Source organism: Ranitomeya variabilis, chromosome 4 (genome assembly GCF_051348905.1).
Source record: "Ranitomeya variabilis isolate aRanVar5 chromosome 4, aRanVar5.hap1, whole genome shotgun sequence".
Taxonomy (NCBI): domain Eukaryota; kingdom Metazoa; phylum Chordata; class Amphibia; order Anura; family Dendrobatidae; genus Ranitomeya; species Ranitomeya variabilis.
In genome coordinates this window covers 227,646,711-227,718,799 of record NC_135235.1, presented here as the reverse complement: position 1 = coordinate 227,718,799, position 72,089 = coordinate 227,646,711, and the positions used below count along the sequence as shown (strand labels likewise).

The 72,089-nt window shown below is 42.6% G+C and overlaps 1 protein-coding gene across 1 annotated transcript; it reads right to left on the bottom strand.

The window, feature by feature from the left end:
• Positions 1 to 41,182: 41,182 nt before the first annotated feature.
• On the bottom strand, positions 41,183 to 70,932 carry LOC143770479 (phospholipase A2 inhibitor and Ly6/PLAUR domain-containing protein-like). The gene is made up of 5 exons (XM_077260122.1): positions 70,802 to 70,932; positions 54,802 to 54,921; positions 46,388 to 46,537; positions 45,740 to 45,880; positions 41,183 to 44,659 (listed from the first exon to the last, which is right to left on the bottom strand). Exons 1-5 carry the CDS (start codon positions 70,851 to 70,853, stop codon positions 44,466 to 44,468), a joined length of 657 nt encoding a protein of 218 aa, XP_077116237.1. The 5' UTR covers positions 70,854 to 70,932; the 3' UTR covers positions 41,183 to 44,465.
• Between the last annotated feature and the right edge of the window lie 1,157 nt (positions 70,933 to 72,089).

The following is a 72,089-nucleotide window of genomic DNA, read 5'->3' as shown; positions in this document are numbered from 1 at the left end:
GATTTACATATATTATTGACACTCAAGTCCAGAGTTGCCTATAGTCAGCAGGCCAATAATCTCAGTTTACAGATGTCATAGAGATAACCTATATATGACAAATACCAGTATCTCACAAGTCTCCTGTCACACACAATATTAGGTAGGACTTGGGAGAAAAAACTGCAAAGTCTCGTTTGTGTCCTGGAAGTGTAGCAAAGCTGATGTTGATATATACAATCTTAGTATTAAGCAGCCACCAGCTCCATAAAAAACACCGATACTCATCTGCAAGATGCCATGTTTCCTACACCGTCTGCCCTTATGAGTTAGCGCCTCAACGCGTTTCGCCTGCCTAGGCTCATCAGGAGGCTTGATACATTAATATATTTGTGTCCCAAAAGATATGGCTCATTGCCCTCCGATATCAACCTACTTTTATGTCTCCCGCTCATATCTCCGTGTCCGGGCTCCTCCCCTCCATTTCCTCCTATGTCACGCTGTGCGCCGATGCCATGCGCGCCTGCGCAGGCTGGAACGCAGACCGGTCTGTCTATTCAATATCAGATTCTCACAGACCTGTAACTACTTCCGGTTCCGCCGGAGATCACTTCCTGCCTTGATAACAGTGACGCGCCGGCCGTAACTGTGTGTGTGTTGGGTTACCTAGCAACCACCTGGCGATTACAGCCACACAGCTCTTACTGCATGTGCTTGCTGGCGACGCATCCGGACCCAATATTTTACCGCAGACTAATACAACATGACACGGAGTTAAAACTAAAGCAAATGTGGGTAAATATTTATAAACATGCATAGTGCGTCATAACCGCCTCTTACCGCATCCACCCACCATTACAGGGCTAACAGATGACGGACACCGTTAAACATCTTCTCTGCCTGCGAACCGCCAGTCTGCAAGCTAGGTGGAGAACATAAAGGAGGAACAATTCGATGTATATAATAGACCATATAAATATATAGGATTCCTGAAAACTAAGGAAACTATCATTCATTTGGCATGGTTCAGTTTGGGAACCCCAAAATCACATTTATTAGTTGGTTAAAGGAAACATGCATATGACAGCTGCTCGTTTAGCCCCATGGGCTCCCTAGACTCCATTCTGAAAATCCATTCACATTCACGACGGAGGATAAATTTGTCCAAATTACCCCCCCTGGGATTGACCCTTACAACTTCCATGATAGTAAACCTGACTCCGGTTATGTCATCATTGTGGTGAGAGTGCATATGTCTAGCCAATGGGGTATCACGATTATTCCTGATATCGCCCATATGCTCCCCCACCCTCCTCCTGAACTCTCTTTTTGTCTTGCCCACATAATCTTTAGGGCATGCACAGGATGCCACATATACTACACCAGTGCTTTTGCAGTTTGAAAACTCTCTATGGTAGAAGGTTTTACCTGTGACGGAGCTCTGGAATCTTTTGCCGGGTTTCATCCATTTGCAGAGGTTACAGTCCCCGCATCTGAAAAAGCCACAAGGTCTCCTGTCTAGCCAGGTACCCCCAACCCTAGGTCTTTGGTATTGACTATGAACTAACATGTCCCTAATAGATCTGCCCTTCCTGAATGTAATATTTGGGCGTTCCCCGATAATCTCCTTCAAATCAGGGTCAAATTTAAGGACGTCCCAATGTTTGGTGAAGATCCGTCTTACATCCTCATGTCTGGAATCAAAAGTACCGATGACCCTAACAGTGTCTCCAGTATCATCATTCCTGCGTTTTTGTAACAGGCTCTGGCGATCCGCCAACCTGGCGCAATTAAAAGCTGTGTTAATCACCTGGCTCGGATACCCTTTCTCTTTAAATCTATTAGACATGTCCACCGCCTGACTTTTAAACATGTCAAATCTGGAACAGTTTCTCCTTAACCTAAGGAATTGTCCCTTAGGGATCCCTCTCTTGAGGGGAGTCGGATGGTGGCTATGCCAGTGTAATAGGCCATTAGTGCTTGTAGGTTTACGATAAATGCTAGTAGATAAACCTCCATGTGTCTCTTTTTTGATTTTGATATCCAAAAATGCTAATTCCGTCTCATTAATTTCAGATGTAAATCTAAGGCCCACCTCATTGATATTAAGGACTCGTAAGAACTCATAGAACTCATCTTTTTGCCCTGTCCATACTATAAGCACATCATCGATATACCTATACCACATGGCAATATACTCATGCCACCACTCTTCCTCCCCTCCGAACACAACAGTCTCCTCCCACCAGCCCAGGAACAAATTTGCATATGATGGGGCACAGGGACACCCCATCGCAGTGCCCCTGAGCTGGTGGAAGTACCTGCCGTCAAACGTGAACGCGTTATGTGTCAACACATACTCAAGTAGTGACAAAACAAAATCATTATGCCTGGTGCAGGTCACCGATCTCTGCTGTAGATAGTGTTTCACACCCCACACCCCCGCTTGATGTGGAATGCTACTATATAATGCTTCTATGTCAATTGAAGCCAACCACGCATTTTGACCCAGGCATACACCCTCGAGTTTCAATAGTAAGTCAGATGTGTCTCTCAAATAAGAGGGGGTCGAGATGACAAACGGGCGAAGGATCTGATCTATATACAGTCCACAGTTCTGTGTAAGGGAATCCACCCCCGAGACGATAGGTCGTCCTTTAAGGGGGTGGAGACCCTTATGGACCTTGGGGAGTACATAGAATGTTGCCATGATGGGAAAAACTGGTAGCATAAAGTCAAGTTCATTTTTTGAAACCAGACCTTGGGAAAAAGCCGTATCTAAAATATCCCTCAATTCATTCTTAAAAGTCCCCAATGGATCACTAGACAGGATCTCATAGGTAGTGTTGTCCTCCAAAATAGAGTTGCACATTGCCCGATACTCAGAATGATTCAGAATGACCAAATTGCCCCCTTTATCTGAGGGTTTTATGATAATCTGGTCATTCTTCCTCAGCCCCTCCAACGCTTTCCGTTCATTTTCAAGCAAATTATCCTGTATTTGCCAATCAGTATTGTTCAATTTTTTGAGATCCCTCTCGACTAATAAGGAGAATAAGTCAACACTGCTCATGTCCCCCTGGGGTGGCATCCTGACACTCTTGTTTTTTAAGGTGGTGAATGGGCCTTTACCCTCTTCCGGGGTGGTATGATTCTCTTGTAATAGTCCCCTAAGTGCCTCATATCCAGCCATATCCTCGTCCTGTAAACCCAATCTATAGCATTCCTCACGGTTGTTATGTTGAAAAAACTTTTTCCATTTAAGTTTCCTACAAAACAAGTTCAGGTCCTTGACCCATTCAAAGCAATTAATTAATACTATACTGCCTGTATAGTATTAGTGGCCCCTTAGCATCTGGGTAGTGGGGCTCACTAGTGGATATAGGGTATTTTAGGGCCCCTAGGGTCAGCCATCGGTGGAGCGGGGGCGCCAATACGCTCCCCCCTAGGGTGTCAACCTCCGCAGGCAGGCAGGGGCTATCTAGGAGTCGATCTAGGGACGGCTAGTTCTTTTCCCTTAGATTTTATCTGGGTGGTACACGTTTTGTTGTGTTTTGGTCACGTAGTTTTGGCGTTTTTGCCGGTTTTTAACAATAAAGATTGTTTCTTTGGGTTTATTTATATGATTTTTTCGCAGCTGATAACCCTTGAATCTAATAGATACATTATATTCTGAGATTTTCAATTTGGTATGGCCAGTTTTTTGGTGGGACCTGTAAATTCAGATCTTTGGTTGGAAGATGCCAATCAGGCATTTAGTATTAATGGTACACAGGATTTAAGTACGGGCCCTCTAGCCCTGAAAAATTTGTTCAACGAGATATATGGTGGATATAAGAACCACCTGAAATCATGGTGGGAAATTAGGACATTGGAGAATTATTTAAAGAACCGAATTGTTCCCAGGGGACTGAGAATAAATATTGTCCCCTCACAGAGGATCGCATCCCCAGAATTGATGAATTTATGGGTCAAAGAATCAATTGAGTCGTCAATTAGGTTCATGCAAATTCTTCTAACAGAGGAGAAAAAAGTATTCGAGAAATCCACCACCGAGTTGAACAAATTGATTGAGCGTGCATTAAAGTATAAAACGGACCCAGATTTCAACAGGAGGGAGGGCCTGCTGCAGACATCGGTGGAAAGATACCAGGCACTCCTTAAGGAAAGGAAACAGCTACAGTTTCAAAGAGACCTAAAGGACTTCAAGGAGAATCAGGTCCTTAACTTCCAGATAGAGAGACAGTCAGAGGCCTCTTCCTCTGACATCGATACATCTGATACGGAGAGGACAGAATCAGCAGCCACCAGTACACAATTCTTTAGGGGTCACCAATCTAGACAGAGATGGCAGGGTGGAAAGGGGAGAATGGGAAAAAGGGGGAGGGGGGCCCACAGGAATGGGATGGGCACCATGACCCCTTTCTTGGCATCAAATACAGTTTCCAGTCTAGTACCCGGTACACCCTTGCCTGCATCTGCCTCCTCCTTATCGTCCTCTTTTTTGGGGCAGGGTGCGAGAGCGGGCTACGATCTCAGAACCCGCTTCAACTAAGTAGGGGTCAGATTGTGAACCTGTCCTCGCACACTCTTACAGGGGATGAGTATAATGTACTTCAGAGAGGCCTCAATTTTGTTCCTACAAACCAATTTAATTGCTTTGAATGGGTCAAGGACCTGAACTTGTTTTGTAGGAAACTTAAATGGAAAAAGTTTTTTCAACATAACAACCGTGAGGAATGCTATAGATTGGGTTTACAGGACGAGGATATGGCTGGATATGAGGCACTTAGGGGACTATTACAAGAGAATCATACCACCCCGGAAGAGGGTAAAGGCCCATTCACCACCTTAAAAAACAAGAGTGTCAGGATGCCACCCCAGGGGGACATGAGCAGTGTTGACTTATTCTCCTTATTAGTCGAGAGGGATCTCAAAAAATTGAACAATACTGATTGGCAAATACAGGATAATTTGCTTGAAAATGAACGGAAAGCGTTGGAGGGGCTGAGGAAGAATGACCAGATTATCATAAAACCCTCAGATAAAGGGGGCAATTTGGTCATTCTGAATCATTCTGAGTATCGGGCAATGTGCAACTCTATTTTGGAGGACAACACTACCTATGAGATCCTGTCTAGTGATCCATTGGGGACTTTTAAGAATGAATTGAGGGATATTTTAGATACGGCTTTTTCCCAAGGTCTGGTTTCAAAAAATGAACTTGACTTTATGCTACCAGTTTTTCCCATCATGGCAACATTCTATGTACTCCCCAAGGTCCATAAGGGTCTCCACCCCCTTAAAGGACGACCTATCGTCTCGGGGGTGGATTCCCTTACACAGAACTGTGGACTGTATATAGATCAGATCCTTCGCCCGTTTGTCATCTCGACCCCCTCTTATTTGAGAGACACATCTGACTTACTATTGAAACTCGAGGGTGTATGCCTGGGTCAAAATGCGTGGTTGGCTTCAATTGACATAGAAGCATTATATAGTAGCATTCCACATCAAGCGGGGGTGTGGGGTGTGAAACACTATCTACAGCAGAGATCGGTGACCTGCACCAGGCATAATGATTTTGTTTTGTCACTACTTGAGTATGTGTTGACACATAACGCGTTCACGTTTGACGGCAGGTACTTCCACCAGCTCAGGGGCACTGCGATGGGGTGTCCCTGTGCCCCATCATATGCAAATTTGTTCCTGGGCTGGTGGGAGGAGACTGTTGTGTTCGGAGGGGAGGAAGAGTGGTGGCATGAGTATATTGCCATGTGGTATAGGTATATCGATGATGTGCTTGTAGTATGGACAGGGCAAAAAGATGAGTTCTATGAGTTCTTACGAGTCCTTAATATCAATGAGGTGGGCCTTAGATTTACATCTGAAATTAATGAGACGGAATTAGCATTTTTGGATATCAAAATCAAAAAAGAGACACATGGAGGTTTATCTACTAGCATTTATCGTAAACCTACAAGCACTAATGGCCTATTACACTGGCATAGCCACCATCCGACTCCCCTCAAGAGAGGGATCCCTAAGGGACAATTCCTTAGGTTAAGGAGAAACTGTTCCAGATTTGACATGTTTAAAAGTCAGGCGGTGGACATGTCTAATAGATTTAAAGAGAAAGGGTATCCGAGCCAGGTGATTAACACAGCTTTTAATTGCGCCAGGTTGGCGGATCGCCAGAGCCTGTTACAAAAACGCAGGAATGATGATACTGGAGACACTGTTAGGGTCATCGGTACTTTTGATTCCAGACATGAGGATGTAAGACGGATCTTCACCAAACATTGGGACGTCCTTAAATTTGACCCTGATTTGAAGGAGATTATCGGGGAACGCCCAAATATTACATTCAGGAAGGGCAGATCTATTAGGGACATGTTAGTTCATAGTCAATACCAAAGACCTAGGGTTGGGGGTACCTGGCTAGACAGGAGACCTTGTGGCTTTTTCAGATGCGGGGACTGTAGCCTCTGCAAATGGATGAAACCCGGCAAAAGATTCCAGAGCTCCGTCACAGGTAAAACCTTCTACCATAGAGAGTTTTCAAACTGCAAAAGCACTGGTGTAGTATATGTGGCATCCTGTGCATGCCCTAAAGATTATGTGGGCAAGACAAAAAGAGAGTTCAGGAGGAGGGTGGGGGAGCATATGGGCGATATCAGGAATAATCGTGATACCCCATTGGCTAGACATATGCACTCTCACCACAATGATGACATAACCGGAGTCAGGTTTACTATCATGGAAGTTGTAAGGGTCAATCCCAGGGGGGGTAATTTGGACAAATTTATCCTCCGTCGTGAATGTGAATGGATTTTCAGAATGGAGTCTAGGGAGCCCATGGGGCTAAACGAGCAGCTGTCATATGCATGTTTCCTTTAACCAACTAATAAATGTGATTTTGGGGTTCCCAAACTGAACCATGCCAAATGAATGATAGTTTCCTTAGTTTTCAGGAATCCTATATATTTATATGGTCTATTATATACATCGAATTGTTCCTCCTTTATGTTCTCCACCTAGCTTGCGGACTGGCGGTTCGCAGGCAGAGAAGATGTTTAACGGTGTCCGTCATCTGTTAGCCCTGTAATGGTGGGTGGATGCGGTAAGAGGCGGTTATGACGCACTATGCATGTTTATAAATATTTACCCACATTTGCTTTAGTTTTAACTCCGTGTCATGTTGTATTAGTCTGCGGTAAAATATTGGGTCCGGATGCGTCGCCAGCAAGCACATGCAGTAAGAGCTGTGTGGCTGTAATCGCCAGGTGGTTGCTAGGTAACCCAACACACACACAGTTACGGCCGGCGCGTCACTGTTATCAAGGCAGGAAGTGATCTCCGGCGGAACCGGAAGTAGTTACAGGTCTGTGAGAATCTGATATTGAATAGACAGACCGGTCTGCGTTCCAGCCTGCGCAGGCGCGCATGGCATCGGCGCACAGCGTGACATAGGAGGAAATGGAGGGGAGGAGCCCGGACACGGAGATATGAGCGGGAGACATAAAAGTAGGTTGATATCGGAGGGCAATGAGCCATATCTTTTGGGACACAAATATATTAATGTATCAAGCCTCCTGATGAGCCTAGGCAGGCGAAACGCGTTGAGGCGCTAACTCATAAGGGCAGACGGTGTAGGAAACATGGCATCTTGCAGATGAGTATCGGTGTTTTTTATGGAGCTGGTGGCTGCTTAATACTAAGATTGTATATATCAACATCAGCTTTGCTACACTTCCAGGACACAAACGAGACTTTGCAGTTTTTTCTCCCAAGTCCTACCTAATATTGTGTGTGACAGGAGACTTGTGAGATACTGGTATTTGTCATATATAGGTTATCTCTATGACATCTGTAAACTGAGATTATTGGCCTGCTGACTATAGGCAACTCTGGACTTGAGTGTCAATAATATATGTAAATCAGGTAGCCACCATAAATAGTCTCCTTTTTCTGCATGTATTTTTCTATCTACACACCGATCTGACCCCGTGTGCTCTCATTGTTTTTATGTTCTTTGGGTACTAGCTCTCCCTAGGACAGTTTACTGCCTGTATAGTATTAGTGGCCCCTTAGCATCTGGGTAGTGGGGCTCACTAGTGGATATAGGGTATTTTAGGGCCCCTAGGGTCAGCCATCGGTGGAGCGGGGGCGCCAATACGCTCCCCCCTAGGGTGTCAACCTCCGCAGGCAGGCAGGGGCTATCTAGGAGTCGATCTAGGGACGGCTAGTTCTTTTCCCTTAGATTTTATCTGGGTGGTACACGTTTTGTTGTGTTTTGGTCACGTAGTTTTGGCGTTTTTGCCGGTTTTTAACAATAAAGATTGTTTCTTTGGGTTTATTTATATGATTTTTTTCGCAGCTGATAACCCTTGAATCTAATAGATACATTATATTCTGAGATTTTCAATTTGGTATGGCCAGTTTTTTGGTGGGACCTGTAAATTCAGATCTTTGGTTGGAAGATGCCAATCAGGCATTTAGTATTAATGGTACACAGGATTTAAGTACGGGCCCTCTAGCCCTGAAAAATTTGTTCAACGAGATATATGGTGGATATAAGAACCACCTGAAATCATGGTGGGAAATTAGGACATTGGAGAATTATTTAAAGAACCGAATTGTTCCCAGGGGACTGAGAATAAATATTGTCCCCTCACAGAGGATCGCATCCCCAGAATTGATGAATTTATGGGTCAAAGAATCAATTGAGTCGTCAATTAGGTTCATGCAAATTCTTCTAACAGAGGAGAAAAAAGTATTCGAGAAATCCACCACCGAGTTGAACAAATTGATTGAGCGTGCATTAAAGTATAAAACGGACCCAGATTTCAACAGGAGGGAGGGCCTGCTGCAGACATCGGTGGAAAGATACCAGGCACTCCTTAAGGAAAGGAAACAGCTACAGTTTCAAAGAGACCTAAAGGACTTCAAGGAGAATCAGGTCCTTAACTTCCAGATAGAGAGACAGTCAGAGGCCTCTTCCTCTGACATCGATACATCTGATACGGAGAGGACAGAATCAGCAGCCACCAGTACACAATTCTTTAGGGGTCACCAATCTAGACAGAGATGGCAGGGTGGAAAGGGGAGAATGGGAAAAAGGGGGAGGGGGGCCCACAGGAATGGGATGGGCACCATGACCCCTTTCTTGGCATCAAATACAGTTTCCAGTCTAGTACCCGGTACACCCTTGCCTGCATCTGCCTCCTCCTTATCGTCCTCTTTTTTGGGGCAGGGTGCGAGAGCGGGCTACGATCTCAGAACCCGCTTCAACTAAGTAGGGGTCAGATTGTGAACCTGTCCTCGCACACTCTTACAGGGGATGAGTATAATGTACTTCAGAGAGGCCTCAATTTTGTTCCTACAAACCAATTTAATTGCTTTGAATGGGTCAAGGACCTGAACTTGTTTTGTAGGAAACTTAAATGGAAAAAGTTTTTTCAACATAACAACCGTGAGGAATGCTATAGATTGGGTTTACAGGACGAGGATATGGCTGGATATGAGGCACTTAGGGGACTATTACAAGAGAATCATACCACCCCGGAAGAGGGTAAAGGCCCATTCACCACCTTAAAAAACAAGAGTGTCAGGATGCCACCCCAGGGGGACATGAGCAGTGTTGACTTATTCTCCTTATTAGTCGAGAGGGATCTCAAAAAATTGAACAATACTGATTGGCAAATACAGGATAATTTGCTTGAAAATGAACGGAAAGCGTTGGAGGGGCTGAGGAAGAATGACCAGATTATCATAAAACCCTCAGATAAAGGGGGCAATTTGGTCATTCTGAATCATTCTGAGTATCGGGCAATGTGCAACTCTATTTTGGAGGACAACACTACCTATGAGATCCTGTCTAGTGATCCATTGGGGACTTTTAAGAATGAATTGAGGGATATTTTAGATACGGCTTTTTCCCAAGGTCTGGTTTCAAAAAATGAACTTGACTTTATGCTACCAGTTTTTCCCATCATGGCAACATTCTATGTACTCCCCAAGGTCCATAAGGGTCTCCACCCCCTTAAAGGACGACCTATCGTCTCGGGGGTGGATTCCCTTACACAGAACTGTGGACTGTATATAGATCAGATCCTTCGCCCGTTTGTCATCTCGACCCCCTCTTATTTGAGAGACACATCTGACTTACTATTGAAACTCGAGGGTGTATGCCTGGGTCAAAATGCGTGGTTGGCTTCAATTGACATAGAAGCATTATATAGTAGCATTCCACATCAAGCGGGGGTGTGGGGTGTGAAACACTATCTACAGCAGAGATCGGTGACCTGCACCAGGCATAATGATTTTGTTTTGTCACTACTTGAGTATGTGTTGACACATAACGCGTTCACGTTTGACGGCAGGTACTTCCACCAGCTCAGGGGCACTGCGATGGGGTGTCCCTGTGCCCCATCATATGCAAATTTGTTCCTGGGCTGGTGGGAGGAGACTGTTGTGTTCGGAGGGGAGGAAGAGTGGTGGCATGAGTATATTGCCATGTGGTATAGGTATATCGATGATGTGCTTGTAGTATGGACAGGGCAAAAAGATGAGTTCTATGAGTTCTTACGAGTCCTTAATATCAATGAGGTGGGCCTTAGATTTACATCTGAAATTAATGAGACGGAATTAGCATTTTTGGATATCAAAATCAAAAAAGAGACACATGGAGGTTTATCTACTAGCATTTATCGTAAACCTACAAGCACTAATGGCCTATTACACTGGCATAGCCACCATCCGACTCCCCTCAAGAGAGGGATCCCTAAGGGACAATTCCTTAGGTTAAGGAGAAACTGTTCCAGATTTGACATGTTTAAAAGTCAGGCGGTGGACATGTCTAATAGATTTAAAGAGAAAGGGTATCCGAGCCAGGTGATTAACACAGCTTTTAATTGCGCCAGGTTGGCGGATCGCCAGAGCCTGTTACAAAAACGCAGGAATGATGATACTGGAGACACTGTTAGGGTCATCGGTACTTTTGATTCCAGACATGAGGATGTAAGACGGATCTTCACCAAACATTGGGACGTCCTTAAATTTGACCCTGATTTGAAGGAGATTATCGGGGAACGCCCAAATATTACATTCAGGAAGGGCAGATCTATTAGGGACATGTTAGTTCATAGTCAATACCAAAGACCTAGGGTTGGGGGTACCTGGCTAGACAGGAGACCTTGTGGCTTTTTCAGATGCGGGGACTGTAGCCTCTGCAAATGGATGAAACCCGGCAAAAGATTCCAGAGCTCCGTCACAGGTAAAACCTTCTACCATAGAGAGTTTTCAAACTGCAAAAGCACTGGTGTAGTATATGTGGCATCCTGTGCATGCCCTAAAGATTATGTGGGCAAGACAAAAAGAGAGTTCAGGAGGAGGGTGGGGGAGCATATGGGCGATATCAGGAATAATCGTGATACCCCATTGGCTAGACATATGCACTCTCACCACAATGATGACATAACCGGAGTCAGGTTTACTATCATGGAAGTTGTAAGGGTCAATCCCAGGGGGGGTAATTTGGACAAATTTATCCTCCGTCGTGAATGTGAATGGATTTTCAGAATGGAGTCTAGGGAGCCCATGGGGCTAAACGAGCAGCTGTCATATGCATGTTTCCTTTAACCAACTAATAAATGTGATTTTGGGGTTCCCAAACTGAACCATGCCAAATGAATGATAGTTTCCTTAGTTTTCAGGAATCCTATATATTTATATGGTCTATTATATACATCGAATTGTTCCTCCTTTATGTTCTCCACCTAGCTTGCGGACTGGCGGTTCGCAGGCAGAGAAGATGTTTAACGGTGTCCGTCATCTGTTAGCCCTGTAATGGTGGGTGGATGCGGTAAGAGGCGGTTATGACGCACTATGCATGTTTATAAATATTTACCCACATTTGCTTTAGTTTTAACTCCGTGTCATGTTGTATTAGTCTGCGGTAAAATATTGGGTCCGGATGCGTCGCCAGCAAGCACATGCAGTAAGAGCTGTGTGGCTGTAATCGCCAGGTGGTTGCTAGGTAACCCAACACACACACAGTTACGGCCGGCGCGTCACTGTTATCAAGGCAGGAAGTGATCTCCGGCGGAACCGGAAGTAGTTACAGGTCTGTGAGAATCTGATATTGAATAGACAGACCGGTCTGCGTTCCAGCCTGCGCAGGCGCGCATGGCATCGGCGCACAGCGTGACATAGGAGGAAATGGAGGGGAGGAGCCCGGACACGGAGATATGAGCGGGAGACATAAAAGTAGGTTGATATCGGAGGGCAATGAGCCATATCTTTTGGGACACAAATATATTAATGTATCAAGCCTCCTGATGAGCCTAGGCAGGCGAAACGCGTTGAGGCGCTAACTCATAAGGGCAGACGGTGTAGGAAACATGGCATCTTGCAGATGAGTATCGGTGTTTTTTATGGAGCTGGTGGCTGCTTAATACTAAGATTGTATATATCAACATCAGCTTTGCTACACTTCCAGGACACAAACGAGACTTTGCAGTTTTTTCTCCCAAGTCCTACCTAATATTGTGTGTGACAGGAGACTTGTGAGATACTGGTATTTGTCATATATAGGTTATCTCTATGACATCTGTAAACTGAGATTATTGGCCTGCTGACTATAGGCAACTCTGGACTTGAGTGTCAATAATATATGTAAATCAGGTAGCCACCATAAATAGTCTCCTTTTTCTGCATGTATTTTTCTATCTACACACCGATCTGACCCCGTGTGCTCTCATTGTTTTTATGTTCTTTGGGTACTAGCTCTCCCTAGGACAGTTTACTGCCTGTATAGTATTAGTGGCCCCTTAGCATCTGGGTAGTGGGGCTCACTAGTGGATATAGGGTATTTTAGGGCCCCTAGGGTCAGCCATCGGTGGAGCGGGGGCGCCAATACGCTCCCCCCTAGGGTGTCAACCTCCGCAGGCAGGCAGGGGCTATCTAGGAGTCGATCTAGGGACGGCTAGTTCTTTTCCCTTAGATTTTATCTGGGTGGTACACGTTTTGTTGTGTTTTGGTCACGTAGTTTTGGCGTTTTTGCCGGTTTTTAACAATAAAGATTGTTTCTTTGGGTTTATTTATATGATTTTTTTCGCAGCTGATAACCCTTGAATCTAATAGATACATTATATTCTGAGATTTTCAATTTGGTATGGCCAGTTTTTTGGTGGGACCTGTAAATTCAGATCTTTGGTTGGAAGATGCCAATCAGGCATTTAGTATTAATGGTACACAGGATTTAAGTACGGGCCCTCTAGCCCTGAAAAATTTGTTCAACGAGATATATGGTGGATATAAGAACCACCTGAAATCATGGTGGGAAATTAGGACATTGGAGAATTATTTAAAGAACCGAATTGTTCCCAGGGGACTGAGAATAAATATTGTCCCCTCACAGAGGATCGCATCCCCAGAATTGATGAATTTATGGGTCAAAGAATCAATTGAGTCGTCAATTAGGTTCATGCAAATTCTTCTAACAGAGGAGAAAAAAGTATTCGAGAAATCCACCACCGAGTTGAACAAATTGATTGAGCGTGCATTAAAGTATAAAACGGACCCAGATTTCAACAGGAGGGAGGGCCTGCTGCAGACATCGGTGGAAAGATACCAGGCACTCCTTAAGGAAAGGAAACAGCTACAGTTTCAAAGAGACCTAAAGGACTTCAAGGAGAATCAGGTCCTTAACTTCCAGATAGAGAGACAGTCAGAGGCCTCTTCCTCTGACATCGATACATCTGATACGGAGAGGACAGAATCAGCAGCCACCAGTACACAATTCTTTAGGGGTCACCAATCTAGACAGAGATGGCAGGGTGGAAAGGGGAGAATGGGAAAAAGGGGGAGGGGGGCCCACAGGAATGGGATGGGCACCATGACCCCTTTCTTGGCATCAAATACAGTTTCCAGTCTAGTACCCGGTACACCCTTGCCTGCATCTGCCTCCTCCTTATCGTCCTCTTTTTTGGGGCAGGGTGCGAGAGCGGGCTACGATCTCAGAACCCGCTTCAACTAAGTAGGGGTCAGATTGTGAACCTGTCCTCGCACACTCTTACAGGGGATGAGTATAATGTACTTCAGAGAGGCCTCAATTTTGTTCCTACAAACCAATTTAATTGCTTTGAATGGGTCAAGGACCTGAACTTGTTTTGTAGGAAACTTAAATGGAAAAAGTTTTTTCAACATAACAACCGTGAGGAATGCTATAGATTGGGTTTACAGGACGAGGATATGGCTGGATATGAGGCACTTAGGGGACTATTACAAGAGAATCATACCACCCCGGAAGAGGGTAAAGGCCCATTCACCACCTTAAAAAACAAGAGTGTCAGGATGCCACCCCAGGGGGACATGAGCAGTGTTGACTTATTCTCCTTATTAGTCGAGAGGGATCTCAAAAAATTGAACAATACTGATTGGCAAATACAGGATAATTTGCTTGAAAATGAACGGAAAGCGTTGGAGGGGCTGAGGAAGAATGACCAGATTATCATAAAACCCTCAGATAAAGGGGGCAATTTGGTCATTCTGAATCATTCTGAGTATCGGGCAATGTGCAACTCTATTTTGGAGGACAACACTACCTATGAGATCCTGTCTAGTGATCCATTGGGGACTTTTAAGAATGAATTGAGGGATATTTTAGATACGGCTTTTTCCCAAGGTCTGGTTTCAAAAAATGAACTTGACTTTATGCTACCAGTTTTTCCCATCATGGCAACATTCTATGTACTCCCCAAGGTCCATAAGGGTCTCCACCCCCTTAAAGGACGACCTATCGTCTCGGGGGTGGATTCCCTTACACAGAACTGTGGACTGTATATAGATCAGATCCTTCGCCCGTTTGTCATCTCGACCCCCTCTTATTTGAGAGACACATCTGACTTACTATTGAAACTCGAGGGTGTATGCCTGGGTCAAAATGCGTGGTTGGCTTCAATTGACATAGAAGCATTATATAGTAGCATTCCACATCAAGCGGGGGTGTGGGGTGTGAAACACTATCTACAGCAGAGATCGGTGACCTGCACCAGGCATAATGATTTTGTTTTGTCACTACTTGAGTATGTGTTGACACATAACGCGTTCACGTTTGACGGCAGGTACTTCCACCAGCTCAGGGGCACTGCGATGGGGTGTCCCTGTGCCCCATCATATGCAAATTTGTTCCTGGGCTGGTGGGAGGAGACTGTTGTGTTCGGAGGGGAGGAAGAGTGGTGGCATGAGTATATTGCCATGTGGTATAGGTATATCGATGATGTGCTTGTAGTATGGACAGGGCAAAAAGATGAGTTCTATGAGTTCTTACGAGTCCTTAATATCAATGAGGTGGGCCTTAGATTTACATCTGAAATTAATGAGACGGAATTAGCATTTTTGGATATCAAAATCAAAAAAGAGACACATGGAGGTTTATCTACTAGCATTTATCGTAAACCTACAAGCACTAATGGCCTATTACACTGGCATAGCCACCATCCGACTCCCCTCAAGAGAGGGATCCCTAAGGGACAATTCCTTAGGTTAAGGAGAAACTGTTCCAGATTTGACATGTTTAAAAGTCAGGCGGTGGACATGTCTAATAGATTTAAAGAGAAAGGGTATCCGAGCCAGGTGATTAACACAGCTTTTAATTGCGCCAGGTTGGCGGATCGCCAGAGCCTGTTACAAAAACGCAGGAATGATGATACTGGAGACACTGTTAGGGTCATCGGTACTTTTGATTCCAGACATGAGGATGTAAGACGGATCTTCACCAAACATTGGGACGTCCTTAAATTTGACCCTGATTTGAAGGAGATTATCGGGGAACGCCCAAATATTACATTCAGGAAGGGCAGATCTATTAGGGACATGTTAGTTCATAGTCAATACCAAAGACCTAGGGTTGGGGGTACCTGGCTAGACAGGAGACCTTGTGGCTTTTTCAGATGCGGGGACTGTAGCCTCTGCAAATGGATGAAACCCGGCAAAAGATTCCAGAGCTCCGTCACAGGTAAAACCTTCTACCATAGAGAGTTTTCAAACTGCAAAAGCACTGGTGTAGTATATGTGGCATCCTGTGCATGCCCTAAAGATTATGTGGGCAAGACAAAAAGAGAGTTCAGGAGGAGGGTGGGGGAGCATATGGGCGATATCAGGAATAATCGTGATACCCCATTGGCTAGACATATGCACTCTCACCACAATGATGACATAACCGGAGTCAGGTTTACTATCATGGAAGTTGTAAGGGTCAATCCCAGGGGGGGTAATTTGGACAAATTTATCCTCCGTCGTGAATGTGAATGGATTTTCAGAATGGAGTCTAGGGAGCCCATGGGGCTAAACGAGCAGCTGTCATATGCATGTTTCCTTTAACCAACTAATAAATGTGATTTTGGGGTTCCCAAACTGAACCATGCCAAATGAATGATAGTTTCCTTAGTTTTCAGGAATCCTATATATTTATATGGTCTATTATATACATCGAATTGTTCCTCCTTTATGTTCTCCACCTAGCTTGCGGACTGGCGGTTCGCAGGCAGAGAAGATGTTTAACGGTGTCCGTCATCTGTTAGCCCTGTAATGGTGGGTGGATGCGGTAAGAGGCGGTTATGACGCACTATGCATGTTTATAAATATTTACCCACATTTGCTTTAGTTTTAACTCCGTGTCATGTTGTATTAGTCTGCGGTAAAATATTGGGTCCGGATGCGTCGCCAGCAAGCACATGCAGTAAGAGCTGTGTGGCTGTAATCGCCAGGTGGTTGCTAGGTAACCCAACACACACACAGTTACGGCCGGCGCGTCACTGTTATCAAGGCAGGAAGTGATCTCCGGCGGAACCGGAAGTAGTTACAGGTCTGTGAGAATCTGATATTGAATAGACAGACCGGTCTGCGTTCCAGCCTGCGCAGGCGCGCATGGCATCGGCGCACAGCGTGACATAGGAGGAAATGGAGGGGAGGAGCCCGGACACGGAGATATGAGCGGGAGACATAAAAGTAGGTTGATATCGGAGGGCAATGAGCCATATCTTTTGGGACACAAATATATTAATGTATCAAGCCTCCTGATGAGCCTAGGCAGGCGAAACGCGTTGAGGCGCTAACTCATAAGGGCAGACGGTGTAGGAAACATGGCATCTTGCAGATGAGTATCGGTGTTTTTTATGGAGCTGGTGGCTGCTTAATACTAAGATTGTATATATCAACATCAGCTTTGCTACACTTCCAGGACACAAACGAGACTTTGCAGTTTTTTCTCCCAAGTCCTACCTAATATTGTGTGTGACAGGAGACTTGTGAGATACTGGTATTTGTCATATATAGGTTATCTCTATGACATCTGTAAACTGAGATTATTGGCCTGCTGACTATAGGCAACTCTGGACTTGAGTGTCAATAATATATGTAAATCAGGTAGCCACCATAAATAGTCTCCTTTTTCTGCATGTATTTTTCTATCTACACACCGATCTGACCCCGTGTGCTCTCATTGTTTTTATGTTCTTTGGGTACTAGCTCTCCCTAGGACAGTTTACTGCCTGTATAGTATTAGTGGCCCCTTAGCATCTGGGTAGTGGGGCTCACTAGTGGATATAGGGTATTTTAGGGCCCCTAGGGTCAGCCATCGGTGGAGCGGGGGCGCCAATACGCTCCCCCCTAGGGTGTCAACCTCCGCAGGCAGGCAGGGGCTATCTAGGAGTCGATCTAGGGACGGCTAGTTCTTTTCCCTTAGATTTTATCTGGGTGGTACACGTTTTGTTGTGTTTTGGTCACGTAGTTTTGGCGTTTTTGCCGGTTTTTAACAATAAAGATTGTTTCTTTGGGTTTATTTATATGATTTTTTTCGCAGCTGATAACCCTTGAATCTAATAGATACATTATATCCCTTTAGTGACAAACATTAATTTTTCAAACATGATGTGTCATTTTATATGGTAATAACTCTGGAAACTTTTAGCAAGTGATTCTAAGACTGTTTTTCAGTGACACATTTTACTTTATGTTACTGATAAATTTAGGTCAACATGTTTTATATTTATTTCTGGAAATATTTGAAATTCAATAAAAAATTCTTAAATTAGCAACTTTAAAAATCTACATATTTATACAATGGAAACTATCAGTAAAATTTGCTCTGTATGGTCATGTGGATGATAGAAAGTTGAATAAAATAATGCCTTGATATTAGCAATTTTACTGTTATGCCAGTGAAGCAACTCAAGCAACTAAAGCTAAAATCTGCAACCAACCCTGCAGGTTTCTGTACAGACTAAAGATCCTGACCTTGCAGTCATTAATGGTGATTAGGGTTGAGCGAAACGGGTCGTTCATTTTCAAAAGTCGCCGACTTTTGGCAAAGTCGGTGTCTCATGAAACCGAGCCGATCCCAGCGTTGCATCGGCCATGCGATACGCGACTTTCGCGCCAAAGTCGCGTTTCAATGACGCGAAAAGCGCCATTTCTCAGCCAATGAAGGTGAACGCAGAGTGTGGGCAGCGTGATGACATAGGTCCTGGTCCCCACCATCTTAGAGAAGGGCATTGCAGTGATTGGCTTGCTGTCTGCGGCGTCACAGGGGCTATAAAGGGGCGTTCCCGCCGACCGCCATCTCACTGCTGCTGCTCTGAGCTTAGGGAGAGGTTGCTGCCGCTTCATTAGAAGCAGGGAGAGCGTTAGGCAGGGTCCATTAACCACCAAACCGCTTGTGCTGTAGCGATTTCCACTGTCCAACACCACCTTCGGTGTGCAGGGACAGTGGAAGCTACATTTTTTTTTCTCTCAGCGCTGTAGCTCATTGGGCTGCCCTAGAAGGCTCCCTGATAGCTGTATTGCTGTGTGTATGCCACTGTGCAAACCAACTGCTTTTTTCAAAGCACATATCCTCTTGTTCCTTCCTTTCTGCACAGCTATCTTTTTTGTTTGTCCACACTTTTTATTTAATTTGTGCATCAGTCCACTCCTTATTGCTGCCTGCCATACCTGGCTGAGATTACTGCAGGGAGATAGTAATTGTAGGACAGTTTTTTTTTTTTTTTTTTTTGTGGGAGATTAAGATTGGCATTTCTGCTAGAGTGCCATCCCTGTGTGTGCCATCTCTCACTCAGTGGGCCATAGAAAGCCTATTAATTTTTTTGCTTGATTTGGGTTCTAAAATCTACCTGAAAAAAAATCACTACATCAATCAGTGGGAGATTAATATTGCCCTTTCTGCTTGTGTGCCACTCCTGACTCCTGTGTGTGCCATCTCTCACTCAGTGGGCCATAGAAAGCCTATTTATTTTTTATTATTTTGTTTCTAAAGTCTCCCTGAAAAAGAAAAAAAAAATAAAACAGTGGGAGATTAATATTGCCCTTTCTGCTTGTGTGCCACTCCTGACTCCTGTGTGTGCCATCTCTCACTCAGTTTGCCATAGAAAGCCTATTTATTTTTTATTATTTTGTTTCTAAAGTCTCCCTGAAAAAGAAAAAAAAATAAAACAGTGGGAGATTAATATTGCCCTTTCTGCTTGTGTGCCACTCCTGACTCCTGTGTGTGCCATCTCTCACTCAGTGGGCCATAGAAAGCCTATTCATTTTTTTGCTTGATTTGGGTTCTAAAATCTACCTGAAAAAAAATCACTACATCAATCAGTGGGAGAAAAATATTGGCCTCAGTCAGGGCTTGTGTGCCACTCCTGACTCCTGTGTGTGCCATCTCTCACTCAGTGGGCCATAAAAAGCCTATTAATTTTTTTGCTTGATTTGGGTTATAAAATCTACCTGAAAAAAAAAACACTACATCAATCAGTGGGAGAAAAATATTGGCCTCAGTCAGGGCTTGTGTGCCACTCCTGACTCCTGTGTGTGCCATCTCTCACTCAGTGGGCCATAGAAAGCCTATTAATTTTTTTGCTTGATTTGGGTTCTAAAATCTACCTGAAAAAAAACCACTACATCAATCAGTGGGAGAAAAATATTGGCCTCAGTCAGGGCTTGTGTGCCACTCCTGACTCCTGTGTGTGCCATCTCTCACTCAGTGGGCCATAGAAAGCCTATTTATTTTTTATTATTTGGTTTCTAAAGTCTCCCTGAAAAAGAAAAAAAAAAGAAAACAGTGGGAGATTAATATTGCCCTTTCTGCTTGTGTGCCACTCCTGACTCCTGTGTGTGCCATCTCTCACTCAGTGGGCCATAGAAAGCCTATTTATTTTTTATTATTTGGTTTCTAAAGTCTCCCTGAAAAAGAAAAAAAAAATAAAACAGTGGGAGATTAATATTGCCCTTTCTGCTTGTGTGCCACTCCTGACTCCTGTGTGTGCCATCTCTCACTGATTGGGCCATAGAAAGCCTATTTATTTTTTATTATTTGGTTTCTAAAGTCTCCCTGAAAAAGAAAAAAAAAATAAAACAGTGGGAGATTAATATTGTCCTTTCTGCTTGTGTGCCACTCCTGACTCCTGTGTGTGCCATCTCTCACTCAGTGGGCCATAGAAAGCCTATTTATTTTTTATTATTTGGTTTCTAAAGTCTCCCTGAAAAAGAAAAAAAAAAAGAAAACAGTGGGAGATTAATATTGCCCTTTCTGCTTGTGTGCCACTCCTGACTCCTGTGTGTGCCATCTCTCACTCAGTGGGCCATAGAAAGCCTATTTATTTTTTATTATTTGGTTTCTAAAGTCTCCCTGAAAAAGAAAAAAAAAATAAAACAGTGGGAGATTAATATTGACATTTGTGCTTGAGTGACAGTCCTGCGTGTGTGGCATCTCTGTGATTTGGTGCCACAGAAAACAGAGTGTGTAACATTGTGCCTGATTTTCCTTGTGGTCTCACCAACCTGTTAAGGGATATTGAAATCATACTGAAGTTATAGCTCACCGTGTAAGTTGTTTGACAGCAACAAATAAAGTTACTTTGGTTAAGTTTTTAAAACAATGAGGAAGTCTGGTGCAAGAGGTCGTCGTGGCCGTGGGCATTCATTGTCAGCTGGTAATGATGGTAGTGGTAGTGGAGCATCAGGTGGTCGTGGGGATAAAAATATTCCACCTAAGTCTGGAGCTGTGGAGCCAGTTTCGTCGTCTGGCTACACAAGGCCTCGAATGCTCTCTTTTCTGGGAGTACGAAAACCGCTTTTAAAGGCGGAGCAGCAACAGCAAGTTTTGGCTTATGCAAAAGAATACACCAGCGCTGCCTAGCAAAGTCACTGAGCAGCAGGAACCAAGACAGAACAGAGGCTAAAACTGTCAGAGAAAAGGGTACAATATAAAGAAAAACTGGATCCGCGCTACAGTGCTGTAAAAACAACTCAAAATGTGCACCAAATAATAGGCTTAGACAATGCACAGTAAATAAAACAACAAAGGGATGATTGCTGTAGTGCCCAGTGTTACACACAACACCAAATATGTACAAATACCATGACCAGCATTAGAGGAGGGCCTGGAGAGCCGGTGAAAATTGCCACACTAACCGTTATTCCAGTACCCAGTAGATGATGGTGTATACGGGTCCAATAGAAGGTGGTGTCCGTTGGGCTGGTGTGCGGGCAGATTGGGCGAACGAGCAGGCTGCCGTGTGGAAGAGCTACGCAGAGCCAGGGACCACTCCGGCCGGTAGCGTCCCTGGATGCGAGCGGGAAACAACCGAGGGAGGAGCTCGCTGGCGCAAGGCTCAGCGTGTGACGTCACTGAGCTGGGAGAGAGTACGGGGTGCCACAGGAATCAAACCGACGCGTTTCGAAGGAGCGGCGTCCTTCTTCATCAGGGTTACTGATCCCTGAAAATGCCCCGCTATTTAACCCCCCAAGGTGTCACTCAAACTGCCCGGTCCGCCCCACAAGCCCGCTCCTAGGATGATGTGCAATGGGAATACTGGTATATAAGAAATAGTGAGGGATATAAGAGGCATGAACCGCAAAATGGACCTAATAGAAGTTATAGCCTGTATGTGTTACACATATATAGTGCAGATGTGGGACAATGCTGCTACAATAAATTAAGTGAAATGAATAAAAACAAATCTTTAATAAATACTAAATTAAAATTAATTGTACTAGAAAACTAAAAAACTGATTATACTAAAAAACTGATTAAAACCCATAAAATGGGACAAATAGAGGGGGATGCCCATAAAGCCCATTAAAACCCATTGAATGGGACAAATAGAGGGGGATGCGAAATAAAACCAATCAAGGAACATGGGGATAATGCGCTCCCTAATACGATAGGAACCCCAAAAAAGGGGGAAAGAAAACACTGGTCTAAAAAGCAAATATTTCAAGCCCATGATTAAGGCCTTTCGGTGCAAGGCTGTTAAGGGAGAAAATCCAATGGGATTCGGCCCTGGACATGGCTTTTATCAGGTTGCCTCCTCTTAAATTTTGTTTAACTTTCTGAATACCCCAAAATACAATGCCCCTAGTGGATTTATCATGCCTCTCACTAAAGTGCCGGGAAAGTGGGTGGCCCAGGAAGCCTTTATGGATATTGGTGAAATGTTCCTTTATCCGGACCATCATGGGTCTCTTGGTGCGGCCTACGTAAAGTTTTCTGCACGGGCACTCAATGGCGTATATAACCATAGAAGAAGCACATGTAATGTTGTCTCTGATGGTATACTCATTCCTGTCATCCATATCCGAAAAAGTAGAACGGCATGTTTTCTGGAAGGATGTATGCCGGCACCCGTGACAGAATCCGCATGGTGTAAATCCTGTCTTAGTGTTAGTAGGAGCCTCCGATGTTTGTTTGTACTTAGAGGATTGTCTTGTGGTGGGGGCTATAATACTGCCCAGGGATTTTGTCTTCTTAAATATGAATCTTGGTAGAGGTGGCAAGAATTCCCCTATGATTTTGTCCCCCTGAAGTATAGTCCAATGTTTGTTAATGATGGACCTAAATTTGGTGTGCCCAGCGTGGAATTGAGTGATAAAGGGTAGCTGATGGATCTGGTCCTGTATATTCGTTGGCTGGTTGATAAATTTCACTCTATGTAATATGGCATCCCTGGGTGTCTCCATGATGTCTTTCTTGGCGCGCTCCAGTAATCCTCTAGGGTAACCCTTATCCAAAAATTGTTGGGTAAGGAGGGCAGAGTCTTTATTAAAATCTTCTAAGGTGGTGCAGTTCCGTCTGATTCTTGTGTACTGGCCCTTAGGCACATTAGTGAGCCAGACTGGGAGATGGCAGCTGGTCATACCAATAAAACTGTTAGAGTCCACCTCCTTGCGATAGCATTTGGTGAATATCTGGTTGTTCTCTATGAAAATGCTGAGGTCCAGAAAGTTTATACTTGTCGTGCTAGTAGTGGGTGTGAATTCCAACCCAAAGGTGTTGTTATTCAGATTAGATATGAAAAGATCCAGCTCGGCCTTAGGACCATTCCAGATGAAGAGCACGTCGTCAATAAAACGCCGCCAAAGAACCAGACCTGTACGGAGGTTACCGGATGGAAAAATACAGGACTCCTCCCACTTGGCTACAAAGAGGTTGGCATACGCGGGAGCAAACCGTGTACCCATTGCAGTACCACAGGTTTGCAGGAAGAAGTCACCTTCATACCAAAAATAGTTATGCTGTAAGATGAATTGGATGCACTCTTCGATAAAGGTGACCTGGGTACTCGGATATGTATCCAGAGTTTGAAGGTACTGCCCTGCAATTTGACAACCCATTTTTTGGTCGATCACTGTATAGAGTGATTTTATATCCAGGGTGCCTAGAAAGTAGTGAGGTTCCCATTTGACTTTTTCAAGGGTGCGAAGAATGTGGCCCGTATCCTTAAGGTAGGCCGGTATGAGTTGCATGCACTTCTGTAAGTGCATGTCCACATACCGGGACAGATTTGCTGTTAAGCTGTTAATCCCTGAGATAATAGGCCTACCCGGTGGGCATGTAGCATTCTTGTGAATCTTGGGGATATGGTAAAAGATGGCCAAACTGGGATCTTTATTGAATACAAAACCAAATTCCTTCTTGTTAAGTATGCCCAGAGATTGGCCTTTTAGACACAGCGATTTAAGTTTGTTAATAAACTGCGGTGTAGGGTCACCTTTCAGTTTCCTGTAGGTGGTAGTATCACTGAGTAGACGAATTGATTCATCGTGATACATGGCTTGATCCATAATAACAATACCTCCTCCCTTATCCGCAGGGCGAATAATAATGTTGTTATTACTCTGTATGTCTTTAATTGCTTTCTTCTCAGCATTGGTTAGGTTGCAAGGAACAAATCTGGGCTCCATTTCTGTATTTCCAACAGGTTTTCCCCACTATCTTCAAATGGAGGAGACGTAGCTTCTGGTACCATGCACAAGAATTTGCATAACGGTGAACATCAACGTACCTCCCGACAGGCCATCCATCGAGTTACATCTACATCTACTCAAATGAGACCTGCAAAGAAACAATCTGGGGGTCCAACCACTTTACCTAGTGGTAGTACGCCCGGCAACTCGTCCTCTGGACCCACTAGGAACATTACCTCTAAAAATGGACAGAAGTCTACGCTCCTTAACAGAAATAGGGGTGCTGGCACGACATTGAAACATCACGCAAAGTCTAAGACCCTCCCACCGGTGAATCAGGATTTTTTCCGGGTAAGGTCTACAAAACTAAGAGGGGCAGAAGGGGGAGGAAACTCACCAAAACTGAAATAAGTCCTATGGTCAAGTACCCACAAAAAATATTTAATTTAAGTTCCCACAAACTAACTAATAATGAGACATCCCTTCTTCAAAAAGGTTTGAAATACGCCCCTACTTCTGTGGGGAAACCTTTTTCTCTCTATATAAGCATGAAAAAATATCTGAGGAATTTAGCTATAAAAAAATTCTTTCTCAAAAAGGAAAAAATATCCACAGGAAACACCAACCCAATTCCTGATACGTACAATCATACTACACTGGCTAATCCCTCTTCCTTTAATCCTATACATGAGAATTCTGAGGCATTTTCAACTTTTGACAAACTGGTCACGAATGACATCAGGAAATTACAAAGAGTGAAGCCCAGATTTGTTCCTTGCAACCTAACCAATGCTGAGAAGAAAGCAATTAAAGACATACAGAGTAATAACAACATTATTATTCGCCCTGCGGATAAGGGAGGAGGTATTGTTATTATGGATCAAGCCATGTATCACGATGAATCAATTCGTCTACTCAGTGATACTACCACCTACAGGAAACTGAAAGGTGACCCTACACCGCAGTTTATTAACAAACTTAAATCGCTGTGTCTAAAAGGCCAATCTCTGGGCATACTTAACAAGAAGGAATTTGGTTTTGTATTCAATAAAGATCCCAGTTTGGCCATCTTTTACCATATCCCCAAGATTCACAAGAATGCTACATGCCCACCGGGTAGGCCTATTATCTCAGGGATTAACAGCTTAACAGCAAATCTGTCCCGGTATGTGGACATGCACTTACAGAAGTGCATGCAACTCATACCGGCCTACCTTAAGGATACGGGCCACATTCTTCGCACCCTTGAAAAAGTCAAATGGGAACCTCACTACTTTCTAGGCACCCTGGATATAAAATCACTCTATACAGTGATCGACCAAAAAATGGGTTGTCAAATTGCAGGGCAGTACCTTCAAACTCTGGATACATATCCGAGTACCCAGGTCACCTTTATCGAAGAGTGCATCCAATTCATCTTACAGCATAACTATTTTTGGTATGAAGGTGACTTCTTCCTGCAAACCTGTGGTACTGCAATGGGTACACGGTTTGCTCCCGCGTATGCCAACCTCTTTGTAGCCAAGTGGGAGGAGTCCTGTATTTTTCCATCCGGTAACCTCCGTACAGGTCTGGTTCTTTGGCGGCGTTTTATTGATGACGTGCTCTTCATCTGGAATGGTCCTAAGGCCGAGCTGGATCTTTTCATATCTAATCTGAATAACAACACCTTTGGGTTGGAATTCACACCCACTACTAGCACGACAAGTATAAACTTTCTGGACCTCAGCATTTTCATAGAGAACAACCAGATATTCACCAAATGCTATCGCAAGGAGGTGGACTCTAACAGTTTTATTGGTATGACCAGCTGCCATCTCCCAGTCTGGCTCACTAATGTGCCTAAGGGCCAGTACACAAGAATCAGACGGAACTGCACCACCTTAGAAGATTTTAATAAAGACTCTGCCCTCCTTACCCAACAATTTTTGGATAAGGGTTACCCTAGAGGATTACTGGAGCGCGCCAAGAAAGACATCATGGAGACACCCAGGGATGCCATATTACATAGAGTGAAATTTATCAACCAGCCAACGAATATACAGGACCAGATCCATCAGCTACCCTTTATCACTCAATTCCACGCTGGGCACACCAAATTTAGGTCCATCATTAACAAACATTGGACTATACTTCAGGGGGACAAAATCATAGGGGAATTCTTGCCACCTCTACCAAGATTCATATTTAAGAAGGCAAAATCCCTGGGCAGTATTATAGCCCCCACCACAAGACAATCCTCTAAGTACAAACAAACATCGGAGGCTCCTACTAACACTAAGACAGGATTTACACCATGCGGATTCTGTCACGGGTGCCGGCATACATCCTTCCAGAAAACATGCCGTTCTACTTTTTCGGATATGGATGACAGGAATGAGTATACCATCAGAGACAACATTACATGTGCTTCTTCTATGGTTATATACGCCATTGAGTGCCCGTGCAGAAAACTTTACATAGGCCGCACCAAGAGACCCATGATGGTCCGGATAAAGGAACATTTCACCAATATCCATAAAGGCTTCCTGGGCCACCCACTTTCCCGGCACTTTAGTGAGAGGCATGATAAATCCACTAGGGGCATTGTATTTTGGGGTATTCAGAAAGTTAAACAAAATTTAAGAGGAGGCAACCTGATAAAAGCCATGTCCAGGGCCGAATCCCATTGGATTTTCTCCCTTAACAGCCTTGCACCGAAAGGCCTTAATCATGGGCTTGAAATATTTGCTTTTTAGACCAGTGTTTTCTTTCCCCCTTTTTTGGGGTTCCCATCGTATTAGGGAGCGCATTATCCCCATGTTCTTTGATTGGTTTTATTTCGCATCCCCCTCTATTTGTCCCATTCAATGGGTTTTAATGGGCTTTATGGGCATCCCCCTCTATTTGTCCCATTTTATGGGTTTTAATCAGTTTTTTAGTATAATCAGTTTTTTAGTTTTCTAGTACAATTAATTTTAATTTAGTATTTATTAAAGATTTGTTTTTATTCATTTCACTTAATTTATTGTAGCAGCATTGTCCCACATCTGCACTATATATGTGTAACACATACAGGCTATAACTTCTATTAGGTCCATTTTGCGGTTCATGCCTCTTATATCCCTCACTATTTCTTATATACCAGTATTCCCATTGCACATCATCCTAGGAGCGGGCTTGTGGGGCGGACCGGGCAGTTTGAGTGACACCTTGGGGGGTTAAATAGCGGGGCATTTTCAGGGATCAGTAACCCTGATGAAGAAGGACGCCGCTCCTTCGAAACGCGTCGGTTTGATTCCTGTGGCACCCCGTACTCTCTCCCAGCTCAGTGACGTCACACGCTGAGCCTTGCGCCAGCGAGCTCCTCCCTCGGTTGTTTCCCGCTCGCATCCAGGGACGCTACCGGCCGGAGTGGTCCCTGGCTCTGCGTAGCTCTTCCACACGGCAGCCTGCTCGTTCGCCCAATCTGCCCGCACACCAGCCCAACGGACACCACCTTCTATTGGACCCGTATACACCATCATCTACTGGGTACTGGAATAACGGTTAGTGTGGCAATTTTCACCGGCTCTCCAGGCCCTTCTCTAATGCTGGTCATGGTATTTGTACATATTTGGTGTTGTGTGTAACACTGGGCACTACAGCAATCATCCCTTTGTTGTTTTATTTACTGTGCATTGTCTAAGCCTATTATTTGGTGCACATTTTGAGTTGTTTTTACAGCACTGTAGCGCGGATCCAGTTTTTCTTTTTATTAAGTTTTGGCTTACATTGCAGACTCAGCCTCTAGCTCTTTTGCCTCCTCTTCTGAAACTGGTAAATGTAAAAGCAGCGCGTCGCTTGTGGATGTTCACGGTCAGGGACAAGTCGCTTCCTTGTCCTCTTCAGCAAAAACTACAACAAGAGAGAAGGATGCAGCAGGCGACACAACGGGTTACTCCATGGAGCTCTTTACACATACCGTCCCTGGCTTAGAAAGTGAAACACTTAACAGGCCATGCCCATTACAAGTAGATTCTGACATGGAGTGCACTGATGCACAGCCACAGCCAGAGTACTATGCTGCTCCTTTGACTCAGACCACCACATTGCCCTCTCAGGGTACTGATCCACAATCAGACCCTGATGAGACTATGTTGCCCCGCCACGAACGCTATACCACCGACCGACACAGTGACACAGACGAAGTTGCACACGAGCTCGAAGAGGAGGTAATAGATGACCCAGTTGTTGACCCCGATTGGCAGCCATTGGGGGAACAGGGTGCAGGCGGCAGTAGTTCAGAAGCGGAGGTGGAGGAGGGGCCGCAGCAGGCATCAACATCGCAGCAGGTTCCATCTGCCGGGACCGTATCTGGCCCAAAACGCGTGTCAAAGCCAAAACCTGTTGGAGGACAGCGTGGCCATCCGGTTAAAGCTCAGTCTGCAATCCCTGAAAAGGGATCTGATGCTAGGAAGAGTTCAGTCTGGCATTTTTTTAAACAACATCCAATTGATCAGCGCAAAGTCATCTGTCAAAAATGTTCAACTAGCTTAAGCAGAGGTCAGAATCTGAAAAGTCTCAATACTAGTTGCATGCATAGACACTTAACCACCATGCATTTTCAAGCCTGGACTAACTACCAAATGTCCCTTAATGTTGTAGCACCCTCGGCCAATGAAGCTAGTCAGCAACGCAACATCCCTTCCATCACTGTAAGGCCACCATTTTCCGCACCACCGGCAGTATCTGTGCAGGTTTCTTTGCCAGCCAAAAGCAGTCAGGGTCAGGGAATCACCAGTTTTGTAGGAGGAAATATTGCATCTAGGGCACCGGCGGAAACAATACCGTCTCCAACCGTCTCTCAGTCTGCCATGTCCACCGGCACACCCGAAAGTTCCACGATCTCCAGCTCTCCAGTCCAGCTCACACTACATGAGACTCTGGTTAGAAAAAGGAAGTACTTATCCTCGCATCCGCGTACACAGGGTTTTAACGCCCACATAGCTAGACTAATCTCGTTAGAGATGATGCCCTACCGGTTAGTTGAAAGCGAAGCTTTCAAAGCCCTGATGGAGTACGCTGAACCACGATACGAGCTACCCAGTCGACACTTTTTTTCCAGAAAAGCCAACCCAGCCCTGCACCAGCATGTTAAACAGCGCATCGTCCATGCACTCAGGCAATCTGTGAGTACAAAGGTGCACCTGACCTACAGATGCATGGACCAGTAGGCATGGCCAGGGACGTTATGTGTCCATCACGGCACACTGGGTGAATGTGGTGGATGCAGGGTCCACAGGGGACATCAATTTCGGGACAGTTGTGCCTAGCCCACGGTCTAGGAAACAGATGGCTGTAGGCGTTCGCACCCCCTCCTCCTCCTCCTCGTCCTCCTGCAAAAGCTACAGCTCTTCCACAGACCGCAGTCGGCCAACTACTCCATCGGCAGATGACACTGTTGCACACCAGTGGTCCCATTATGGGCCAGCTACTGGCAAGCGTCAGCAGGCTGTATTGGCTATGAAGTGTTTGGGCGACAACAGACACACCGCGGAAGTTCTGTCCGAGTTCTTGCAACAAGAAACGCAGTCGTGGCTGGGCACAGTAGATCTTGAGGCAGGCAAGGTAGTGAGTGATAACGGAAGGAATTTCATGGCTGCCATCTCCCTTTCCCAACTGAAACACATTCCTTGCCTGGCTCACACCTTAAACCTGGTGGTGCAGTGCTTATTGAAAACTTATCCTGGGTTCTCCGACCTGCTCCTCAAAGTGCGTGGACTTTGCTCACATATCCGACGTTCGCCTGTACACTCCAGCCGTATGCAGACCTATCAGCGGTCTTTGAACCTTCCCCAGCATCGCCTAATCATAGATGTTGCAACAAGGTGGAACTCAACACTGCACATGCTTCAGAGACTGTGCCAACAGAGGCGGGCTGTTATGTTTTTGTGGGAGGATACACATACACGGACAGGCAGTAGGATGGCAGACATGGAGTTGTCTGGTGTGCAGTGGTCGAAGATACAAGACATGTGTCAAGTCCTTCAGTGTTTTGAGGAATGCACACGGCTGGTTAGTGCAGACAACGCCATAATAAGCATGAGCATCCCCCTAATGTGTCTGCTGATGCAAAGTTTGATGCACATAAAGGATCAGGCGTCTGCACCAGAGGAAGAGGAAAGCCTTGATGACAGTCAGCCATTGTCTGGTCAGGGCAGTGTACAGGACGAGTTAGCGGGTGAAGAGGAGGTGGAGGACGAGGAGGATGATGGGGATGAGTATATTTTTAATGCGGAAGCTTTCCCGGGGGCACTGGAAATTGGTTGCGTGGCAAGGCTGGGTTCTGGTTTTTTGAGGGACACAAGTGACGTAGATTTGCCTGAAACTGCCCCTCAACCAATCACAACCGGAGATTTGACAACTGGAACTTTGGCCCACATGGCGGATTATGCCTTACGTATCCTAAAAAGGGACACACGCATTACGAAAATGATGAACGATGACGATTACTGGTTGGCCTGCCTCCTTGATCCACGCTATAAAGGCAAATTGCAAAATATTATGCCACATGAGAACTTGGAACTAATATTAGCAACCAAACAATCAACTCTTGTTGACCGTTTGCTTCAGGCATTCCCAGCACACAGCGCGCGTGATCGTTCTCACACGAGCTCCAGGGGCCAGCAGACTAGGAGTGTTAGGCCGGGGACACACTGGTGCGAGAGACGGCCGAGTCTCGCTGGTTAAAAGCAAGCTGTGGCACCTGCATTCCGGAGCTGAGCGTGCAGCTCCATGTATTGCTATGGAGCCGCACGCTCCGCTCCAGAGTGCAGGTGCCACAGCTTACTTTTAACCAGCGAGACTCGGCCGTCTCTCGCACCAGTGTGTCTCCGGCCTTAGGGGTGCACACATCAGAAGTGGCGTTGGACAGAGGGGTTTTCTGACCAGGTTGTGGAGTGATTTTGCTATGACCGCAGACAGGACAGGTACTGCTGCATCAATTGAAAGTGACAGGCGACAACATTTGTCCAGTATGGTTACTAACTATTTTTCATCCATTATCGATGTTATCCCTCAACCGTCATTCCCATTTGATTACTGGGCATCAAAATTAGACACCTGGCCAGAATTGGCAGAATATGCATTGCAGGAGCTTGCTTGCCCGGCAGCAAGTGTCCTATCAGAAAGAGTATTCAGTGCTGCAGGTTCAATATTAACCGAAAAAAGGACTCGTCTGGCTACCCAAAATGTTGACGATCTAACATTCATTAAAATGAACCACAACTGGATTTCGAAATCTTTTGCCCCACCTTGCCCGGCCGACACCTAGCTTTCCTATGAAAAGCTCTTGCCTGTGGACTACTGTGAATTACTTTTCTAATGTCTAATTTTCTGCAGCTGATTGTCCAGCATACGACATGTTTACACCTACCTAAATGGCCAAACTCCCCACACGGGGCCGTGGTATCGCGACTTGGCGCAAGCAGCCGTGAGACTGCTGTTTGTCTGAAGAGGTGGGTGTGCTTGCTTTTGGTCGACGGCATTGCTACTGGGTCCCTCATAGTACAATAAAGTGTCTCTGGCGGTGGTGGTGCGCACCCAACGTCAGACACACTGTTGTAACATGAGGGGCCCTGGGCCTGTACCGCCGGCCACAAGAGAGTTCACCCACCCCCAGGTCAAACATTGCTCTACCACTTCCACAGTTATCTCTCACACTTCCACCAATGTTTAGTCTATGCGCTGACATCCTTCCATACCTGCCACTGACAATACCATTGTGTTGACATGTATGATGGTACTTAACATAGTCAGGGGCAGAGTCCTCTATTTACCACAGTAAATACTTTGCGCTAAATTAGTAGGTCTGAAACAACGCAGAGGATCCCACCCCTGAACCTAATGATTGCACCCTTTAGTGTTTTTGTTTTGTTTTAATGCGAGACATTCACATTTAATTGTTGTTTTTGACTACTAACTGGCAGACACTCATTACAATCGGCCTCCGTTGACCAGACCACTGCTGCCCGTGTACCCCTGGAAACAATTATAAAGTGCCTACAGCCAGCCCATTTTATTGTGTTAGGCCTTCGAAGCCTGTCTGCGGTCCCTCCTTCCACTAGGCCTCCACTGACCAGACCACTGCTGCCCGTGTACCCCTGGAACCTATTTTACAGTGCCTACAGCCAGCCCATTTTATTATGTTAGGCCTTCGAAGTCTGTCTGCGGTCCCTCCTTCCACTAGGCCTCCACTGACCAGACCACTGCTGCCCGTGTACCCCTGGAAACAATTATAAAGTGCCTACAGCCAGCCCATTTTATTGTGTTAGGCCTTCGAAGCCTGTCTGCGGTCCCTCCTTCCACTAGGCCTCCACTGACCAGACCACTGCTGCCCGTGTACCCCTGGAACCTATTTTACAGTGCCTACAGCCAGCCCATTTTATTATGTTAGGCCTTCGAAGCCTGTCTGCGGTCCCTCCTTCCACTAGGCCTCCACTGACCAGACCACTGCTGCCCGTGTACCCCTGGAAACAATTATAAAGTGCCTACAGCCAGCCCATTTTATTGTGTTAGGCCTTCGAAGCCTGTCTGCGGTCCCTCCTTCCACTAGGCCTCCACTGACCAGACCACTGCTGCCCGTGTACCCCTGGAAACAATTATAAAGTGCCTACAGCCAGCCCATTTTATTGTGTTAGGCCTTCGAAGCCTGTTTGCGGTCCCTCCTTCCACTAGGCCTCCACTGACCAGACCACTGCTGCCCGTGTACCCCTGGAACCTAATTTACAGTGCATAGAGCCTATTTTTTTATTTTTTTAATATTAATAAAGCCATGATGGACTACGCTGTACCACGCTATGAGCTACCCAGTTGACAATTCTTTTGCGAGAAAAGCCATCCCACCCCTCCACCAGCATGTTAAAGACCGCATTGTCCTTGCATTCTGTCAATCTGTGAGTCCAAAGGTACACCTGACAACAGACACATGGACCTGTAGGCATGGCCACGGAAGGTTACGTGTCCTTTGTGGCGCAATGGGTTAATGTATTGGATGCATGGTCCACACAGGGGACAGCCTGGTAAGTCTGTCTGCAGTCCCTCATTCAAGTTGTCCTCAACTGAATACAGCTGAGCCTCTACCTTCTGGCTCTGATTGTTTTTTTGTTTTTTTTTAATTGCTGGATGGGGCCTAATACCTCTGTTTGCTGCTCCCTGGTGTTTGTCCTCAACTGAATAAAGCTGAGCTTCTACCTTCTGGCTCTGATTAACTGCTGTTTTTTAAAAAATTGGTGGTTCCTGCCTACTAACGGTGTCTGCCCCTGCCTGGTGTTGTCCTCAACTGAATAAAGCTGAGCTTCTACCTTCTGGCTCTGATTAAGTTTTTTTTTTTTTTTTTTTAATTGCTGGATGGGGCCTAATACCTCTGTTTGCTGCTCCCTGGTGTTTGTCCTCAACTGAATAAAGCTGAGCTTCTACCTTCTGGCTCTGATTAACTGCTGTTTTTTAAAAAATTGGTGGTTCCTGCCTACTAACGGTGTCTGCCCCTGCCTGGTGTTGTCCTCAACTGAATAAAGCTGAGCTTCTACCTTCTGGCTTTCGGCCTATACTATCAGATATTAAACTGCATTTGGCCTACTAATGTGGTTGGGCCCTTGAAACAGTGTCTGCTGCTCTTGGGTTTGCTACTCCACTGAACAAAGCAATGCCGCCTGTTTAGTCCTGTTACCAATTTTGAACTGCATTTAGCCTACTTTATTCTTTGGCCCTATATCTGTTTCCTCTTCATCCTGCCCATTGCCCAGCCACTGCTAGATGAGTCTGCTGGTACATTGACCTAGACCACTACATTCCCCTTGCACTCTACACAGCCAGAATCTGACCCTGCTGAAAGTAAGGTTCCCCTTCCCGCATGTTATACCACCTTACACAGGGACAAAGAGGAAGGTGCAGATGAAAGTGCAGGTTCCTTCATCAGGTGGGGGGGGCATACTCGTTGGCGACGTCACTGGCACAGGGCCCCTCAGAGTACGCAAAAGTGTCGCTGCTGGTGGGAGGCGCCCCCGCCATGCAAACACACCGCCGTACTTTGAGGGGCCCTGTGCCAGTGCCAATGCGAATGAGTGGGCCCCCCCTGCTTGCTCAGGATCACAGCACTTGCAACGTTGAAATACTTACCTCTCCCTGCTCCACCGCCGTGACGTAGTCCGCGTTTCCTGGGCCCACGAAAAACTTGAGCCAGCCCTACTCCCCCCACAACTTTTGCCAAATGACCCCCAATTTCCAATGCCCAACTATTATTATAAAGTTAATTAAGATTGACAAGCTTCAGAAACAAGAATGGATGTTTTTGGTATTAAAATGGGCACTGTAGGTGTTTTCCTGGCCACCACTCACTGCCGACTATGCTTCCCCATTGACTTGCATTGGGTTTCGTGTTTCGGTCGATCCCCGACTTTCAGTGATAATCGGCCGACTGCACTCGACTCGACTCTGGACAAAGTCGGGTTTCACAAAACCCGACTCGATCTTCAAAAAATGAAAGTCGCTCAACCCTAATGGTGATTGCATGAGCTGAGATAGCCCTAACCACAGTCTGGACAATGGAAATTTGGACCTATAAAGGCTGTTGTGCCCTTCACATTCCTTCTAAAGAACCAGGGGGCAGAGCAAAGTGTAAATTACCTAGAACAAGGAAAGTGTGCTAGAAAAAAGTAAAGATCCCAGAGTGAGTAAAATAAACCACTAAATACAAAATAAAGTATAAAGTACAAACAGTTAGATAATATGTCATCTACTTTCCAAAAAGAAACAAAAGATAAGTGCAGAATAAAGAGCAGAAACAGCAAAAAGATAAACCCTATCTGGAATTTAGCTGACTGTATTTAAAAAACAGCAGAATGGCTGAACATCCAAATGAGAATATCTCTAGCAGGAAATGCCAGCCAGTGAAAAGAATAGAAAGAGAAAGCTGCACCCAAAAGGTGATAGGGTAGACAAAAGAAAACACCTGTGTTATGCTAAACAGACTAAAACTAAGATTCCGGAACCTAAACACCCGGAGAAAAACTGTCTGCTGTGGCTCGGCAGACAGAGAAATTGACAACAAAACACAGGTTCAAGGGTTTGAAACCGATAAGCATGACCCATAAGATATTCCAGAGAAATCCACATTGTTCTTAATATGCAAATGATCAGATACGAACTCTGGGATGTACACAGATCTTTCTGAGAATCTGCCTCTGGAGTTTATTTTACATGAGTTACCAGTGTGAGAGGTAGAATCTCTAGCAGATCTATGTCCAACTCATAGATCAGGTATAACGACAGTCATTACTGGGTTAAGCAAAGATACCTATGTATTGGAATGAAATTAGCACATCTTTTGGACTATTTATTGACTAAAACAATTATATTTATTTCTGTAATTCCTGTAGAATACCCAGCACCATACATTGGTACATCACCTGTACATTTAGTTTGGGTAAATTCAATAGATAAAATGAGGAGGCGTGCACTGGATCCAGGGACCGATAAGTTGGGCATCGGGCAGAAGTGAATATTCCAGGTGAGTAAACCTATGTTTTTAAAGGATGTTTACAATAAATATATGTAAAATAGAAATGAATTAACTTTTGAAAAAAATATATATTACTATTATACAGCGTAAAATATTTCATAACAGGTATTTCACTATATGAAAAAAATTGGAATTTTTCATCTACAGAATAATTTTTTCATAATGATGACTGTTGTTTTTGTATCTACAGATGGGACAAGAAGAAATATTCTGTCAAAGTTTGTGTGAATACTACTGCCTGCAAATTAAACTTTGACTGCTTTATTGGGGTTACAGAACTATGCAATAAACTAATAAATGAATGAATTAATAAACCTCAATACTAATGCTCTTCATCTGTTCTGTCTTAATCAAGAATGTTCTAGAAGGATCCAATGTGTAACACCTTCCATAGAGATGTCAAAATTATTTCTTGGCTTTGTGTTTGTGAGCTGGGGGTTCATTTTTCAGCCAGACATGAATAAAGGATTGTTTTGGGGGGTTGAACAACCCACACATGTTTATATTGCTGGTAGATAAAAATTGTAAACTATTGGTTAAGCCGAAAACCTATAAACACATGGACTGCTCAAAATATCGAAAGGAAAAAAGCTATTTCTGAGATTTTATTTGTTAAATTATTATGTGATTTTCTGAACACTGCAATAAATATTCACTAAGCAATGAGTTGTTTCAGACTTTATGGAAAGGTGATAATATCTAAGGATGGAAGTATCAATACAAGGGAAATTCTGGCTTTATAAAAAAAATCTATCATGAAAAATAGTAGCTCATTAAAATTCCCTTTACTTTGTATGTTTCCACCCAAAATATTAATTTTGAAATACATGGAATTTTCATAAGGGTCACTGAGTTTCAATAAAGGCTAAAACTTCCTATTGTGTAGAGATCATTATCAGCAGTCGTCTCATTATTATGAAGACAAGGCGTCATCGAGAGGAGTGACGCAATGGAGAATAGAAATGAGGTGGAGCCAGCTCGCGTGCACACTGTTGGTGAGTGTATTAGACAGGATCCAAACGGACTTGCCAATAGCAGGACAACTGGCACAATCATATAGATCGAGAAACTAAGAATAAATATTAAGAATACAAGACCTAAGATGTACAGTATATGTATATATACAGGGTGGGCCATTTATATGGATACACCTTGTTAGGCCATGTATATATGGATACACCTCAATAAAATGGGAATGGTTGGTGATATCAACTTTCTGCTTGTGGCACATTAGCATATGGGAGGGGGAAAACTTTTCAGGATGGGTGGTGACCAAGGCGGCCATTTTGAAGTCAGTCATTTTGGATCCAACTTTATAAATGGCCCACTCAGGTGTATCCATATAAATAGCCCACCTTGTAGTATGAGTGCTTACTAAAGAGCACATATGTAATTATATAACCTATAAAGAATTGCACATACTCGAACTTAGCGTACGAAAAATTCCATAAATTTTATTAATAGTAGTAAAATAATTTAAACAACAATGATGGAGATGGTACTAAGATAAAGACACACACATAGAGCCCGCTGCCGCCTTATTCACTAACCACATGGATGAAAAGTTTCTCTCGCCTCAACGGCATAGTATTTATACCTCCATAGATAGGTCAAATAGTATGTAGCAGCATAGTACCGGACAGCAATAAACAAACTTGTAGCTTTAACATTACCTCTGGTCCGATGGTGCCACGACCCCAACGCGCATTTCGGCTGCGTGTGCCTTCTTCCGGGGGAATTATGTAGACATAAATTAATGTGACAACATGATTACTCAGAATCACATGATTTTAATTATTTTAAAGTGACAGTCCATATTAAGGAATAGATGAATAGATGAACAAAAGATAAATATATATATATATATATATATATATATATATATATATATATATATACACATATATTAGAATCTAATGTATTAAATGAAAAAAATAATAAAAAGATAAGCAATAAATAAATAAACTAACTTATATATGTGTGAAACAAAATAGAAAAACAAAGCAAAATAAAGTGTAGAATTTATATACAGTGTGTATGAGACTAAAATTAAAAATATATAACAATACAATATATCAAATGCATATATATATGTATGTATGTGCAATTATATAAATACCAAGTGATGGACTAATGTATGTGACACTAAATTAAGAATATATACAGTACAGAGAAAACGTTTGGACACATCTTCTCATTTAAAGATTTTTCTGTATTTTCATGACTATGAAAATTGTAAATTCAAATTGAAGGCATCAAAACTATGAATTAACACATGTGGAATTATATACGGTACTTAACAAAAAAGTGTGAAACAACTGAAAATATGTCTTATATTCTAGGTTCTTCAAAGTAGCCACCTTTTGCTTTGATGACTGCTTTGCACACTCTTGGCATTCTTTTGATGAGCTTCAAGAGGTAGTCACCAAAAATGGTCTTCCAACAATCTTGAAGGAGTTCCCAGAGATGCTTAGCATGGAAAAATCTTTAAATGAGAAGGTGTGTCCAAACTTTTGCTCTGTACTGTATATACACACACTGTTCAAAAAAAGGGAACACTTAACCCTTTAATGATGTTGGGCATAATAATACACCCATGTCGCACTCCCTCCCTTTGATGTGGGCTCCGGCGGCGAGCCCACATCATTCCAGCACATGTTAGCTGCCCAGAATAGCCGTGGGTGGAATCGCGATCCACCATCGGCTATTAAACCATTAAATGATGGCAATCGTGCCAGAAATCCATCCATTCGTTGACACCCGTCACGTGATCGTGGGTCACCAATGGGTTGGCATGACAACCAGTGGTCTCTTGCAGACCTCTATGGTTGTCAATGCTGGATTGCTATGAGAGTCATCTGGTGGTCGGCACTCATAGCAAGTGAGGTATTCAGCTACATAGAGGCAATCTGATCATCGCCTGCATGTATCAGAGGAGATGGGTTGTGGCAGCTTCTAGTCTCCCATGGAGACTATTGAACATGCCAAAAGTGAAAAAATGTTTTTAAAAATATAAAAAACCTAAAAAAATTATAAAAGGTTAAATCACCCCCCTTTTGCCACATTCAAAATAAAACAATAAAAATAAAATCAAACCCACACATATTTGGTATTATCAAGTTCAGAATTGCCCGATCTATCAATGAAAAAAGGATTTACCTGATCGCTAAATGGCATAGAGAAAAAAAAAGCCAAAACGCCAGAATTACGCTTTTTTGGTCACCATGCCATTGCATTAAAATGCAATAACAGACGATCAAAAGATCATGTCTGCACCAAAATAGTGTTATTAAAAACTTCAGATTGGCAAGCAAAAAATAAGCCCTCACCCAACTGGAGATCACAAAAAATGATGATGCTACGTGTATCAGAAAATGGCACAATTTTCTTTGTAACAAAGTTTGGAATTTTTCTCAACACTTAGATAAGAAAGAACCTAGACATGTTTGGTATCTGTGAACTCGTAATGACCTGGAGAATCATAATCGCAGGTCAGTTTTAGCATTTTGAGAACCTAGTAAAAAACAAAAAAACAAAAACCAACTGTGGGATTGCACTTTTTTTGCAATTTTTACTGCACTTGGAATTTTTTTCCAGTACACGATATGTTAAGAGTAGACCAGTAGTGTTGTTCAAAAGTACAACTCCTCCTGCAAAAAAACAAGCCCTCACTTGGCCGTATTGAACAGACATCAGGTAGAAATGATAGACAATTAGCAAGACAACCCCTATAAAGGCAGTTCTGAAGGTGATTGATTTTCACCGCTGTGTGGGCAGGCGTGTCGTCATGATGAAGAAGCCAGGTTGTCAATTGCCACCATTTAGGTAGTTTTTTTCTCACTCCCTCATGCAATCGCTTCAGCACCTGCTGATAGTAATGTCGGTTCACTGCGGTTTCTCTGAGGAACAAATTTAGCCTGAATTACTCCTTTAACGTTGAAAAAAACAAACCATCATGGACTTCAAATTTGATTTCACTTGCTGTGCTTTTTTAGTCTGGATGATGAAGCTTTCTTCCAATGGCTGGACTGCTGTTTTGTTTTAGGATCATATGTATAACACCAAGATTCATCCCCTGTGAAGACTTTTGATAAAAAATCAAGGTCACTGCCTACTCACCCAACCTAGTCCCCTGCAACTTCTTCTTATTCTCAACAATGAAGAAAAGTCTAAAGGGAAAGCATTTTCAGTACGTAGAAGAGGTTCAGAAAAAATAGCTGGAGGCACTTAACAGCATTAGTTCACAAGAAAATAAAAATGTTTCGAACAGGGAAAAAACTGTCCAATGGACAATATTTTGAAGGTGATTAATATTTTCAAGATGTCTTGAATAAAAAAATGTAAATAAGTAATTTTGCTTTTTTGAGTACCCCCTTGTATAGGGGATCTTTTGGTTCTCCTCCGTGGTGTAGTATATAGGGCAGTGTTCCCCAACTCCAGTCCTCAAGAGCCACCAACAGGTCGTGTTTTCAGGATTTCCTTAGTATGGCCCAGGTGATGGAATTGTTGCCTGTCTAGATGATGGAATTCTCACCTGGGCAATACTAAGGAAATCCTGAAAACATGACCCGTTGGTGGCTCTTGAGGACCAAACTTGGGAAACACTGATATAGAGGATCTGTCAGCTCCTCTTTGTGGTGTAGTACATAGAGAATTAGTTTGGTTTTCGTAATGCGTACAGAAAAAAAATAGTTAACCACAGGTTTAAGCCAGGCAGTAAGAGGATAAAGACAGTTGATGAAGATAAATGGAGTTTGTTGAAGAGATGATTACCTAGCTGAGAGAAATGGAAGATGAGGCTAATTTTAAAAGTACACATAGCAACCGAATGCTACGCTTACTAAAAACTTGGGCAGCACTTTGCTTTCTGAGTTGCCCTTAAAATGTCATGGCTGATGATGTCATAAGAGGCTGCTAGGTTACACAAGTAACTCAGTGTTGATTTGCACAAAAGGAACTGATCGTAGGAGAATGATCACAATTCTGGCGCCTGAGCCTTGACAAACGAATAACAGTGGTGAAAAAAGGTAAATATTCTGTAGTAACCTGGAGTTGGATTTTTTCCAGTGCATTTGTAGCCTCTTTTCTAAATAAGTTTAACATTTTATTTTAAACTTATTTTTAAGTTTATTTTCATAACAATTAAGAATCCATTTTAGTTCAAGATACATTTTCTCATAAAAAAAAAAGTTTCTGGCAGGTTTATTTTAACCTATTTACAGACATTTGCACAGTAACTCGTCTTAGAAACCATACCTGATCTTTCTCTTTCATGGCTTCACCATTTTGCTTTTACATTTGTCCGTAATTGTTCTAGACTAGGCATATCTATTGGAATTTAAAAACTCTAACAATCATGTCACATTCAATATTCTTTTTAATTAGCAAGTAACATTTCATAAAAAACCCAGAAACAATGATTTATTTGGTTAAAATATATTTATTAGCTTAGGCGTTGGATTTATATCTATAGTAAAGGTACAGCAATGGGATAAAATTTGATCCCATTTAACATTTATTTATGATATGCAATACTTTGCTCACCTGCCAATGCAGATTAGGTTCATAGCTGAAAAATAATGCATTTTTTTTTATTCGGTGCCCTAAACCTTAGTAGTTCTTCTTTATCATGTCTAGAAAACTAATCCAGCACTATTATTATAATATGCCTTGACTTGCTAATCAATGTATTTTCAAACTTCGACCAAGGAAGTGATGGTATGCTGTCAACTACCATGGGCCCTTCTGACCTTTTCTCTTTTCTCTCTTTCCAGAAGTTGTGCAGGTGCTACAATTCTGAGTAGATTGTGTTGTAGCTGCAGGTAAATTTGTTGGACCCTTTATTAGTGTTGTTCCTGGGAATCAAAAGGTTCAAACCTACTTTACCAATATATCGGCATGTCCTAATGATGGATCATCATTTTCTAAGATGGAAGCGACTTCTATATACTTAGAAGGTACACCCTCATACTAGAGGCAAAATCTACCATTTTTTAGGATAAAAATGTCTTTATTTACATAATTATTATTAAGTTGTAAGTGTAAAAATCTATGAGAATTTTTTTTGGATTACAGCAGTGGTCCCCAACCTTTTTTATACCTTGAGAGCCACATTCTGTTTTGAGATATGGTTACGAGCCACAATCTTTGCGAAGACATCATAAAAGATATATCCACAAATTTTGAAATTGTCTGGATCTGTGTGCAGCTCTTTCTGATTGCTCACATAGTGGACATTAGTTTGGCCTTTAAATTGGACCAGAATACTGCATTATGTGATTTTTTTGCACAGCACAAAGGCTATAATTTGCAGAAAATAAGTTTGAATGCAGTCTTAAATATTAAGATCCATCGGGAGTTGTTGGACTGACCGTTAGACTCCTGATCCAAATTCAAAAGCCTCATATACATATACAGGGTGGGCCATTTATATGGATACACCTGGGTGGGCCATTTACAAAGTTGCATCCAAAATGGCCAACTACAAAATGGCCGCCATGGTCACCACCCATCTTGAAAAGTTTTCCCCCTCCCATATACCAATGTGCCACAAACAGGAAGTTGATATCACCAACCATTCCCATTTTATTTAGCTGTATCCATATACATAACCCACCCAGGTGTATCCATATACATGGCCCACCCTATACCAGACTGTTATGCTCAGGTCAGGAGACAGGCAGGTAGCCATTAAATGGCGGTTTCAGACTGTGATATATAGATGACTCAATGAGGTCTTTGATTGAATTCAGCCATCTGTGTTTTACAGTCCGAGCATAAAGTAACTATGGGTCACACGAATTTAAGAGCCCCATAGAGATATACAGTCTCCCAACTATGAAAGATAAGAAACAGGGAAACATACTGAATTATTTTATGCTAAGTCAGTAACCTAACCTCACCCTCAACATCCTTTATATTCTCCCACACTGAAGTATTTCTCCTAGTAAAGTCCGTTTGTATTCCCACAGAATATGGCACCTTTTTATGGTCCCCACAGTGCCCCTATACAGTAGGATGCCCCCCACACAGTATGATGCTCCTCCAAACATAGTATGATGTCCCCACATTGTACACAAAGCTCTGCTACATCAACGCACATGAACCTTATATGTGTCCTCCTCTTCGTATTCGCTGTTATCGGATTTCTCCTCCACTGTTGAGTCTGTGCAAAGACTGAATATCCTGCCAGGACCTTTAGATCAAGTGTAAACTTCATGTGTCAACAACAACAAAACATTCACATTGCAGTTTTTTCATTCAAGGCTCAAAGCTCAAAAGGGTCCTAGCTGGATCTCCAGTCTCAGCATAGACTGAATGGTGAAGGTGGGATCTGATGGCTCCCTGCTCCACCGTTATATTCAGCAGTATCAGTGTCCTGAGATGACAGACAAAGCTGATGTCGAGACATAGCCCACACTTCCCAAATTCAGGACAGTCCCTCTGGAACAGGGATGGTTGGGAGGAGTGCTTCATATACGAGTCTATCATGTTTGGTGAGAAGACCTGTTGCCGGTCGGTGCTTTGTAGTCTGCACTCAGACTGTGATACATGGACATCTGAATTCCACCTCACCAATATGACCTACATCAATTACACCCCAGTATGTGATGCACATATAATTATAGAATTTCTCCCAAAGAAGTTACATACAAATATTAATATCCCCCATCAGATCACTAATTCTTAGGTCTCCTATTCTTAAAGGGGTTATCCACTGTTAGTAAAGTGGTCCGAAAAGTGTGTAAAGTGCATAATATAACAAACTCATTAGATACTTGTCCTACTAGGGTCCAATGCTAGCTTCTGCTGCAGTCCTTGATTATGATGAGGATGTCACGTCAACAATGCATGTCACTGCTGTAACCAGTCACCGAGCTCAGCATCTCATGCTGTCATCCTAAGCACAAGCACTGAGCTCAGTGACTGATCAGTAACACTGGAAGCAGTCGCTAGACCCTGGGGGGACGAGTACCTGAAGAGTTTGTTATATTATGTACTTTTCACAATTTGGGGTCCATTTTACAGAACATGGACATCCCCTTTAATATAATGGGGTTGAGGACTGTTCATCATAGTATAGTGGCCACGTGTGCTGCTTATCCAGACACAGGAGGAGGGACATACATTGGCTTTCTGAACTGATAGGGTGGTTGGGGGAAATCTGTGCTAGTAATGGCTCCTCATGGGCAGTGACTTTTAATCAACCACGTTAGTTGTACAGACAGTCTGCGGGTCTGAACAGGCAGGTAATAGCACTTCATCAGCCATGGAGACAGTACTTGTATGTTCTGCCATGAGCTCTCTTCTGTGACTGCTTGTGTCCCCTCATTGCTATGTAATGCAGAGTGCACAGTGTTCATCAGGGGGCAGAACAGCCAAACGTCAACATGGATGATGTCACCAGCCTTAAGCTCTTCATGGCTCGTCCTCCTCCTCTTCATCCAACTCTTTCCTGTCTGCCTCAAGATTAACGTGATGAGGAAGCCATCAGTCTTGAGCCACAAAGTAGGGGCCCGCGATTGACATGTGGCTAGCGAGCTACAGGTTGGGGAACCCTTGAGTAGAGCATGTGCAAATATCCATCTCAATGCTTAAAGCTAAATTCAAGTCTTATAATCAATGCAACATAACATACATAAATGCCCCATACATACAAAGCCATAGCTTGTATCATTGTGGATACATTTCAGAGACTAAATATCAAGGATTAACATGACAATTTCCAAAAGAGCCAGAGAGAGATAATGCCCGGGAGCAGACTGGCTTGTAAGGGGATACCACTGTTTGAACAGGTGTTTTCGAGATAAACGGTCATCTTGCCCAGATTCCACACTTGCCGAGCAGGCTCACACATCTCTTTGGTAGAACACCCTTGTACGACTGTTGAGGAAGGAACATCTCCTACAGAACATTGAGTAACAGTGATATAAATAAAAAAATCCCAAAATATTACAGGAAAAAGAAAAAAGTAGAACAAGAACATATGAAAAAAAGGGTGCAATCAACTTCACGGTCTTGGTTGACAGGCCTGTTGTGATTATGTCATGTCTACAACATGTGACATTTCTAGCCAATCACTGGGTTCTTTTACAAAAGAGAAGAATGCTGAGCCCAGTGATTGGCTGTAGTGATCATGTTGTATACAGGCTCTGTACAGGAAACTGCCTAACAGAAAAAAATATAAGATAACAGGGGACGGTCATGCTAAAAGACCTGTTTACGTTACATTTAAGAATTAGCCCTGCCCCTGAGGAACTGTTTGATACGCCATTTAACCCTTGCAACACTTTTGGCATTTCAAAGTGTAAAGAGAACCTTTTAAAGAGAAGTCTTTTTCATATTAAAGCTTTATAGTGACACCCAGTAGAGATATCTAAGCTAAAGTAGTATTATTGACAAAACACCCACATATTGTATAAGAAGAGTTCTAACTATCATTACTCACATTAAATTAAAAAAAACTTTGAAAATGCAGCCACTAAGGTGATTAATTGATCTCCCTAAGCCTACTCCTGGCTTTTGCCAAATAGTTGAAGGAATCTGACACCAAATTTTCCAGGGTTTTGCCAGTATATCAGAGAGCAACATAATGTAGCAAAGAGAGCCTGATTCCAATGGTGTATCACTTAGTTTACTGGGTGCAATAGATGTAACACAATCAAACAAGTTATGTGGACATTGTCTATTGACAGTGAGCCGCTTGTCAAAATAAGGGGCGTGGTCGGACTAGGGCTCTTGTGCACTGTAGTCCAGTCAGTGGTAATTTCCTAGTAATAAAACCTTCATTGTATGGAAACAACAGCCCACAGCCTAATATGTGACACATCCCTGAAATCTGTGTCTCAGCTGCTATATTGTGCTGTCCTCAGATTACTTAGCAAAAACTTGCGTTAAAAGTCCCTTTAATTTGCCGGTAATGCTTTAATTTACATCAAAAATATTAAGAAGCTATTAATTTATATACTGCATATATATTTTTACCTGTTATAGTAGTGAGCTGATTTATACACACATTCTCATTTCCAACACAGTCGGTGATCAGGTCACTGTTGCAAGACTTAGAGTTTGGAGCAAAACATGTTTTACACATTACGCCATTTTTTTCATTTGAGTCTGTAGGCACTTAAGATGAAAAAAAACAAAACAATAATTAGGATTAAAATAAAACAAACAACAAAAAGACAACCCATAGAAAAGCAAGGTGTTAAAAAAAGTAAGACTGCTTCATAGTAACTATGTATCATAAAAATATTAATTATTTTTAAATAGTTTGATTATAAAAGTAACCTTTAGCATTTCCTGGTGCTTCTTTAAATCTTGTATAATAGTGTTTTTTTAACAATCCTGGCAATGCATGAACACCGATAGGCCAAGCACCAGCAACAGTTAATATGGACCATAGTGGAGTAAATATTTTGTTCAGATTTGTCTTTGTAGTGGACAACCAAATTAATTGGGTCACACTATGTTCCCAGAAGGTATTAGCCCAGCTCGCATCATGTACAATTATCTTAGATAATTTGATTAGAGGTTTACAGTGTTGGACAAAGAAGCTGTTCAGGAGTCCATGAGATGTGAGGATGGTATTATAAAATCATTATCCAAACTTTTTGTGAATGGGTAACTTACGGACAGGATTAGCAGGCATACAATCATTGGTCTTACAGCAGCTTGTCCCAGCCTTTATTCTACCATTGGGGAGGCTAATACTCCCAGTTTTCGAGCACAAATTGCTTTGTCCACATTGGCGGATGTACATTTTCGATATTTCCATTCCACCTACAAATAAATAGACATCTATTTAGTTTTTGGCATCAAGGGCATCCCTGAGCTACTCTAGTAAAAGATAATGTAAGGTACAGAGCGGTTGTAGAAGAGTATCTAGTTGACTCGTTGAGTTAATGGAAATTCGTTGTTGGGATGATGGAGTTTGGTGAATTTGAGTTGATGAATTAGTAGACCTGAGCAGGTAGGTGGGTTTGCAAACTTTTAGTGTTGCATTGGCTGGTGGGCTTGTGTGATTTGATTGAGTTAAGTTGATGAATTGGTGTAGTTTGACGGAGTTTGGTTGGTTGGTGGCATTAGGTGGAGTTGAGTTGGTTGGTGGAATTAGGTGGAGTTGAGTTGATTGGTGGCATTAGGTGGAGTTGAGTTGGTTGGTGGAATTAGGTGGAGTTGAGTTGGTTGGTGAGTGGTTGGAGTTGAGTTGGTTGGTGACAATAGGTGGAGTTGAGTTGGTTGGTGGCATTAGGTGGAGTTGAGTTGGTTGGTGGGTGATTGGAGTTGAGCAGGTTGGTAAATTTTTGCAGTAGATGTGTTTGCTGGTAGGTTGGTATCATTTAGCGGAGTAATCGCTCTTTCAGATGTCCATGATAATCGGTTTGATGTCGGATCGTAATGCACCAGACTGGCCACAGATCTCCTGAATCAAATGTGACAGTTTCATATATTCCTACGATGCTTTCATGCTTGGGTCAGGAGATGTCCTCCCAGTTCATGCATTGCAATCCAACATAGGACCGATTATCAAAATCATCTCAAAGAGCACTTAAGATTGTAAGTTGGTGTAGTTTGGTGTAGTTGAGTGGGCTGGATGAGTTTGGTGTAGTTGGGTTGGTTGGAGGAGTTTGGTGTAGTTGAGTTGGTTGGAGGAGTTTGGTGTAGTTGAGTTGGTTGGAGGAGTTTGGTATAGTTGAGTTGGTTGGAGGAGTTTTGTGTAGTTGAGTTCATTGGAGGAGTTTTGTGTAGTTGAGTTGGTTGGAGGAGTTTGGTGAAGTTGAGTTGGTTGGAGGAGTTTGGTGTAGTTGAGTTGGTTGGAGGAGTTTTGTGTAGTTGAGTTGGTTGGAGGAGTTTGGTGAAGTTGAGTTAGTTGGAGGAGTTTGGTGTAGTTGAGTTGGTTGGAGGAGTTTGGTGAAGTTGAGTTGCTGAGTTGGTTTAATTCATTGGATTTGTGTCTGTTGGTAAAGTTTGGTGGCAGGGCCGGCGTCAGCACCCGGCGCACCCGGGCAAGTGCCAGGGCCCTGGCGAGACAGGGGGGCCCACTCACGCTGGGATACTGCTGCGCACACACACTGTTCAGCAGGGCCGCCGTCAGGGCATTACTGCCCTTACTGACGTATGGGGCCCAATGAACAGAGGGGAACCGCATCGGTCAGGTCCCATCCTGACCTCATGGACCCGCCATTAACTTCTCCCTCACTATTCCCCTCAGCCGGGGGAGCGCACTCAGTGCACGGAATGAGTGCATGGTGTGGCAGGGGAGCGGGAAAGGAAGAGGAACAGCCCCTGGGAGAGAGGAGAGCTGGGCTGCGAACTGGTGCTGTGTCCGCAGCTAGCTCCGGGATGTTCCTCATCCAACAGTGGCCAGTCTATGGATGCCCAGCCGTGCACTATGGCGGCGGCGGAAGTCACCGGGAGCAGCAGCTGCAACGGTAGCAGCGACACCTCCAGCACTGGCGAGGAGAGGATCATGAGGCGCATCTTCCAAACCTGTGATGGGGACGGTGACGGCTATATCAGCAGGTATAAGGGGGGGGCGCGCATCTTTCCACCTTACTCCTGAATAGTTGGCTGCAGGGGGCACTTATTCCCCTGTGAGTGCAGGAGGCCTGCCTGAGAGCCCTTTTGCCCACTGCTGATGCCACCCTCCGGGCCCTGGGGGCACAGGGGCTCCACTCATTCTGCCCTGGTACAGCACCTGTCCCCCCTGCCCCTGTGCTGCCCACCTTTCCTGGGTACAGCAGGGGGAATCTGCTGGCAGGGTCAGTCCTCAGGGCGATGCTCCTATTGCCCTGAGAAGAGGAGTTATTTCTAGAAATTCCTGACATTTGTACCCATGTACTTAGAACAGTTTATGAAGAGCAGCACTGGCACATGAGACATCTCAGGATGTGACATACGGGCCCAGTCTTATAGGATTTATGGGAGATATGACACATCAGAAGCTACTTTCACACTTCTCCGTCGGTACGGGCCCGTCGCAATGCATCGGGTCGACGTACCGACGGACGCTGTGAATAACTGCAAGACGTGGGCAGCGGATGCAGTTTTACAAGGCATCCGCTGCCCATTCTGTGCTGTCGAAAATGGCGGATGCGACGCACAAAAAAATGTTACATGGAACTTTTTTGTGCCGACGGTCCGCCAAAACACGACGCATCCTTCGCACGATGGATGCGACGTGTGGCAATCCGTCGCAATGCGTCGCTAATGCAAGTCTATGGAGAAAAAACGCATCCTGCAGGCAACTTTGCAGGATGCGTTTTTCTCCAAAACGACGCATTGCGACGTACGTCACACGACGCTACTGTGAAAGTAGCCTTAGTTTACCTAAGGCCATGTTCACACTGAGGTGTAAGTGCATTAGAATCTGAAGCAAAAAATCTGTGGCTGACCCTGTGGTGCTCGCTGTGGGGTCTGCGTCTGGAATATCCCATCCCATTGTGTACAGCCAACCACTGCAGTGTCACATGACATGTCACAGGTTAAAAAAAAAAATCCACTGGAATGACCAGCAGCGCAGATTACCCACTGGAGATTTGGGGGAGATTTGTGGTTAGTTCATATGAAAATCTGCTCTGCGGAGACTAACTCTAAGGTTGGCTCATACTTAGGTGTTTTTTCTCAGCTTTTGCAGTAGAAAATCTTTAAAAAAAAAACACCAGTAGTAAAACACTGCCAAAAACCCTCTGTGTGAACATGTCCTACAAGAGGAAAAACAATGTTTTTCAAGAAAAAACTCTTGCGGATTTACCTGCATGATTAGAACACAGCGTTTTGGATGCAGCGAAAATACTCTGTGTCCAAAACATTGCTATATCCTGATCGTGGGGACATAGCCTAACCTGTGGATTAACCCCATATCTGCCTACTAATAGCGTTTGGGGACATGACAAGTTCCCTCTATTGAGTATATCTGTGCATCATGAATTGTGGTATGTGTTAAAGGGGGGGCCCACTGAGACTCTTTCGCCCGGGGCCCTCAAAAACCTGGAGCCGACCCTGTTTGGTGGAGTTGAATTTATGCACTGATGGAAAGTTTGGTGGAGTTAAGTTTATAGGTGGGTTGGTAAAGTTTTAGTGGAGTTTAGTTTCTTAGTGGGCTGTTGGCATTTGGAACAGTTAAGATGGTGAATTGGTGAAGTTTAATTCAGCTGACAGGGAGAAATTAGTCTGCACTCATGCTAGATCAACAAAAGGTGCGAGTGTAACGGACACTAAGTCCCAAGTAATAGTAATGAGAAAATACACCGCACTCACGGATGGAATATATTGCAAACAATCATATAACAATTTATTAGTGTATATACACATCAAAGACAGCAGTGCAAATATATGTAGTAGGAAGCGTATACACAAGTTGACGTTTCGAACCCCACCGGGTTCTTAATCATATAACGCTGTGAAAAAAGTGGGGAAATATAAGCACGTAAATAACAACAAATCATAAACAATAAGAAAACATTTTAACAAGGCAAAAAATATACACAAAGAGGCACAGAGCCCAAAGGAAGTTGCCCCAAACCAAAATAAAGTAAAGGTTCCTACCAGTTCCAATAAGGAAGGGTGAAAATTCACCAGTAGTGTTAAATAATCACCAAAAACAGACCAAAATCACCATAGAAACACAATGGAGTGAGTAAAGGGAGGTCAGGATTACCTTACAATGACCTGTAGTAAGGAGAGTATGTAGAGATCCCAGCCGGGATAGGGTATTGCACTGAGTAGATATGCTGTGGGGAATTGTGTGATAATTAGAAAACTGCTGAACATGGAGGTAGATTGGATTAGTATGTAATAGGTACCTAGTAAAAATGTGGAGAATCCACTTGCAGGCTAGCTGCCGCTAGGAAATAAAGCCTGGGGACAAAATATACGTCATGAGCGATCCTAGTAGCAAATAGGGCCTCGGGTGGCCAGAAAATGCATCTCAGGGGTGCATTACCTTTGGCTTGCGAAGTGAAGAGCGGCGCTCCCGCGCCCTGCTGTGCTGCACTAGTAGGGGGTAATGACCGGGTTTAAATAGAGATATGAGAGCGGTGGCGCCGACCGGAAGTAGCTGTGGCGAAACCGGAAGTGATGTAGCGTTACCTAGTAGGTACACCTAGTACATGTGGGTGTAACTATGGACGCTATGAAAGAGCTATGTGTTCATTAGAACACAGGGCGCCTGCGCAGTAGTGGCCAGAGTGGCAATCACCAGGGGCTGTGTGCAGTATCCTTTATAACCCAGCGGATGGAGGCAGCAGAACAAAAGCTGTGTAATGTTGCATAATGAATGGGTTCACTGTCAAGACCATATATACAATGCAAAAAAACATGGTAATAAATGCAAAAAGTAGTGAGAGACAAATGTTAATAAATTTTGGAAGACCAATGGGTGGATACTAGATAAAAATTGAGAAGTCACAGAATGCACTAAGTAAAAAATAGGAAAATAATAAATATAAATAAAAATAAAAATAAAAATAAAAATAAATATAAATAAAAATAAAATATAAAATAAAAAATAAAAAATAAAAAATAAAAATTTTTTAATAAAATAAATCAGAATAGAAAAATAAATGCTGAAAAATGGTATTAAATACAATCATGTGGCCTGGACCCATGCAAGGTGATGTCGAAAATAACAGGAAAAATAATAATGAATATGATAAGATGAAAATGATAAAAATAAAAATAAATATAAATGTAAATAAAAATAAAAATCAAGATAAAAAATAAGAAGTAAAAAATAAAAAATAAATAAAAATAAAAATAAAAATAAAAAATGGCGATAATGGAAACCAAGTCACGACATAGACTCACCAGCAGGGTATCCAGGTCCTGGATACCCTGCTGGTGAGTCTATGTCGTGACTTGGTTTCCATTATCGCCATTTTTTATTTTTATTTTTATTTTTATTTTTATTTATTTTTTATTTTTTATTTTTTACTTCTTATTTTTTATTTTGTATTTTTATTTTTATTTTTATTATTATGATTATCATTATTTCTATTTCTATTTACATTTATCTTTGATTTTTATTTATTTTTTATCTTGATTTTTATTTTTATTTACATTTATATTTATTTTTATTTTTATCATTTTCATCTTATCATATTCATTATTATTTTTCCTGTTATTTTCGACATCACCTTGCATGGGTCCAGGCCACATGATTGTATTTAATACCATTTTTCAGCATTTATTTTTCTATTCTGATTTATTTTATTAAAAAAATTTTATTTTTTATTTTTTATTTTTTATTTTATATTTTATTTTTATTTATTTTTATTTTTATTTTTATTTTTATTTATATTTATTATTTTCCTATTTTTTACTTAGTGCATTCTGTGACTTCTCAATTTTTATCTAGTATCCACCCATTGGTCTTCCAAAATTTATTAACATTTGTCTCTCACTACTTTTTGCATTTATTACCATGTTTTTTTGCATTGTATATATGGTCTTGACAGTGAACCCATTCATTATGCAACATTACACAGCTTTTGTTCTGCTGCCTCCATCCGCTGGGTTATAAAGGATACTGCACACAGCCCCTGGTGATTGCCACTCTGGCCACTACTGCGCAGGCGCCCTGTGTTCTAATGAACACATAGCTCTTTCATAGCGTCCATAGTTACACCCACATGTACTAGGTGTACCTACTAGGTAACGCTACATCACTTCCGGTTTCGCCACAGCTACTTCCGGTCGGCGCCACCGCTCTCATATCTCTATTTAAACCCGGTCATTACCCCCTACTAGTGCAGCACAGCAGGGCGCGGGAGCGCCGCTCTTCACTTCGCAAGCCAAAGGTAATGCACCCCTGAGATGCATTTTCTGGCCACCCGAGGCCCTATTTGCTACTAGGATCGCTCATGACGTATATTTTGTCCCCAGGCTTTATTTCCTAGCGGCAGCTAGCCTGCAAGTGGATTCTCCACATTTTTACTAGGTACCTATTACATACTAATCCAATCTACCTCCATGTTCAGCAGTTTTCTAATTATCACACAATTCCCCACAGCATATCTACTCAGTGCAATACCCTATCCCGGCTGGGATCTCTACATACTCTCCTTACTACAGGTCATTGTAAGGTAATCCTGACCTCCCTTTACTCACTCCATTGTGTTTCTATGGTGATTTTGGTCTGTTTTTGGTGATTATTTAACACTACTGGTGAATTTTCACCCTTCCTTATTGGAACTGGTAGGAACCTTTACTTTATTTTGGTTTGGGGCAACTTCCTTTGGGCTCTGTGCCTCTTTGTGTATATTTTTTGCCTTGTTAAAATGTTTTCTTATTGTTTATGATTTGTTGTTATTTACGTGCTTATATTTCCCCACTTTTTTCACAGCGTTATATGATTAAGAACCCGGTGGGGTTCGAAACGTCAACTTGTGTATACGCTTCCTACTACATATATTTGCACTGCTGTCTTTGATGTGTATATACACTAATAAATTGTTATATGATTGTTTGCAATATATTCCATCCGTGAGTGCGGTGTTTAATTCAGCTGAGTCGGTTTATGAAGTTTAATGAAGCTGGTTGGTGGAGTTTGGTGGTGATTAGTCGGTTGGTGGAGTTTGGCAGATTGGTGGGATTATAGAGTTTGGAAACTAAGTAATGGTATCCTAGAGGTTAGGCCAGGTAAAGAAATTGGTGAAAGAAAATTAATAGGTGGAGAAATATCAGTAGAAGATGGTTGGGTGATAAGTCATATGATATCTGATAATTTGGAACAGTCCACAGATGATACCAGACATGGGAAAACTATTTTTACATTGGATCAAGCTTTTTCCTATTGCTTTAACGTAGATTAAAAAAAAGTGTTAAGTTTTACTATTTACATCCTTCAAACTCTAACATGTAAGAAGCTGGTTTAGTGGATGTGGATGCAAATGAGATTCAAGATTGAGAGATATAAAGGTAAAGGTTGTGTTGGTGCACTGCCAGTGACGTTAGTGAGGATGCACTACTTAAAATTAAAATACTAAAATTCAAGCAGCGAATAACGAAGAAGCAATGGGATGAAACTGAAAGGGAGAAGATACAGATTAGATATTAGGAAAAAATTTTGACAATGAGGGTGATCAATGAGTGGAACAGGCGACAATGAGAGGTGGTGAGTAGTGTTGAGTAGTGTTGAGCGATACCTTCCGATACCCGATACCAATACAAGTCAATGGGACACAAATATCGGAAGCTATCCTGGATGGTTCCCAGGGTCTGAAGGAGAGGAAACTCTCCTTCAGGCCCTGGGATCCATATTCATGTAAAAAATAAAGAATAAAAATAAAAAATATGGATATACTCACCCCTCCGACGGACCCTGGCTCTCACCGGTGCAAGCGTCTGACACCGTTCCTAAGAATGCAGTGAGTGAAGGACCTTCGATGACGTCACGGTCACGTGAGCGGTCACATGAGCGGTCATGCGACCAATCACAAGACCGCGACGTCATTGCAGGCCCTACACTCACTGCATTCTTAGGAACGGAGGCTGCCGGTTGCACCGCTGAGGTCCAGGGTCCGTCGGAGGGGTGAGTATATCCATATTTTTTATTTTTATTCTTTATTTTTTACATGAATATGGATCCCAGGGCCTGAAGGAGAGTCTCCTCTCCTCCAGACCCTGGGAACCATACGCACCGCACACGCCTGGGAACTTATAGGAACTTCCGAATCCGATTTCCGATATCACAAAAATATTGGAACTCGGTATCGGAATTCCGATACAGCGAATATCGGCCGATACCTGATATTTGCAGTATCGGAATGCTCAACACTAGTGGTGAGTTCTCCTTCAATGGAAGTCTTCACACAGAGGCTGGACAGAGATCTGTCTGAGATGGTTTAGTGAATCCTGTATTGAGCAGAAGGTTGGACACGATGACCCCGGAGATACCGTTGACCCTAGAGGTCCCTTCCAACTTTAACTTTAACTTTCTATTATACTAGGATAACGTCTATAAAAAAGAGACAAAGCTGTAGCCTGAAAAACTCAGAGAACCTGTGAATAAAGGAGACGTTCGGAAACTTTTTGTAACTTACCCATGGATGTGATTATATAGGATAAAATGCAGGAGTCATTTCCAGAGGAGCAGGTTTTCGATTCTCCTTTACATACAGTGTCACTCAGCGATGTGCATTCAATACACGACAGAGAATAACCTGCGATAAAAAATACAGAGAAATCTCAGAATCAAAGGTTTCAAAAACATCACAAAACAGAAACGATTGTTGGATTTTGATGAGACGAGGATACATGAGAAAGCGTCCATGACAAGATAATGTCTTATCAAACACATTCGGCAGTTTGGTATGACCTATTGCCCCCTGCTGGACATAAATTGAAATGCAATGTGTTTGTTGAATTTTCAAGCAGAATTGAATAACAATTAACACAATTTTTTTTACTTGGTTCTTCCGCAATAAATGAAGTAAAAGCTGTTTAATGGTTATTGTTTGCTGCCAACACTTAAACACAGTAGCCAATCAATGCGCTCAGAAGCATGATGTATTTACTAACAGATTAGCAGGACAATGATGAAAATAGTATAACCACTGATACTGTGTATATGCTGTTACTGCACTAAGCAACTGACAGTGCGGACTACTTCACTACAGGAGTACACAGTGACTGCACCAGCAGAATAGTGAGTGCAGCTCTGGAGTATAATACAGGATGTAACTCAGGATCAGTAATGTATTGTATGTACAGTGACAGCACCAGCAGAATAGTGAGTGCAGCTCTGGAGTATAATACAGGATGTAACTCAGGATCAGTAATGTATGTACACAGTGACTGCACCAGCAGAATAGTGAGTGCAGCTTTGGAGTATAATACAGGATGTAACTCAGGATCAGTAATGTATTGTATGTACACAGTGACAGCACCAGCAGAATAGTGAGTGCAGCTCTGGGGTATAATACAGGATGTAACTCAGGATCAGTAATGTAATGTATGTACACAGTGACTGCACCAGCAGAATAGTGAGTGCAGCTCTGGGGTATAATACAGGATGTAACTCAGGATCAGTAATGTAATGTATGTACACAGTGACTGCACCAGCAGAATAGTGAGTGCAGCTCTATGGTATAATACAGGATGTAACTCAGGATCAGTAAAGTAATGTATGTACACAGTGACTGCACCAGCAGAATAATGAGTGCAGCTCTGGAGTATAATACAGGGTGTAACTCAGGATCAGTAATGTAATGTATGTACACAGTGACTGCACCAGCAGAATTGTGAGTGCAGCTCTGGGGTATAATACAGGAGGTAACTCAGGATCAGTAATGTAATGTATGTACACAGTGACTGCACCAGCAGAATAGTGAGTGCAACTCTGGGGTATAATACAGGATGTAATTCAGGATCAGTAATTTCATGTATGTACACAGTGACTGCACCAGCAGAATAGTGAGTGCAGCTCTGGGGTATAATACAGGATGTAACTCAGGATCAGTAAAGTAATGTATGTACACAGTGACTGCACCAGCAGAATAGTGAGTGCAGCTCTGGAGTGTAATACAGGAGGTAACTCAGGATCAGTAATATAATGTATGTACACAGTAACTGCCCCAGCAGAATAGTGAGTGCAGCTGTGGAGTGTAATACAGGAGGTAACTCAGGATCAGTAATGTAATGTATTTACACAGTGACTGCACCAGCAGAATTGTGAGTGCAGCTCTGGGGTATAATACAGGAGGTAACTCAGGATCAGTAATGTAATGTATGTACACAGTGACTGCACCAGCAGAATAGTGAGTGCAGCTCTGGGGTATAATACAGGATGTAACTCAGGATCAGTAATGTAATGTATGTACACAGTGACTGCACCAGCAGAATAGTGAGTGCAGCTCTGGGGTATAATACAGGATGTAACTCAGGATCAGTAATGTAAAGTATGTACACAGTGACTGCACCAGCAGAATAGTGAGTGCAGTTCTGGAGTATAATACAGGGTATAACTCAGGATCAGTAATGTAATGTATGTACACAGTGACTGCACCAGAAGAATAGTGAGTGCAGCTCTGGAGTATAATACAGGATGCAACTCAGGATCAGTAATGTAATGTATGTACTGTTGTGAATTTACCTTTTGGCTCCCTCTAGTGGCTACTAGTGATTTTACTCTGGGTATGTCTATCATCCCTTGTATGCTCACCTGGGTCGTTAGGTCAGGGGTGTTGCTATATAAGCTCCCTGGACCTTCAGTTCAATGCCTGGCAACGTTGATATCAGAGCCAATCTGTAGTGCTCTTGTCTACTGATCCTGGTTCCTGCGTGATTAAGCTAAGTCCGCTTTCTTGCTTTTTGCTATTTGTTTTTGTTTGCATTTTTGTCCAGCTTGTTCATTATCTGTATCCTTTCCTTGCTGGAAGCTCTAGGGAGGCTGGAGTTCTCCCCCCGGGCCGTTAGACGGTTCGGGGGTTCTTGAATCTCCAGTGTGGAATTTTGTTAGGGTTTTTGTTGACCATATAAGTTATCTTACTACATTCTGCTATTAGTAAGCGGGCCTTTGTTTTCCTCTTCTAGGGGTAGTTAGTCCTCCGGCTGGCGTGAGACATCTAGCGACCAACGTAGGCATGTTCCCCGGCTACTTCTAGTGTTGGCGTTAGGAGTAGATATATGGTCAACCCAGTTACCACTGCCCTATGAGCTGGATTTTTGTACTTCGCAGACTTGCTGATATCTCTGAGACCCTCGCCATTGGGGTCATAACAATGTACACAGTGACTGCACCAGCAGAATAGTGAGTGCAGTTCTGGAGTATAATACAGGATGTAACTCAGGATCAGTAATGTAATGTATGTACACAGTGACTGCACCAGCAGAATAGTGAGTGCAGCTCTGGGGTATAATACAGGATGTAACTCAGGATCAGAAATGTAATGTATGTACACAGTGAATGCACCAGCAGAATAGTGAGTGCAGCTCTGGAGTATAATACAGGGTGTAACTCAGGATCAGTAATGTAATGTATGTACACAGTGACTGCACCAGCAGACTAATGAGTGCAGCTCTGGAGTATAATACAGGAGGTAACTCAGGATCAGTAATGTAATGTATGTACACAGTGACTGCCCCAGCAGAATAGTGAGTGCAGCTCTGGAGTATAATACAGGAGGTAACTCAGGATCAGTAATGTAATGTATGTACACAGTGACTGCCCCAGCAGAATAGTGAGTGCAGCTCTGGAGTATAATACAGGAGGTAACTCAGGATCAGTAATGTAATGTATGTACACAGTGACTGCACCAGCAGAATAGTGAGTACAGCTCTGGGGTATAATACAGGATGTAACTCAGGATCAGTAAAGTAATGTATGTACACAGTGACTGCACCAGCAGAATAGTGAGTGCAGCTCTGGAGTGTAATACAGGAGGTAACTCAGGATCAGTAATATAATGTATGTACACAGTAACTGCCCCAGCAGAATAGTGAGTGCAGCTGTGGAGTGTAATACAGGAGGTAACTCAGGATCAGTAATGTAATGTATTTACACAGTGACTGCACCAGCAGAATTGTGAGTGCAGCTCTGGGGTATAATACAGGAGGTAACTCAGGATCAGTAATGTAATGTATGTACACAGTGACTGCACCAGCAGAATAGTGAGTGCAGCTCTGGAGTATAATACATAATACAGGATGTAACTCAGGATCCGTAATGTAATGTATGTACACAGTGACTGCACCAGCAGAATAGTGAGTGCAGCTCTGGAGTATAATACAGGATGTAACTCAGGATCCATAATGTAATGTATGTACTCAGTGACTGCACCAGCAGAATAGTGAGTGCAGCTCTGGAGTATAATACAGGATGTAACTCAGGATCCATAATGTAATGTATGTACACAGTGACTGCACCAGCAGAATAGTGAGTGCAGCTCTGGAGTATAATACATAATACAGGATGTAACTCAGGATCAGTAATGTAATGTATGTACACAGTGACTGCACCAGCAGAATAGTGAGTGCAGCTCTGGAGTATAATACAGGATGTAACTCAGGATCCATAATGTAATGTATGTACTCAGTGACTGCACCAGCAGAATAGTGAGTGCAGCTCTGGAGTATAATACAGGATGTAACTCAGGATCCATAATGTAATGTATGTACACAGTGACTGCACCAGCAGAATAGTGAGTGCAGCTCTGGAGTATAATACAGGAGGTAACTCAAGGATCAGTAATGTAATGTATGTACACAGTAACTGCACCAGCAGAATAGTGAGTGCAGCTCTTGATTATACTACAGGGTATCATTATAATTAATTGTAAAGGATAATAGAAGGAAAAAACAGGGAGATCAGCACTTCCAGCAGCTCAATAAAGCAAGGATTTTATTTAGGATTCATAAAAAGACAAATAGGGTTAAATACCTGATGCATTTCTGGTGTCCACGACACCATTATTCATAGTGCATCTCCTCCTCACTTTGCTCTGCTCTATCGTCCTCTAGGACACCGTTCTCTCTTAGTTCTGCTCCTTCCATTTTGACGGCTCCTTCTCTGTATCTTTTGCTATCCCTTACTCCTCTCCTCGTCCCCTTACTATTGGGGTTCCTAGGGCTCAGTTCTAGGCTCTCCTCTCTTTTTTCTATACTCTGCCCCATTGTGCAAAGCATCAGTAGATTTGGGTTCCAGTATCATCTCTATGCTGACAACACCCAATCATACACTTCTTCGTCTGACATCACCCCCACCATGATAAAAAATACCAAGGACTGAATGTCTGTTGTCTCTAACTTCATGTCATCCCGCTATCTGAAACTGAATCTCTCCAAAACTGAACTTCTTGTGTTTCCTCCCTCTACTAACCTTACTCTATCTGACATTGAAATTACCTTGGATAGTTTCCCCATAACTCCCAGAATCATGCTCGCTGTGTTGGGGTTATTTCTGACACAGAACTTTCCTTTACTCCCTATATCCGATCACTCGCTCATGTCACCTGCGTCTTAAAAACATCTCCAGAATCCATCCTCTACTCACCAGTGAATTTGCTAAAACTCTTACTGTCGCCCTTATTCATTCTCGTCTGGATTACTGCAACTCAATCTCTACTGATCGGTCTCCCTCTTTCTAAACTCTCTACTCTCCAATGCGGAAGCCAGGGTCGTATTTCTGTTCTGCCACTTCCCTGGAGCCTCCACCCTGTTCCAGTCATTACACTGGTTGCCCATTCGCTACAGAATACAATATAAATTCATATCTTTCACCCACAAAGATCTTGACAGTTCTGCACCACCCTATATCTCCTCCCTCACCCCTGTCTTTCTCTCTATACGTTACTTCCAATCTGAAACTGACCTACGACTAACATCGAAAAAAAAATTAATGAATGAATAAGGATTACAATCCGAAATGTGTTTGTTCTATCTGCAAATTCTTTTAACCCCATGCACGTTGTGCGATTTTTATGGATTACCAATAAAGAATATCATTTTTTACTGAAGACGGACACGCTGGATTTTCCATTATTTCATAAGACTAACATCCTCCAAAATTTGAACCTCGCACCTCCATCTCCAAGACTTCTCCCATGCTGCTCCAGTTTTCTGAAATGCGCTACCCCACACAATCTGACTGTTACCTAGCCTCCACCTTTTTAAATATTATTCAGAAACAGGTCCCTCCTCCATGCACATGATAACGGCACTTAAACACACTCCCACCCTAACCTTACAAGCATGGTAAGCTCCGACCACCCCGTTTGTTATAAAGGGTAATACTCAGCATACGCATAACTCTGAGCCGGGACGGAGAAGTGAATGCAGACTCGGGATGGGTGAGTTCTATCTAGTTTTCTCATTTTATATTTCTGCAATCACTTTTTTTTGTGAAAAACTATTTTAAACTGAAAGACTTCAAAAACGATTACCACTTCCAGCATTGACATGCTGCCTATCCTATGCATTTCAGAATGTTTGCCTCCTTCCTGTCTTAAAGAGTAACCATTGTTTAAATTTTTAGTTCATAAATCCATAGTGCACATGAAAATAAGCAACTTTGTAATATACAGTGGGGCAAAAAAGTATTTAGCCAGTCAGCAATAGTGCAAGTTCCACCACTTAAAAAGATGAGAGGCGTCTGTTATTTACATCATAGGTAGACCTCAACTATGGGAGACAAACTGAGAAAAAAAAATCCAGAAAATCACATTGTCTGTTTTTTTATCATTTTATTTGCATATTATGGTGGAAAATAAGTATTTGGTCAGAAACAAAATTTCATCTCAATACTTTGTAATATATCCTTTGTTGGCAATGACAGAGGTCAAACATTTTCTGTAAGTCTTCACAAGGTTGCCACACACTGTTGTTGGTATGTTGGCCCATTCCTCCATTCAGATCTCCTCTAGAGCAGTGATGTTTTTGGCTTTTCGCTTGGCAACACGGACTTTCAACTCCCTCCAAAGGTTTTCTATAGGGTTGAGATCTGGAGACTGGCTAGGCCACTCCAGGACCTTGAAATGCTTCTTACGAAGCCACTCCTTCGTTGCCCTGGTGGTGTGCTTTGGATCATTGTCATGTTGAAAGACCCAGCCACGTTTCATCTTCAATGCCCTTGCTGATGGAAGGAGGTTTGCACTCAAAATCTCACGATACATTGCCCCATTCATTCTTTCATGTACCCGGATCAGTCGTCCTGGCCCCTTTGCAGAGAAACAGCCCCAAAGCATGATGTTTCCACCACCATGCTTTACAGTAGGTATGGTGTTTGATGGATGCAACTCAGTATTCTTTTTCCTCCAAACACGACAAGTTGTGTTTCTACCAAACAGTTCCAGTTTGGTTTCATCAGACCATAGGACATTCTCCCAAAACTCCTCTGGATCATCCAAATGCTCTCTAGCAAACTTCAGACGGGCCCGGACATGTACTGGCTTAAGCAGTGGGACACGTCTGGCACTGCAGGATCTGAGTCCATGGTGGCGTAGTGTGTTACTTATGGTAGGCCTTGTTACATTGGTCCCAGCTCTCTGCAGTTCATTCACTAGGTCCCCCCGCGTGGTTCTGGGATTTTTGCTCACCGTTCTTGTGATCATTCTGACCCCACGGGGTGGGATTTTGCGTAGAGCCCCAGATCGAGGGAGATTATCAGTGGTCTTGAATGTCTTCCATTTTCTAATTATTACTCCCACTGTTGATTTCTTCACTCCAATCTGGTTGGCTATTGCAGATTCAGTCTTCCCAGCCTGGTGCAGGGCTACAATTTTGTTTCTGGTGTCCTTTGACAGCTCTTTGGTCTTCACCATAGTGGAGTTTGGAGTCAGACTGTTTGATGGTGTGCACAGGTGTCTTTTTATACTGATAACAAGTTTAAACAGGTGCCATTACTACAGGTAATGAGTGGAGGAAAGAGGAGACTCTTAAAGAAGAAGTTACAGGTCTGTGAGAGCCAGAAATCTTGATTGTTTGTTTCTGACCAAATACTTATTTTCCACCATAATATGCAAATAAAATGATAAAAAAACAGACAATGTGATTTTCTGGATTTTTTTTTCTCAGTTTGTCTCCCATAGTTGAGGTCTACCTATGATGTAAATTACAGACGCCTCTCATCTTTTTAAGTGGTGGAACTTGCACTATTGCTGACTGACTAAATACTTTTTTGCCCCACTGTATCTTATCAGAGAAATCTGCTTCGTTCTCTGCCAGAATTGATCATTTCTTATCAAAATTTGTAATCAGTGAAGAGAGACCTTTCCATGGCTGAAACAGGAGATGGCAGTTGCTATGGATACAGTTCTTTGTAGTAGGAGGAGGGAGGAGCTAAAGGCAGAGCATAGAACCTTATCAGAATAAATAATCTTTTCAGGAAAAGAACAAAGCAGATTTCTCTGATAAAATATATTACAAAGTTGCTTATTTTCATGTGTACTATTGATTTATGAAATAAAAATTAAAGCGACAGTTACTCTTTAAGTATTTCATTTAGTGCAGATTATGGTGCTGTGTTTGTTTTTTGTCTTTAGGAGAATGGGGTTGAGTCGAAATACCAACTCCTCACTTATGCACAGTTGCATTGTTATATTCACTCGCTAATGCTGAGTAACATCAGACACCCTTCTCTACATTTATGTTGCTTTTTAGTCATTTCATGCCCTATACTCCACTTACATCTGGAGCTGCACCCAGAATTCTGCTGGCTGCTGTTTGGAATTTATTAGTGTGGAAGGATGCATTCCTAACAGCTGACCTCCTGCCATTCACAGCAATTGGTTGCATTGTGGAAAGTACAGTCCTTCTGCTGTACACTGTCTCTGCTGCAAAGTGGACATTGGCCAGCAGGAGGCTCCAGCGAGATGTGATATCCTGACAACTGACAAGTAACAGCCGGACTGGGAACTCTGAATGTAACTGCAGCCTAGGAGATAAATAGATGTGACTCCTTATTAGTTCCAAAAGGTGAGATATTTAACAAAATGTTGGAAGTTTACCATTCATATTTGTAGAATCTACTATATAATTGTCTAAGGGGTACTTCCATCTTTCTGTCTGTCCTTCTGTGTTTCTGTCTGCAACTTCCGTCACAGAAATCCCGCGTCGCTGATTGGTCTCGCCAGCTGCCTGTCCTGGCTGCCACGACCAATCAGCGATGGGCACACGAGAATTAGTCCCTGCCTACTCTCGTCCATTCTCGTCCGGCGCCCGCTCCATACTCCCCTCCAGTCAGCGCTGACAAAGGGTTAATGACAGCGTTAACGGACCGCGCTATGCCGCAGGTAACGCACTCTGTTAACGCTGCTATTAACCCTGTGTGACCAACTTTTTACTATTGATGCTGCCTATGCAGCATCAATAGTAAAAAGATCTAATGTTAAAAATAATAATAAAAAAAACCCCGTATATTCTCATCTTCCATCGAGGCGTGCGCGGCTGCCGCCATCTTCCGTTCCCAGAGATATATTGTGAAATTACCCAGAAGACTTAGCTGTCTCGTGAGACCGCTACGTCATCAGGGTAATTTCACAAAGCATCCTGGGAACGGAAGATGGCGGCAGCCACGTGTGCATCGACAGAGCTTCGGTGGACGACGGAGGATGAGTATAGAACAATTTTTTATTTTAATTATTTTTTTAAACAGGGATATGGTGCCCACACTCCTAAATACTACGTGGGCTGTGTTATATACTGCGTGGGCTGCGTTATATACTACATGGCTGCTATATACTACGTGGGCTGCGTTATATACTACATGGCTGCTATATACTACGTGGGCTGTGTTATATACTGCGTGGGCTGTGTTATATACTGTGTGGGCTGTGTTATATACTAAATGGTTGCTATATACTATGTGGGCAGTGTTATATGCTACGTGGGCTGCGTTATATACTACATGGCTGCTATATACAATGTGGGCAGTGTTATATACTATGTGTCCTGCATTATATACTACATGGCTGCTGTATACTATGTGGGCAGTGTTATATGCTACGTGGGCTGCGTTATATACTACATGGCTGCTTTATACAACGTGGGCAGTGTTATATACTACGTGGCCTGCGTTATATACTACATGGCTGCTATATACTACATGGGCTGTGTTGTATACTATGTGGGCAATGTTATATACTGTGTGGGCTGTGTTATATACTGTGTGGGCTGTTTTATATACTGCGTGTGCTGCGTTATATACTACATGGTTGCTATATACTGCGTGGGCTGTGTTATATACTACATGGCTGCTATATACTGCGTGGGCTGCATTATATACTACATGGCTGCTATATACTACGTTGGCAGTGTTATATACTACGTGGCCTGCGTTATATACTACATGGCTGCTATATACTACGTGGGCAGTGTTACATACTGCGTGGGCTGCATTATATACTACATGGCTGCTATATACTACGTGGGCTGTGTTATATACTGCATGGCTGCTATATACTACGTGGGAATGTTATATACTATGTGGGCAGTGTTATATACTGCATGGCCACTGTTATATACTGCGTGGCCTGTATTAACGCATCGGGTAATCTACAATATGTCGTGGCCTGTGCTATATACTATGTGGCTGCTATATACACACATACATACATATTCTAGAATACTTGATGCGTTAGAATCAGGCCACCATCTAGTAAGAATTATAAATGTGAAGGACGCCAGTCATTTTTACGCCAATGTTGTTGAAGAGTCCTATTTTTTATTTAGAAGTTGTTCAAAATTTTTTTGATATTTCAAACCGTTTTAGACCAGAAAACCATTTTTGTCGTCTCGGTGTTTCATGATAATAAGTTATTTCCTGTCTATTGGACTGGATGGCAGTCAGGCCATATATCCATATTTAGAGGATAATGAAAAGACACAATGGGTCCCCCTCTTCCTGATGTTGACTCATTCCACCACTTCAGAGGAGACAATGAGTCTATTCGGCCACTTTCATCATCTTAGTAGAGCTTCGTAGAGCCTTTAAGGAATCCAATGAATAACAGATATTGGGTAACTGATTTTGGAACCTTGATCGCCACTAGCATCTATTGTTTCTCTCTTTCTGGTATAGTTGGACTTCATAATATCTGGAATCTGCCATTTGTTTAGCACATTATAAGTAATATTTTTTAGTTCACCTATGAACCCAGTTATTCCTCTTCCCCAGATGGTGTGTAGACCCAGCCAAGTTACATGCTGCACCCTAATTCCTTCTCAGGACAGGGGAGCGCCATCTTCGCGTTGAGGTTGTAGGTTAACATTCCAAAAATTCTTCCAAAGTTCCTAATAAATTCTGGGGTATAGACATTGCTTTAGGATAATCTCAAATGCAGGTTAAGACCACTACGAACCACATCTATCTGAGGAATGAATAATGAGAACAAGTCTACAGTTGCTCTAAATGAAGAAGTGACTTGACTTGAGTTTCTCGATTTGAATTGTGGTGGCTCAGTAGTTAGCACTCTTGATTTTGCAAAGCTAGGATCCTGGGTTCAAATTCCACCAAAGGCAAAATCTAAAAGAAGTTTTTATGTTATCACCGTGTTTGTGTGCGTCTCCTCCTATGCTCCAAAGACTTGCTGATTTGTGAGCCCCAATGGAAACATCAATGACCATATCAGTAGAATGTCATGCAATATGGTGGCACAATAAAAGATAGCAAAATAAATAGATTCTTTCCATAGATATCTCTATAAGGGTTCTGAAGATAATCAATCATGATTCAGCTATTTTATGTAACTATAAAGAGGTGAATGGAAAAAATGTCTCCATTTATAAAGGTCATGAGATGGTGCAAAGTCGTTGAGATAGACAGACATGCGTCCCAACGGTTGACCCTGCAATCAAAAGACATTTATGGAAAAATCTGCAGATATTCTACAAATGTCTGACATGGGAATGACTTTTAAATATCTCCATATCTTAGGTTTTTGTTAAATAAATCCTCCAGCTAATATCTAGAGTTCAGTCTTCAATAAAATACTGTTACACTAGGCTCCATCTCTATAATCCCTGCTTCAGATAAATCCAACAATAGAGAGGGATTGTCTTCTGAATAGGTGAATGATGGGGATCCATATGCCCCTGGAAGTTATCACTGGGGAATGGTGCCCGCTACAGGTGAAATGTAGAATTATGTGCAGTCCATTCAATTGAAAGGTCAATCGTGTGTACAGAAATGGTCAAATCCACCAGAGTGAAAGTCAGCTCTCCACTTTGTCCACTAGATAGGGAATATAAGGTGGATCCTTATACATGAACTAATAAGTCAAATGGAAAGGGGTTGACTTCATGAGACAACGCCAAGCAGGATCGTGTTAGTTTTGACTCGTGCATAGTTCCCCGACCCTGTCTGCACACAGAACACGGACGCTCTACAGAAGAATTCCATACCCTGACACTATGTCTCTGGCACCGGACTAAGGAATCTGGAATGTTGAAGTCACAGTAACGGGACATGCTCTGAAGTATTAATAAACCAGAAGGACGTGAACTCCCTGACTGTACGAGAGGCCAAAAGACACATTCCACAATGCAATTAAGTGCAGGAGTTCAAAGGAAGAAAGATGGTAAAAAGAGGAATGGCTTCACGAGAGCCGAGGAATATTAAAGGTCCTAACTTGTAGCAAAAAAGGGTGACAGTGACAGTCTGAGCCGACCACTGGACAAGACCATAATGCATTCCTATCATACTCGTTACATACAGAACTGCAAATCCCAACTTGACCATAGTACATTCCTATCATACTCTCTACATTGACCACTGCAATTCCCAAATGTGACTAATCACTGGAAATGACCATTATACAATTGTATTGGACTTTTTATGTAGAATACTACAGCCCAAAATATTTATTAGTAGAACACTACAACTCCCAACATAGCCCAAGCACAGCCCAAACTCTGGCTCCTTATGAATTGTATTATACGCTAATTGCTCTCTGTAGTCATCTAATATCTCATTTTTCATTTCTCCATTAAGGTTGGTCTGCAGTGGACCGTTGATGTGCACGGCAGAGATACCAAACACATTGGGTGTGGTCACGCAGTCACTGTATCACCCGATATATTTGGCAACGGCCCAACTCTCTTCTGGCAACGATCCCTTGTCATCTCCCTGCGATCACTACTATAGACCAGTGAAACTCTAGAAATAGATCCAAGTCCTGTCCCAGCTCAGAAACACAAACAACAAAAAAAACAAAATGTTCCATCTAGAGGAAATACATTTCTAAAGGCCACATTCACATGTTCAGTATTTGGTCAGTATTTTGCATCAGCATTTGTAAGCCAAAATCAGGAAGGGATAAAAATTCAGAATTGGTGACGTTCTCCTCTTATACTTTTCCTCTGATTGTTCTTCACCTGGTTTTGGCTTACAAATAATGATGTAAAATACTGCCCACATGCTGAACGTGTGAACATAGCCTTAAAGGGGTTGCTTGGCCTTATGATATTGCTGACGTGTCCGACACCCAGGATGTGAGTGGAGCAGTTCTATTCACATATATTGATCAAGACCAAGGCATACGTCTCAGCTCCTATTTGGATAAATAGGAGCTGAGCTTTAATTCTTGGCAATGGTAACTTCAAAAATGTTCCTGCTCTGTATACAGCTGGCACCAGAGCTGAAAACAACTAATTGGTGGATGTTGAATCTGAAATTGATGACCTGTCTGTCCAAATGATCCTAAGCATAGGTCACCAATATCAAAAGGATGGACAACCCTTTTAAACTTAAAGTGAACCTATCTGCAGGATTTTGCTCAGTAAACTACAGACACTGTCAGGTTGGCACCATGATGCTGATTAAAATGAGACATTGGTTGATGATATTTGTCTTGTGGTTCTCGCTTAATCTGTATTTGCAATTTTCAGTTGATGCGATTCTCGTGCTCTTTGATGACCTGTGGGAGGGGCTTTATTTGGTGCTCTTTTTTCATATTCATCCTTATGAGTTTATGACAGGTCACTGGTCCTTCACTGACTTGCCCCTATTTTACATACTGCATACATGTATGGTGGCTTTGAAAAAAAAAATGTAGCTACAGCAAAATGGCAACAGCAGCGACGTATGCACAGTAGCATCTATCGCTTACCGATAGATGATACTGCGCAAGTGCTGCCGCTGGCACCATTTTGCTGCAGCCCAATTTTTTTTCATCCAGTAAAATGGGGCCACCGGTGGCGGTGGTGCTTATTTTTAATGGAGGCTTCTTTAAAACGGTTGTCCCATCCGGCACATTCATATCATATTTACAAGATCCCACACACATGTATTTCAAGAAAAGGGGCCCCATCATAAGCATTTAGGAATGGAAAGATGTTAACAAATATATTACTTTTTCTATTTATTTTTATGGTAGCTCCTAAAAGTGCAGATCCACCAGTATATGAACCTATCATAGAAATTAAAGGAGAGTGCTGAAGACACCTTCAGTTCCTGACACAAGGCGGTCTCATTCTTGAGAAAGACCCAGGATCCAATTATGGAACCCACATGAAACAGACATTGATAGCATATACAAAGGTACTGCAAAAGCTATCAAAATAAATGAAATCACACTTTCCCCTGTCCCAAAAATCCACTGCCTCGGTGTAACCCTTGACTCTGCCCTGTACTTCAAACCGCTCATCCATGATCTCGCCATCTCCTGTCACCTCCAGCTCAAAAATATTTCCAGACTCCGTACTTTCCTCAACCCTCACTCTACCAAAATGCTTGTGCATACCCTAATCATCTCCCGCCTCGACTACTGAAGCATCCTCCTTTGTGGCCTACCTTCTAACACTCTCCCACCTGTCCAGTCCGCCGTTAACTCTGCTGCCCAACTAATTAATCTCTCTCCTCACTACACTCCTGCTTCCCCTCTTTGCAAATCCCTTCACTGGCTACCAATTTACCAGCGTATCCAGTTTAAACTACTAATACTGACCTACAAAGCCATCCATAACCCTTCTCCTCCGTATATTTCCAAAATAATCTCTCAATTTCTTCCCTCACGCAATCTCCGGTCCTTCCAAGAGCTCCTTTTCTCCTCCACGCTTATTTGCTCCTCACCCAATCGCCTCCAAGACTTCTCCCGAATATCCCCCATCCTCTGGAATTCTGTGCCCCAATATGTCTACCACATTTGGATCCTTCAAAATAAACCTGAAAACCCACCTCTTCAAGAAAGCTTGCAACCTGTAATGACCACACGGCCACCTCCATACCATCGAAAGCTACTGCAACCCTCGACCTACTGTATCCTTCCTCACCATCCTGTAGAATGTAAGCCCGCAAGGGCAGGGTCCTCTCCCCTCTGTACCAGTCTGTCATTGTTAGTTTCTTTACTGCAAGTGATATTTGTATTTTGATGTAGCCCCTTCTCATGTACAGCACCATGGAATTAATGGTGCAATAGAAATAAATAAATAATAATAATAATACTGTAATAGAGGCAACACTTTCATATTGTTCACATTTATGAATGCTTTTCATAGGGATTTCACCTAAGGAGATAGGGACACATTGAAAAATTAAAATGGAGCTCTACTCATGTATACCCCCCTTTCCCATGTACACCAACCTGTCATTCATGCATTTAAACGTCTTGTGACAAGGACAGAAATGCCCTTTTACCCATTGACCCCATATGAATTCTTTCTATCACCTCACTAACCCAACTTGTTATCCTTATAGAAGAATCATCAAAAGTTACCAAAATTATTTTAACTGGAAGAAGATGATTGCCTCCTTAAAGTCAAAAAAGAAACATTTGTCAGAACTCAAAGTAAGATAAAAGTTTCTGCCAATGGTATAAAGAAAATATTATGGTCATCAGATTTTACCACGACTTTTAGAAAACTAGATAAAACAAGAGTAGAGAGGATGATACAACCTTAAACTTTACAACATCCATTCATCTTGTGGTTTCTTGGTTTCCTTCATATCTGAGGCTTGTGGTTTTTACACATCTTCTGAGTGTAACAGCTGCAACCACTTGTCTTATCTCTGCACAATCTTCATGTTATATCACTTTTCAGAACACCCACAAAGCATCATAAAATACTTAACCTTAACTTAAAAAACACATTATTTCTCATATTCATCTTCAACTAGACCCGCCATCTAAATGTTGATTAAAAACAGATGTATTCATATTTTCTATTTTATAATTTAGAAATCTATCTTATAAAACAGGCAGGTTCACATATAGATGCAGAGGTTGATAACACAACATGAATTAAGTGCTGTTGATAATGATGACGTAAATCAAAAGAATTAAAGAAAAACTTCCTACATTCTAGAGATTTATTTATCTATCAGAAGGGCTGAAAATGGAGGTGTAGCAGACCTGAGTTTGTCATATTACTATTATTATTTGTTACTTGTGGTTTTCTATAAGGAACTAATTGCTTTATGAGCTTTGGATGAAGAATATTTTAGCCGAGAGCTTAGTACTTATTGCCTAAGCTACATATTACATTGAGAATATCATTGAGAGGAATGAGTAGTCCCCTTCTATTTATATGCACTCCATACCAGCTCAGTGGTCATATTACAGAAATCATTGCTTCATATGATTTCCTTTAAAAAAAAATAACTGTCCTTACCTGTGGCTGCAATAGCAGACAGGAGGCAGGTGATCAGCAGACAGGAGCTCATTGTCCCCTCGGCTTCCAGGACTATTATAGCAAAAGAGCTTTGATCTCAGCTGTCCGTGCTCTGTTATAATTCATCCATGGGTGTTGCCAGAACTCGGCAGATGGGATAGGGAGGGGAATACACCAGGAGATGACATGTTCCATTAACACAACTCAAGGTTTACATGTTTATTTTTCTATTATAAACCCCTCTCTGACCACCAAAAAAATTTTGCTAAATTTTCAAATTTGTATTTGCAAATGCAAAAAGGAAAATAGTATGAAATTATAATTATCTACTTTTGTATAACATTTTTGTTTTAAAGGAATGCTATGTGTACAAACTGAAGCGCTGCATAATATGTTAGCACTCTATATTAAAAAAAAGATTATTATCATTATTATTATTATTATTATTATTATTAAAATTGTTAAATTGTGTAATGCCTGGTGTAGGTGCAAAACGTGATACATAGCCTCAAAAAAGAAAGATTTATTTTGTCATGGTTCTGAAACTGTCCAAAAAATTGTATTTTTTTTCTGGTGTTTTATTTTTTTCTGTAAATTGATTTTTTTTTTAATTTACATTTTTAGAATCGATATTATTTAGTTGCCCTTTTTAGAAAGTTATGGGTGGCAATGAAGACAATATTAATTTTTTTCCTTGTATTTCCTGATATACAAATTACAGGTAACAATTCTGTAATAGTTAATGTTGAATTTACATTGAAATCCCTTTAAAAAGAATATTAGACTAGGGCCCAATGGCCAACTGTGAGTTATGGCAAAATCATGACATTATTGTTATTCATGCATGACTTAAAGAAACAAAGCACTCCCGACAAAGTTTTTATCCTCTTAATAGATTGCAATATATCCTATGATATAACACTGTGTACTTACAATTGCTCCTTTTGCCTTTCTACTTGGATAAGTGTTCTGTTTTCTAAAAGGTCTATGACATCATGCAATTAGATTTGATCCAGTTGGATGAACACGCGGGTGGGCTGGGCTACAGGAGTAAATCAATTCTTCAGAAATTGTGAGAAAAAGGTTTTTTGTTCACAACGCGCTTCGACGCCGTAACGGCGTCTTTATCAAGTGCTAATTATACAAATTCTGAGAGGAAGAGAACTAGAACTCTAGTGCCACCTATTGGAAGGTAGCAATCTTACAAGTCAATGTCGACCCTTTAAAGAGCCTTGTCACATGACTTAGGATAATAGCCAAACCAGAATCTCAATGTGGTCGCATTTGT

Excerpts from the sequence above, each read along its gene's own strand:
- LOC143770479 (XM_077260122.1), bottom strand. The coding sequence starts at position 70,853 with ATGAGCTCCTGTCTGCTGATCACCTGCCTCCTGTCTGCTATTGCAGCC. Across the intron at positions 54,922-70,801 it reads GTCTGCTATTGCAGCCACAG|GTTATTCTCTGTCGTGTATT; the intron begins GTAAGGACAGTT and ends TTTTTATCGCAG. Across the intron at positions 44,660-45,739 it reads TCAGCTCACTACTATAACAG|GAGATGTTCCTTCCTCAACA; the intron begins GTAAAAATATAT and ends AATGTTCTGTAG.